General features: G+C 49.2%; 1 protein-coding gene and 1 long non-coding RNA gene across 10 annotated transcripts; one reads left to right on the forward strand and one right to left on the reverse strand.

Annotated features, from left to right (window-relative positions):
- Window positions 1-9,282: 9,282 nt before the first annotated feature.
- LOC144295473 (uncharacterized) lies at window positions 9,283-16,557 on the reverse strand. 2 transcript variants are annotated; one of them, XR_013362620.1, is made up of 3 exons: window positions 16,422-16,557; window positions 10,611-10,744; window positions 9,283-10,448 (listed from the first exon to the last, which is right to left on the reverse strand). It is a non-coding gene; the product is annotated as an uncharacterized LOC144295473 (long non-coding RNA). The 2 variants fall into 2 exon arrangements; XR_013362619.1 differs by having other exon boundaries at window positions 9,284-10,448; window positions 16,431-16,557.
- Window positions 16,558-16,788: 231 nt separating this feature from the next.
- On the forward strand, window positions 16,789-29,836 carry TSKU (tsukushi, small leucine rich proteoglycan). Of its 8 annotated transcripts, XM_077867131.1 has the most exons (4): window positions 22,605-23,917; window positions 24,800-24,993; window positions 25,291-25,487; window positions 27,870-29,836. In XM_077867131.1, the coding sequence occupies exon 4, from the start codon at window positions 27,878-27,880 to the stop codon at window positions 28,949-28,951; it is 1,074 nt and encodes a 357-aa protein (XP_077723257.1). In that variant the 5' UTR covers window positions 22,605-23,917; window positions 24,800-24,993; window positions 25,291-25,487; window positions 27,870-27,877; the 3' UTR covers window positions 28,952-29,836. The 8 variants fall into 8 exon arrangements, with proteins under 8 accessions (XP_077723253.1, XP_077723256.1, XP_077723261.1 ...); XM_077867130.1 differs by lacking the exons at window positions 22,605-23,917; window positions 24,800-24,993; window positions 25,291-25,487 and adding exons at window positions 16,801-16,892; window positions 27,670-27,753; XM_077867129.1 differs by lacking the exon at window positions 24,800-24,993.
- Window positions 29,837-70,784: the final 40,948 nt, after the last annotated feature.

Here is a 70,784-nt window from a genome sequence, read left to right on the forward strand (position 1 = left end):
TCAGCTAAGGCTTCCCTGAGAGGCTTCCCAGGCTCTCCTACCCAGCCCCTCCGGCTCCCTGACGCTAGACCTGCTCTGCTTCCCCCAGCCCAGGTGGCTCCTTCCCTCTGTCACAGCACAGGTCACTCCATGGTCACTGTCTGTCTGCTACCCCCAACAGACTGGACCTGAAGCCTCTAGAAAGCAGTGTTGGGCTCTGATTTAGGCAACATCCTCAGATGCAGCAAAGAGCTGACCACAAGGGATCAACTCATTCATTTATTCATTCATTCCACAAATAATGACCACACTCTACATGCCGGGAACTGTTTTACGTGCAGAAGACAGAGCAGGAACAAAACAAAATTCTGGCTGTAGGATCATCATTCTGGACGGGGAGGGGGGTGATGGGAGGTAGACGACAGTGAAAATGTAATAGTCCACATAAGTCTGGATGGTGACAGGTACTACGAAGAAAGTAAAACAATGTTTCTTGAACCAGGAACTGCAGAGAGGGCTGCGGTTCCAGACAGGCACGGTGGGCCAGAGGGAGGTAAATTCCAGACCCCCTCACCTGTAGGTCCCTCTGCCACATTCTTTCTCACGGTCTGCCAGGAGCTGGAGGAAGCAGGCATGTAGGAAGGAAGGCTTGGGGGCCCCCTGGAAGTGCCAGACGTCTCTCCCACCCACAGACACACTTCCTGGCTCTCCAGGAATTCGATTCAGCAACAGTTACTGAGCAGTTAGTTATGAAACAGTCACAATAGCTGCCATTTATTGTGGGCCTGGAGAGTTCTAGGGCCAGAAATGGCCCCCCTCTCTCCTGGAGCCTCTCAACAGCCTGGCGAGGTGGGGGACTTGCCCAGGGTCATGGAGCTAGTCCCTGACCCAGCTGGGATTTGGGCCTCAGTCTGGTGACTCCTGGGTCCACGTACTTACCACACCCCACGGCCCCCCAAGTAAGTGGTCCCCCTGATGGAAAGAGCCAGGACCTGAATCTGGATTCCAAGGTCCTAATCTCAGCATGGGGTTGCTGAGTTAGGAGGAGCCTCTTAACTTCTCTGGGCCTCAGTTTCTCTTTGTGTGAAGAGGAGTCCATTAGCCCAGCTCTCCTGAAAGGGTTGCTGTGAGCATCAGATGAGCTTCAGTGTGCAAGTATTTTAGGAAATACCACCACAACACAACAGTCAGCCCCTCCACCCCGAGGGCCCCCTGGGCCACCCTCCCTATCCTTCCAACCCTACCCTGGTGTTAGCCAAGCCAAGCTAAACCAAGATAGCCAACAACTCACAGCAGGTTTGCTGCTGAGCTTAGGCAGAGGCAAAAGCCTCCATGAACCCTGATGACCTCACAGCAGAAACACAATGTCAAGGGCAAGGGTGGTACTGAGAGCAAGATTACCAGACTGGGGAAAGATAAGCGCCAGGTCAAGGGTCAGGGGTCCTGCAGGTTCATGCTGAGGCATGATGACTCAGTAACATCACTATTCCCCTCCGCGGAGAGCCAGCTGCTATTCACACGCTCACAGAGGAGGCAACACCAGCATTTGCTAAGGACCTACCATGTGCTGGTGGCTTCTGAGGCATTTCCTAATTTAATCTACTATTAAAGCAAAGAAAGGTTAAGGGCCTATACTCGATGATGCGTAATGAGAATATTGGTTTACTAGGGCTGCCATAACCAAGCCCATTATAAGCTTCAGCTAAGTCATTAACTTTAAGTTTTATTTACTGGAGCCACTCACAGGTGCCAGGAGCATGAAAATTAACCTCCAGTTCCAGTGCTGCCTCTTTCTTGCTGTGTGAACTTGGAAAACCACTTCCTATCTCTGAGCCTCCATCTGTGAAATGAGGGTACCAGTCCCCTTCCCGGGGTCATTGTGCTGGGAGTGTCTGGGTGGCCACAGCATGAACCCTGGAAAATACACATGTTTAATTTCTATGACTGCCACCAGAAAATTAAAATGAAAGCACGCTGACAGGCAAGTATCCTTTTTTCTTTTGTACTCTGGGGGACCTGCCCTGCCGCTCCAAAAGCAGGGCTTGGAGCTGGCTAGGATGAGAGAAAGGCCACTGACTCAGCCAAGCAGGTCACCAACACCGGCTCACAGAGGTCACTGTGGGCTGAAGCATCTCTCCTTTGTGTAATCAGTCCCAGGACATCTGTTCTGATAGGACAAAGCCCGTGGCTGATGAACTTTCTTCACCTAACTGGCAGGGCACCTGAGTTCCATCCTGCATTGGCTTTGAGCCCATCCCCTTATGAAAATGCACACCAGGTTCTGCCTTGCTCTTCTGCCCTCTACTCTTTCTTCTTCCCTCCTCTCTTCTCTTTCACCCTCACTCTCTACTTTCTGCCTCCCAAACTCAGACATCCTACTTCCTCCCCTCAGACCTTGACCTCCCAATGCCTAGGCCTTTGATTAGAGACACTCTGTATTTCACTCTTTGGGGGAGGGTAGTTGCTGTCAGTAGTAGAAACAGAGCAGAGGTTTAGAGAGGATGGAAAGCACTGAAGTCTCTGGGGGCCTGTGGCCTAGGGCAGGTAGCCACCAACTCTGAATGGGACTGGCAGACAATGGTGGGATCTGAGCTGGACGAGCATGAGGGGAACTCATCTCATGGTCTAGAGGTTCAGAGTAGCAGAGGCAATGGGGCAAAGCCCGGATGGTCTTGTGTTCCCTTGGACCGGAGCCATTCTGAGGGTCTAGTGTGGCTGAGCATGGGACATGGGGCAAGGCCCAACTCCACAGGTGAGCTAAAACTGAACCAGCGCTGAGAAGGTCTGGGCAGGTGTGAGAGTGGAGGAGTATGGTCAGGTGCTCCAGGGCTACAGCCTGAGATGTAAATCTTCATTCAGCCACTCCCAAGCCATAGAACAATCTTTCCTCTCTGAGCCTCAGTTTTGCCAACTATAAAATCAGACTAATAATTGTACCCACTTTGTTGTGAGCATTCATAGAGGTAATGCCAGGTATGATGGACGTTTAGCACAGTGCCTGGCACACAGCAAGAACTCAGTAAGCAGTAAGCCCTTCTCTTGCCCACTACTCCGTTACACTCTGGACTTAGCTCTGAGGGCAGTGTGTGAACTGAGTCACACCTATATTCAACTAGGCTTTGCCGAACACCGACTTCTGAAATGTTTATTGTAGGAGGGGCACCTGGGTGGCTCAGTGGTTGAGCATCTGCCTTTGGCTCAGGTCATGATCCCGGGGTCCTGGGATGGAGTCCTGCATCAGGCTCCCAGCAGGGAGGCTGCTCCTCCCTCTGCCTGTGTCTTTGCCTCTCTCTGTGTCTCTCATAAATAAATAAATAAAATCTTCTAAAAAAACAAAATAAAATGTTTATTGTAAGAGATGATCATTAATAATAATAAATACTAAAAAAATAATAATACTTACTGAAAAATTACTATGTGTCAGAATTGTGTGAACCACTTTACGTAAATGATCCAATAGAATCTCTTTTGCCATCTTGCAAGGCAATCATTTTCTTTATTTTATAGAAAAGGAAATGGAGTCTTGAAGGGTCATAGACTTGGAGTCTTGAAGGGAAGCAGCAGAGCCAAAATTCAACCCCAGGTCTGTGGAATCTAAGAGCTGAGCCCTTCCTCACTTTTCCTTGTTGCTCCCACCATATTTTTTGGTCTGCCTGTTTTCCCAGCAGCCTCGCTGCTCTGTCCACTTCCCAAGGCATGTGGCAGTGAATGCCTAAGGAAGGTTGCATTGCTGGGTGGCTCAGTGGTTTAGCATCTGCCTTTGGCCCAGGGTGTGATCCTGGAGACCCGGGATTGAGTCCCACGTCGGGCTCCCTGCATGGAGCCTGCTTCTCCCTCTGCCTGTGTCTCTGCCTCTCTCTCTCTTTCTGTGTGTCTCATGAATAAATTAATAAAACAAAACAAAACAAAAAAAAAAAGGAAGGCTGCATCATATAGCAGAAATAGCATGGGCCTCAGAATCAGAGACCCATGTTTGAGCCCAGGCTCTCCCACTTGTGAGCTGAGTGACTTGGGGCAAGTTGTTCTGCCTGTCTGAGCCTCAGTTTCTTCTTCTAAACAACAGAGATAATGTGAAGTAACAGATGTGTGTGGTCAGCCCAGGCCCTGACCTGAATGTCTCTTTCCTTTTCTCTTCATCTCACACAGATGGGTGAGAGCCACTTTGTGCACATGACTTTGCTTTATCATGTAGAGAATAATTACCTAGAACTTTCTGCCTACCTGCTGGCACCATCTGAAGACCTTGAACATCAGTGTCTTCAGAAATTTCAAGTATTGTTCCTGTTATTCTAGACTTTCAGATATGCCTTCACATGGCTTAGATCTAGGGGGGTTGGGAATTTGAGAAGCCGGAAGAATCAGAGCCCAAAGGAGTGCATTCTCGTTGTGGCTCTGCCCCAACATGCTCTGTGACCTTGGACAAGCCCCTACCTCCTTGAGCCTTGGCTTCTCCATCTGTAAGATCCAGGCTTCTAAGGCAGTTGAGCCTCTCCTGATTGTAGAGAATTCTTCCTGAAGGCTGCTTATCCTCTGCCCCAGGCCCTAATCCTGAGTACTGATGTAGGTCAGGGTAGGGCACAGAGGTTCTGTCCTCTGGGCCTGAGGAAAATAGACCCCCAAAGCACAGTTACATTAGGTATAAAATAATCCAACCAAGGTCCCCCAACCAGAAGCTCAGGACAGTTGTTTGGTTACAAGGAGACTCACTCAGGTCAAACACCACCACGCCGCCCCCCATCAGAGGGAGTAAGATATGTACGTTCATAGTCTGACTCCATGGTCTCATTGCTCACACCCCCAGACATGGCATGCAGAGCCTCTTATCAACACTTTGTAAAAAATCCAATGGAAAGTCAGAGAAAGGGCTTTGTCAGCTTGCTTGAGATGACAGCTGGCAACCAGTAGGACTGAAATATTCTCTGGTCGCATGCATCTACATTCTGTGAATCCCATCAATATAGTTCCATGATTCTTAGTGTCCTGTGGCTCTGATTGTAACAGTCTATGTTCCAAACATCTGGTTACTGTCCTTCCCTAACACCATGGTGGTTCTGTTTTGCTTCCAACATTCAATAAGTCTAAAAGCCATTCTTTTACAGATACTCTTCGAGTTCCTGCCATGTGCTAGGTCCTGAGCTCAGGGCTTCAGGTCCTAAGCAACAAGCACAGTGGCATCCCTGGATTCACAGAGCTTATGGTCGGGAGGCAGAGAGGACAAGCATGAGCCAATTCTGGCAGAGTGTGGTCCAGACATGACAGCAGAAGCAGGGGGTGCTACAGAAGCATGAGACAGAACACAGGAACCACACATGGTGGGCCAGAGACAGTGTCCTGAACAGCTTTCAGCTAAGCTGTGATTGGAGGAAGCAGTGGGCTTTAGCCACTGCAGTGAGAGAGAACAGCGGGGACAAGGCCAGGAGCAGGGAGGGCACTGTGTCCAAGGAACTAAAGATAGTTTTGTATGTCCCAGAACTCAGAGATACAGGTGAAAAGTAAGGTAGGAGAGGTAGGCTGGGGCAAAATTATGCAGCATTTTTATATCACGGTAAATAATTACAACTTCACCCTAAAAGCAACAGTTGGGGGAAGATTTTAAACCAAGTAGAGACAAGATCAGTACTGCATTTTAAAAGAAACCCTCTCACAGTTCCAAAGAGCTTAGTCTGAAGGTGATGACATGCAGGAGACCTCAAGGACGTGATTTCTATGGTCTAGGCAGGAAACGCTGTCACCTGGACTCAGCTCAGGTGACACGAACAGAGAGAAGGGGACAGAGTTGAGAAGCTCAGGGATGCACCAACCGGAGGGATGAAGAAGAGCAAGGAGTCTGGGATAGGTCCCAGGTTCCTGGTTTATACAGCTGGGTGGGTGGCAGCACCTTTCCCTAAGATGAGGCCTCGGGAGGGGCAGATTTGGGTGGGAGCCAAAGCTTTGACTCCGGCTGATGGAGTATAAGGCCTGTAGGATTCCCTTGTGGAGACAATGAGCAGGCAGGTGGCCAGAGACGTCTGACAGAAGCTGGAATGAGTGGTGCCACCGATTCTTCAGCAGCGGGAGGCACTGGGCAGGGAAGGGGTGAGCCGCACCCCGAGCCTGGGGAACCATAGGGCTGGGGACCAAGGATGGGCAGCCCATGATATGGGACAATGTAGAGGGGCAAGCCAAGAAGAAAGACAGAGCAGCTATGACAGACGTCATGCGGTGAGGGCTGGTGGGCCACTGTTGGCAGCTTAACAGTGGCAAAGGCCAGGCTATGGTTTTCCAGAAGGGATAAATGGGAATGAGAAAGTGGAAGGAAACAATAAATCTAGACTGTCATTTAAGAAGTTTAACTGGTGCAAGGTGGGATCTTCAGTAAATATTCCTAAGTGAACGCATCAACTGGAGAGAGTGGTGAGTGCAGAGCAGCGAGGCTGGAGGAGGCATTCTTTTGTTCTCTTGGTTTGTTTGGCTTAAACAGCAGAGATATTAAAACAGAAGTTCTCAGACTTCCCATTTTAACTTGTTAGTGGGATGTGAAATCAATTTGCAGGGTTGTGATCACCATTGTTACAGCTAATGGAATAGAATAAGATAGAAAATATCAGTGCATCACCTGTGGTCAGGGTATCTTCCATCAAACATTTGTTTGTTTTGTTTATACGTACATGTACCTGTGTCCCTGCTCGTGTGATACTATGCATTTCTTACAATAGGCTGTCATTTTTTAAAAAAAAAGTCCAGAAATCTCTTTGACAGAGAACTTGTTTGCTTATGGATAGGAACAATTCTGATGTTCTCTGAAAGTCAACTTGTATGGGGGTAGCATTCTGTAGTTCTCTTTGTCCTGAGACAGAAGGTAATAAATTGTGTACACAGCTCTTTGCACGCAATAACGTAATCATGTGGCCCAAGCCTGATAACAAAGTTCCCCTGAGTTCACTTGCCCTCTAGGACTGGACCTAGTCAGGAAGCCTTCTGCACCATGGTGTAAATAAGACATCTTTCCTACGGAAGGCGCTGTAGTGAGGGGCCAAGGAGAGCTGGTTGGATGGACTGTCTGCTGGTAATGGCCCCGCAAATATGTTGTTATTAATAAGCTGCTCTTTTAAAAAAAAAAAAAAAGCTGCTCTTAATCTTTAATAAAAGAGGAGGGACCTGGGTGGCTCAGTGGTTGAGCACCTGCCTTCAGCCTAGGACGTGATCCCGGGGTCCTGGGATCGAGTCCCACATCAGGCTCCCTGCAGGGAGCCTGCTTCTCCCTCTGCCTATGTCTCTGCCTCTCTGTGTGTGTGTCTCTCATGAATAAATAAATAAAATCTTTAAAAATAAAAAATAATAATAATAAGCTGCTCTTGCCTGAGTCAGTTGGTGACAAAGCCAGGACTGGAAGCCCATGTCCTGATCTCTAGGCAAGGACTATGCCTGCACCACGTGGTGGTAAGATGCGATCTGTTTCTTGTCAGGGAGACAGAGAGGAAGTGGGAGAGTCCAGGTCATTGATAAGGACTGACAGGCTAAAAGGAGTGAGAGAGAGAGAGAGAGAGAAGAGGGCACAGGAGAAGGAGAAAAATGAATGTGGCAGTGGGGTGGGTCAAGACAGAGTTGTCAGGTAAGTCTCAGGGAGGAGACTGAGAGGTTAACAGGAAGGGGACAAAGTCCCCAGAGCCCTCCCTCCTCCCTGGGCATCCTTCACTGCGGCTCTCAGATGCACACCTGACAATGGAATAGACCATCTGAGGTTCCCGTGCATGTGGCACCAAGGACTGCCATCCTGGCTGGTACATCGGGCCCCAGGCCCTGTGATTCACTCACCTTCTCTCAGACGTGTTCTTCCCTGAGCCCTCTCATGTCTGGTACCCTAGGCACACTGGAGCACTGTTGTTTCACATTCTCCCCTCTGGCCATGCTATTCCTCCTGGCTGGAATGCCCTTAACTTCCTCCCTAATCCCATATTCCCAAACTCTCTATGTCTAGCAGGGCTCTCAACCATCCCCTCCCTGGTGACACTTTTCCTCATTACTCTGACTAGAATCTGGCTCCCTCTGCTCTGCATGTTCTGCACAGATTTCTATCAGAGCATCCAAAACTCTTTGAGACCTAAGATGTGTCTGGGTCAGTGTCCCCCACTCCAGCTGTGGGTTGCCGGCACCAGACCTGACTTGTGTCAGTTCAATAGGCAAACACTTGTTGGATGAATAGAGGGATGGATGGATGGATGGATGGATGGATGGATGGATGGATGGACAGATGGACGGATGGAAGGATGGAGGATGGATGGATGGAAAGACAGAGAGTAAGACAGTAGAACAGAGGAATGGAAGGAAGGCAGGGGCATTAGAAAAATATGTAGGGACGCCTGGGTGGCTCAGTGGTTGAGCGTCTACCTTCAGCCCAGGGCGTGATCCTGGAGTCCCGGGATTGAGTCCCACATAGGGCTCCCTGCATGGAACCTGCTTCTCCCTCTGCCTGTGTCTCTGCCTGTCTCTGTGTGTCTCTCATGAATAAATAAAATCTTTTTTTAAAAAATATGTAGTTATAGCGGCAACGTAAAGAGATTAAAAGACTTCTGACTGGGAGTCTAGAAGCTTTCCTGTTCATTAGCTCTTGGACAAGTTATTCCCCTTCTTTGGACCTGAGTCTCCCAGCTGTAAAATGGGGACCCAATAGGGTAGAAAGCCCTGTCACTGCTCCCCAAGGGCCCTTCAGTTTCCATGCCGATTCTGTGGTGGCAGACGCAGCACATTCTGTCTGAACACACAGGTCAGCTTAGTTCCTGGAGGCGAGAATGAGAGCACAGGCCCTGGGGAAGAGGAAGCCTAGAGCCAAGCTAGGGAAAGGCAGTACCTGAGACGTGGACCGGGCCTCCTGGCAGCTGTTCAGGAGACAATTTGTTCCTAACCCCCTCCCACTAAAACTAAACTGGGAACTCTGGAGGCCGAGGCCCTGGCAGATTTGATGAACAGTGTTGTGCCTCTGTGCAAGCCAGAGTCTCCTGCTGAGAGGGCCCACCAGAGATCCATGGGTCCAGGAAAAGGAACTTCCCTCTCTACTGGCTCCCCTCCCCAATCCCTAGGCCAATGCCACTTTCTGTTTTTTTCTCTGCAGGGGGAAAACAAATCTTTGTGCCTGCCAAACTTCCCATGCGCCACACTGTGTTCTCCTGGGCCATACAATCAGGCTCCTGCTTCAGCTTCCCTGTCTAGTTTCTACAAACATTTGCTGTAGAATGAATTAATAAATCATAATAGTAAAGAGATAATATAAAAGAGATAATAGTAAAGAGATAATAGTAGCAGCCAACATTCATCAAGTGCTTGTTCTATTCCAGACACTGTACTACACATTCTATACGTGGATTAATTCATTTAATTCTCACAATAACCTTTGAAGTAGGAACTATTTTTCCCACTTTATAGATAAAAAATGCAAGGTAGGGGCTCCTGGCTGGCTCAGTCCGTGAAGCATGCAACTCTTGATCTCAGGGTTGTAGATCTGAGCCCCATGTGGGGTGTGGAGATCACTTAAAAACAAAATCTTCTTTGAAAAAAAGAAGAAATGTAAGGCAGAAAGAGAAGTTTAAGAACTTGCTTACGCCCGGGGTGCCTGGGTGACTTGATCAGTTGTCTGCCTTCAGCTAGGGTCATGATCTCAGGGTCCTGGGATTGAGCCCCACATCCATCCGGGCACTCTGCTCATTGGGGAATCTGATTCTCCCTCGGCCTCTGCCCCTCCTCCCCACTTGTGCACTGTCTCAAGTGGATAAATAAAATCTTTAAAAAAAAAAAAAAAGAACTTGCTATAATGAATCAATGAATGAATGAACACCCTTGTTCATGACAGAGGTATCCTCACTATGCTATGGAAGCACAGAAGCACAGAGGAGGGCCTCCAAGGCTCAAGTTAAGGGCTGGGAAAGTCACCTAGAGAAGGTGATACTCACCTGAATTTTGAATAAGCAAGAGATAGGGTGGAGTAAGGGGCCCTTCTGTAGGGGGGCACAGCAGGAACAAAGACGTGGAGGCCAGGATCTGCAGGGGACCCCAACAGCTGGGGACTGGGGAGTTTGGGGCCTCCAGCTGCAGCAGGGGGCAGGAGTGGAGAGCAGCCCCCTCTCCCCACCCTGCACAAAAGCACAGATCAAGCGCTTCCAGGCCCAAAGGAAGAGAAAGTGGGGGAAATGAAAATGTCTTTGTGGAGGAGGGAGCGGGAAGACCATGAGGACTGCAGCTGGCAGACGGAGCTCAGAAAGTCATTCCAGGCAGGGGGGAAAAGCACGGAGGTGGGAGAGTGGGAGAGAAATATTTAGGGAAGCATTTGGTTTGGCAGGAGGAAAAGAGTGTTCATCGCACAGTGACTGCTGAGACACCAGCCAAGCCCATGCACAAAATTCTGCCCTGCTGAGGAACGGCTGGAGTTCTGACAGGGCCGGTTTGAGGTCTTTGCTGTGTGCCCCTGAATGGGCACTTCTGAGGCTCAGTTTCCACATCTGTAAAATGGAGATAAGAGACTACCTAAGAGTATGTTCAGAGGTTCAAAAATGAAAGCATTTGTGGAAGGACTCTGCAAACCCTAAGGAAGTCAGCCATGTCCCCCAGTCCCTGCACTGTCATCAGCATCACCAGGCAAGCTTTTACAAAACACAGCATACCACAAGCCAGCTCGGCTCTATGGAATCAGAAGGGGCCATGGACAGGCAATCTTTGTCTTCCAGCTCTTCTTTTCTGGTATTTCCTCACGTGGTCCTGGTGCTCTATTAGCTTTAGATCTGCCAGCTTCTGACAGCTGGAAAGAAGAAAATGCAGCAAGAAAAATAGAGATTCAGAAGGTTCATGGAAATACATTGGATTTGGAGGGTTTTCCGGTCAGGGCTTGACAGCTATGATAAGGGAGAGAAAAAGACCTTTTAGCTTTCTCAGAGCATGGGAAATGAGCAAGGCAACCAAAGGGACTATTGGTGCCTTTGACCTCCAGTCTGGAGAGTTCTGGGAAAAGAGAAATCTTCCCCTGATCACCCTCAGTTGTAGTATAGCTGGTCAAGGAAGTCAATGAAAAGTACACAGCATCCGATAGTTTACAACACTTTTGCATCTGTGTTCATCTGATCCTCCCTACATCCCTGTGAGGGAGGGCTTCTTTTTTTTTTTTTTTTTTTTATTTTTTTATTTTTATTGGTGTTCAATTTACTAACATACAGAATAACACCCAGTGCCCGTCACCCATTCACTCCCACCCCCCGCCCTCCTCCCCTTCTACCACCCCTAGTTCGTTTCCCAGAGTTAGCAGTCTTTATGTTCTGTCTCCCTTTCTGATATTTCCCACACATTTCTTCTCCCTTCCCTTATTTTCCCTTTCACTATTATTTATATTCCCCAAATGAATGAGAACATATAATGTTTGTCCTTCTCCGACTGACTTACTTTACTCAGCATAATACCCTCCAGTTCCATCCACGTTGAAGCAAATGGTGGGTATTTGTCATTTCTAATAGCTGAGTAATATTCCATTGTATACATAAACCACATCTTCTTTATCGATTCATCTTTCGTTGGACACCGAGGCTCCTTCCACAGTTTGGCAATCGTGGCCATTGCTGCTAGAAACATCGGGGTGCAGGTGTCCCAGCGTTTCATTGCATTTGTATCTTTGGGGTAAATCCCCAACAGTGCAATTGCTGGGTCGTAGGGCAGGTATATTTTTAACTGTTTGAGGAACCTCCACACAGTTTTCCAGAGTGGCTGCACCAGTTCACATTCCCACCAACAGTGTAAGAGGGTTCCCTTTTCTCCACATCCTCTCCAACATTTGTTGTTTCCTGCCTTGTTAATTTTTCCCATTCTCACTGGTGTGAGGTGGTATCTCATTGTGGTTTTGATTTGTATTTCCCTGATGGCAAGTGATGCAGAGCATTTTCTCATGTGCATGTTGGCCATGTCTATGTCTTCTTCTGTGAGATTTCTGTTCATGTCTTTTGCCCATTTCATGATTGGATTGTTTGTTTCTTTGGTGTTGAGTTTAATAAGTTCTTTATAGATCTTGGAAACTAGCCCTTTATCTGATATGTCATTTGCAAATATCTTCTCCCATTCTGTAGGTTGTCTTTGAGTTTTGTTGACTGTATCCTTTGCTGTGCAAAAGCTTCTTATCTTGATGAAGTCCCAATAGTTCATTTTTGCTTTTGTTTCTTTTGCCTTCGTGGATGTATCTTGCAAGAAGTTACTATGGCCGAGTTCAAAAAGGGTGTTGCCTGTGTTCTTCTCTAGGATTTTGATGGAATCTTGTCTCACATTTAGATCTTTCATCCATTTTGAGTTTATCTTTGTGTATGGTGAAAGAGAGTGGTCTAGTTTCATTCTTCTGCATGTGGATGTCCAATTTTCCCAGCACCATTTATTGAAGAGACTGTCTTTCTTCCAATGGATAGTCTTTCCTCCTTTATCGAATATTAGTTGCCCATAAAGTTCAGGGTCCACTTCTGGATTCTCTATTCTGTTCCACTGATCTATGTGTCTGTTTTTGTGCCAGTACCACACTGTCTTGATGACCACAGCTTTGTAGTACAACCTGAAATCTGGCATTGTGATGCCCCCAGATATGGTTTTCTTTTTTAAAATTCCCCTGGCTATTCGGGGTCTTTTCTGATTCCACACAAATCTTAAAATAATTCGTTCTAACTCTCTGAAGAAAGTCCATGGTATTTTGATAGGGATTGCATTAAACGTGTATATTGCCCTGGGTAACATTGACATTTTCACAATATTAATTCTGCCAATCCATGAGCATGGAATATTTTTCCATCTCTTTGTGTCTTCCTCAATTTCTTTCAGAAGTGTTCTATAGTTTTGAGGGTATAGATCCTTTACATCTTTGGTGAGGTTTATTCCTAGGTATCTTATGCTTTTGGGTGCAATTGTAAATGGGATTGACTCCTTAATTTCTCTTTCTTCAGTCTCATTGTTAGTGTATAGAAATGCCACTGACTTCTGGGCATTGATTTTGTATCCTGCCACGCTACCGAATTGCTGTATGAGTTCTAGCAATCTTGAGGTGGAGACTTTTGGGTTTTCTATGTAGAGTATCATGTCATCGGCGAAGAGGGAGAGTTTGACTTCTTCTTTGCCAATTTGAATGCCTTTAATGTCTTTTTGTTGTCTGATTGCTGAGGCTAGGACTTCCAGTACTATGTTGAATAGCAGTGGTGAGAGTGGACATCCCTGTCTTGTTCCTGATCTTAGGGGAAAGGCTCCCAGTGCTTCCCCATTGAGAATGATATTTGCTGTGGGCTTTTCATAGATGGCTTTTAAGATGTCGAGGAATGTGAGGGAGGGCTTCTTAATTATTCCCATTTTACAGGTAAGCAAACTGAGGCTCAGGAGAAGGAAGGGACTACCCCAAAGTCCATAGGTAGCAGAGAATAGAGCAATGGTTTGCATCTGAGACTCTTCAGTCCCGAGGCCTCTCTTATTATACCACATTTGGCTTTTGTGTGGATTGTAAGGGAGTATAAGGAGCACTAGAGCCCAAACTATTGTTCTAGCTCTGCAGAAAAAAAGGTTGTGTGACATGGGACAGATCTCTTGCCTTCTTCTCTGGGCCTCACCGCTAACAATCTGGGTGGTAGTTGTAGGGATTAAATGACGTAATGACCTTTAAAAAACACCCAGCACAGTCTCTGGCATGGGATAACAGTCAGGATAACCACAGAAGGATGAAGAGAACGGGAAAGTGATAGGGCCTACGTACAAAGGGAGGGGCGACATAATAGAATGAAGGACCAACTGTGCCAGGCAGTGGGCTTCCGGCAGGGGAATCTGGAGAGAGACTTGAAGACTGTATAGGTGCTCCCCTCCCTCATCTCCTTCCCCCAGTTCGTGTGATTAAAGGACTAGAGCTTAAATGTGTAAGAGGGGGTGGCCAGAAATGAGGCTGAAGAGGTAGGGATGGGGGGGGGGAGGGCGAGGGGAGGCATCTCATGGGCCTTGAATGCCAAGCCAAGGAGTTTGGCTCTTGCCATTGAAAGGTTTTAAGTAGACAAGTGTCATGATGAGTTTTGCAGATTTGCAGTTTAGAAAGGTTATTTTTGCTGCAGTGTAGACAGCACACAAGGGAGGTGGGTAGGGCTGACGGACATTCTCTATCCAAAGCCCCAGTTAGGGAAGATGAGGGAAATGATAAATGCAGAAGTGCTCAGAAACTGCCTCCAGCCACCAACCAAGGCGTGAAGGGCTGTTCATCACGTGTCTAAGTGAAAAGCCCTTTGGGGGAGCCTGGATCCTCCAGCCCAGCTGGCTAGACCTTGCATACAAAGGGCAGAAGTTAGCATCCCCTTCCCCTCCCTGCTGAGCTCCCGGGAGTTGATTTATTTATCTCCATTCCTCAGATGCCCAGCAGGAGCCTCCACACCATAACTCCACATCAAGGGACGGGAGGGTGAAAGTCTCCAAGCCAGGGCAAAGGGGGATGGCACCAAAAGAAACCCCCTTCCCCACAGGAAGGGGACCAGAGAGTCAGATGGCCATTCCCCTGCCCCCTCCCCTCCCAAGCCTGCTGGGCTTCCCAGCCTCCACACCGTCCCTGGCGGGAGACAAGGCAGGATGGCGCTTCCCGTGAGCCAGACTACCGCTTTACTAAGGTGCAGTGTTCACTTCTCACAACAGCCTCTTTTACAGCTGCAGATCCTCAGAGAGGGTAGGTGACTTGCCTAAGATTACCCCAAACTGGGAAGTGACAGAGTTGGAACCTAAACCCTGGCCAAGCTCAGGGCCCTCATCGAATGCTTTTTTGGGGTCTCCTACCCCCAGGCAGCCACGGGGGCCTGGGAAAGGCTCTATCCCCTCCTGAGGGCACCAGGCTGCACACAGAATGCATAGAGGATGCAGAGTCCCATCTCAGCGGCCTATTTATCATAAGCTCAACTGTGAGGAGGTGACTGGATGCAAAAGAGTCTATGGTACAATTTCAAAGATTGATGAGAAGTCCGGCTGGTTGGCCCTCTGGCCTCCCCAATTCTGGCAGCTGGGCTTCTAATTGGGGGAGGATGATGCGCAGAGGCAGAGGAAAGAGGAGAGCTCTTTCGGTCCCATACTGGTAAGACCAGGCTCGCAGCCTTCTCCCCTTCACCTCCCTAACAGGGAGGGTCTGGGGGGTCTCAGCCCAGGGGAGCACCATCTACTGGACCCACACAGTGACTGGGTGCAGGGGAGGACTTGCAAGAGCGCTCTGTTCTCTGTGTAGCAGATTCAGTTTTGCTGCCCTGAGGCCTGGGGTAGCGGCCTCCACTCCTCCTTCCCCAGGCAGACACATACATACAAGCCCAAGCAACTTTTTGTAATTAAAAAAAAAATTAATAAGGAGCAAAAAGAGTGGGAGTGCAAGTCTGGGCCACTGCAGGGGGGAACATTGCCCAATCTCTGCACCCCAGGGCCCTCTCCACAACAGGGGGTTCCTGGGAGGTCCAGGGTTCAAGACCAATGCCTCCCTCTACCCCAGGGCCAGATACCTCTGGGGTGCCTGACAACTGCCCTCCACCCGGGTCTAGGTGTGCAGACTGGGAGGCTCAAACTCACCCCCTCCCTTGCCCCAACCTCACATAGGGAATGCACCCATCAGGCAATTTCTCTTTCTCTCTTAATCCTCGTTTTTAAGAGATTTTTTGTTTATGTCTTCCTGACCTTATAACCACTTTAAAGAGGAGTGAAGAGGGATCCCTGGGTGGCCCAGCAGTTTGGCGCCTGCCTTTGGCCCAGGGCGCGATCCTGGAGACCTGGGATCGAATCCCACGTGGGGCTCCCGGTGCATGGAGCCTGCTTTTCCCTCTGCCTGTGTCTCTGCCTCTCTCTCTCTCTCTCTCTCTCTCTGTGACTATCATAAATAAATAAAAATTTAAAAAAAAAAAAAAAGAGGAGTGAAGAGAGGATGAGCTACAGAGGGAGGAATAAATGGTGCCTAGTCACACACGCAGTTTCCCTTCTTAGAAATCCAACCAGGGAGGATCCCTGGGTGGCGCAGCGGTTTGGCGCCTGCCTTTGGCCCAGGGCGCGATCCTGGAGACCCAGGATCGAATCCCACGTCGGGCTCCCGGTGCATGGAGCCTGCCTCTCTCTCTGTGTGTGACTATCATAAATAAATAAAAATTAAAAAAAAAAAAAGAAATCCAATCAGTAGTCCACGGTTCCCTTAGGAAAAACTAAGTGGCCGCTCTCCCCTCCCCTGTCCTGTCCTGGTAGTTTTTCTGCCCGGCCCCCGGCCCCTCGGGGCCTCGTGTTTCAGATTCCCGGTCAACTCCTCACTAACGTCTCTGGACCTCCTTCACTCCAAAAAAAAAAAACGAGAGGGATGAACTCCAGAGGGGGAAACCCTCACCCACTCGGCCGCCGTCTCACCAACGTCCCCCCACCCTCCCTCCTTCCCTCGCACACACACGCCCGCGCACACACACACACACACACGCCCGCACACGCACTCGCGCGACCTCCAGATGTTCCCGGCCGCGCGGCCATCTGCTGAGGCTGCTCAGGCGCTCCGGGGGAGGGGCAGGGATCCCCGCTGGTTGCAGGAAGCTGGGAGCCAGGCCGACCGGAGTGGGCGGGAGCTGCGTGCGCACTTTTGAGACGCTCCCTGGGGTGGAACCCGAGCTCGGCTCCGCGGGCGGGCGGGGGGGGGGGGGGGGCGGGGCGCGCGCGCGCCGGGAAAGCCGGCACTTTGGCGACACTCCCTAGGTCGCCGGGCGGCGGGCCCGAGCGGCCGCTGGGCGCCGGACGGGCGGGGGGTTCCCGGCGGCGGGCGGCGGGAGGCGGGCGGCGGGAGGCGGGCGGCCGGAGGCGGGCGGGGGCCGGGGGGCGGGCCGCGCCGCGCGGAGAAAAGCGCCGGCCGAGGGCCCGCGGCCGGGCCGCCTGGGTGAGCGCGCCGAGGCGGCTGCGGCTGCGGCTTCCAGGTGGGTGCGGGTCCTGGGGGAGCGGGGGTCCGCGCGGCGTGCACAGGTCGCGGCTCGACCCCGACCTCGCGGCCCCATGCGGGCCGGCGGCGCTGAAGTCTGGGGGCGGGCCCCGGGCGCCTCAACTTTTCCAGGACCGGGGCGTGGGCAGCGGCTGCGGGGCGCCCAGGGCTCGGCCGGGTAGGGAGCCCGTACCGAGGGGAGACAAAGGCTCTGGGCGGGCGGGGGCGGGGGCGGGGGCGGGGTCCGGCGCCTCTGGGGTCTTTGTGCGGACACGTGCATCACGCGTTTGTGGGTCTTTGTAGCTTTGGACCCGGGGACGTGCATCTGCCTGCGCCTTTGTGTGGCGGTTTGGTGCCGTGTCCGCGCCTTGTGGGCCGCGTTCGGTTGTGGGTGTGGGTGGGCGCGTCGTGTGTCCGCGTACGTGGTCGTGCCTGTCGACGTGTCTGGGCCGATGTCCGTGGAGGGTGCGCGCCGAGAGCCAGACGCCGCCCCGGCTCCTCGCTCCCCCGCGGTCCACCCGGGCCCCGACTTGACTTCAAACTTTTCTCCTGGTTCCTCCGGCAACAGCCCCGTCCCCCTCCCGCCGCAGCCCGGGCAGGGGCGCTGGCAGCCCTCTCCCTCCTTCACCTCCTGGGGCCCTTGGAGCGCGAGGGGATGGGGTGGGGTCGGGGGGGGTCGGCCGCGCTTGGCGACTCGCCCGGGCCAGGCCAGGGCTGGGCGGAGCGTGCCGGACACCCCGGCCCAGCCAGCCGGGAGCAGAGGTAAGCGGACCGTCCTGGGCCCCGGGGCGGGGGGGGGGGGGGGGGGCGGGAGAGGAGGCGGCAGCTGGTGCTGCTCGCCCCGCACTTCTCGGAGGGAGTGTATGTGACCGAGGGAGACGTGTCTGCCTGGCGAGAGGCCGGCCCCAGCCCGCGGCTGCTCCGCTTTGAGATCTGCTCTTGGCCGGCGTCCCGCCCCCGGGGGGGCGGGGGGCGGGGGTAGGAGGTGGGGGAGGGGGGCGGGGGGTGACGAGGCGTCGGCTTCTGGGATCCCCGCACCTACTGGTTCCCAGTGGGTCGGCCACGGGCCCACAGACCTGCTCAGGGCGAGTTGCTCAGCCTCTGGCAGTCGCAGTCCCCCTGCCCTGGATGCGGGGCCAAAGAACTCCGCTTGCAGTCGGGGTAACCCGCGCTGCGGGATTCGGCCCCACACTTGGCCGGGACCAGGAGGTGACTCAGGAACTTCTCCAGTCCTTCCTGACAGCTCTACCCTTCAGATAAGTCCAGACTTGTGGAGCCGAGGTCTGACCCGACAGGGAGCTCTCAGAGATGGGAGTCTTTTGGGCCTTTGATCCTGGGTCACGGAGATAGCCCCAACACCTTCCTTTCCCTGCCCCCTCACCCTGCCCCAGTCTTTAACCTAGAATTGTGCGGATGCTGCAGATGTGAAGGAGGGGCAAAAGCCATTCACCTGGAAAGGAGGCAACCCCTGGCGCTTTCCTTTCAAACCACAGCTTTGAAGTTAGGGAGGGATGAAGTGAGGTGGGCCAGGAGCCCCCGCAGCCCAGGAAGGAAGGCTGGAATGCAGCTGCAGAGGCAGGCCCGGGGAATATGCCAGGAGGCGGGAAGTGTCTCCCAGGGAGGGAGCAGCACTATATGGCTCAGTGTATTCTGATCACAGCACTGAGGTGGTCAGCATTGCAGACTGTAAGATGCAAGGTGTGTGGTGGGGTGGGGTGGGGATTGGAATTCAGCTGGGAGGGAAGAGAGGGACCAAATAGGAGGGCCTTAAATGCCAGGTCTAGGAGCCAGGATTTGAACCTGCAGGTGGTAGAGAGCTGCTGGAGGGTCTAAGCAGGCATAATAGGGTAGGATTGGTCATTCTAGGAAAACTTCCTCTGGCTTGTGGGCTGTGCTGGAGGCTGGGAGACCAATCTGCAGGCAGAGTTGAGCCAAGACCTAGATTTTATTCCCACTCTGTCACTTCCTAGCTCTGTGACCTTGGGCAAGTAACTTTACCTCGGATTCTACGTCTTCTTATCCTTCAAATGTGAGCAGAGTAATTCCTGTCTCACCAATCTGTTGTGAATGTTAAATAGGACGGTGACTTACATGTGCTAACAATATGAGACGAGGTTTGTAGTCTGCCTTACATTGTTGAAGTGCACTGACAATAGAAGGCAGAGCAGGGATCCCTGGGTGGCTCTGCGGTTGAGCACCTACTTTCGGCCCAAGGTGTGATCCTGGAGTCCTAGGATCAAGTCCCACATTGGGCTCCCTGCATGGAGCCTGCTTCTCCCTCTGCTTCTCTCTCTGCCTCTCTCTGTGTCTCTCATGAATAAATAAAAAATCTAAAAAAAAAAAAAAAGAAGAAGAAGGCCGAGCAAGCTTCACCTGTAGTCCTAGCCACGAGAGCCCAGGGGGACGGTGCATGGTAGACAAAGAAAAGAGCATCTCTGTCCTCTTCATCAGAGGGAATAACCAATGCAAAGGCATGATAGGCCTTTGCAAGATAGAAGCAAGATAGGCTCCTAGTCTGGCAAGCTCTCTATGCAGGATAGGTTTTAAGTGGAAGCAGTGGTGAGGTCCTGTTCTTCTGTTGGGATTGTACTCTAGCACACAGTAAGGCTGACAATCAGAGGCAGGGGCCCAGGAATAAAGCTGTTGTAACAGTCCAGGCCAAGAGGCCTCCTGAGCCCAACCTGGGCAGGGGGAGGTAACTGCCTGGCTTGGTGAGGGAAGAAGTGGAGACCATGACCATCTACCCAGGTGTGGCTGCTGATTCTTTCTGTCACAGGTGACACACCTGCTTCAGCCTGCTTTGGCTTCTGCAACCTTTCCAAACCCCTTCCCAATTCCCTGATAGATCCAGGTCAGCCAGCATTTGTAGCCCAGGCAGGGCCCTGGATGGTGCATTAGGAGAGAATCCAAGGCTTCTGGGTACATTTTGGATTCTTTAAGCTCTGCCCCTGCCTTATCTTTGACCTTCTGTTGTCTCAGCTCCTTTTTCTTTCCTGGCCCCTGAAAGCAGCCATTGGGGGGCAGGAACCCACATGCAGTGAGCACCAATGCGTGCCAGCCCTGGGACTAAGTCTTCATTTTACCTTGTGTAATCATCCCAGTGACCTGCTGGGAGCAATACTAGAATTCTCACCATGTTACAAATGAAAGCTTAGACTTAGGGGTGAGGGCACAGGTAAGCCTCCTAGCAGGAGAGGCACTCTGGGGTCAGAGCCCAGTCTGCCTGGCTGCAAAACCCATTCCTCTGCCCCAGACTGCCTCCCCGTGAGTCCATACAGGCTGCCTTTCACAGCAGAGAAAACAGCTTTGGGAGTCTTGCCCATTTCCCTGTAGAACATCCTCCTCGGGCAGGTTGCTGGGCGCACCTGCACCAGGGATAATGTCATAGAGGAGGCCAGGCACTGGGGGTCAGAATACCTGGATCCTGAGTCCAGCCTCTGTCCTCACTGGCTGCATGACTCTGGATAGATCACCAAACTTCTCTGGGTCTCTTCACATAGCTGTAGGATAGATACAGTACTGTCTATCCTGCTGATCTTGCAGGGTGACCGAACAGGTCATAGTTGAGGCATTGGAAAGGTTCAGAGGTGTTCTTTGGTGAAGTAGTATTTTAATGCCTGGTACATCTTCATGTAGCACCTGCTTTATGCCAGTTCCAGTGCTTAGCTAGAAGGACATAAAAACCAATCTGACCCCATCCTTGCTCACAGGAGGACAGACTGGTAAACATAATCATAGTCCAGCACAATCAGCTGTAGCCGTTGCCCATGCGGGCCCATTTGTAGGTTGAGTCACAGTGGTATGAGGGATTTGGAGCTCAGACATCTGGGTTTGAGACCTGGTTCCTCTACTACGCCACTGAATAATGCCAGCCGTCTGCAAAATAGAGTAATCCCCATGGTCAAAGACTGTGATGAGGCAGAGAGGAGGTGGTGATGTAGAAGTGCGTGGTGAGCTGACGTGTTTGTACAGATGTGTGGCATTAGCAATTCTGCTGGGAGAGCCAGTCCTCAAGGCTCCAGGAGTTTGGCCCTGAAATTCTTTCTGCCTTGCGTTTCCAGAGCTGACTTAAGTGGTTGGCTGGGCGGGGCGGGGAGGGGAGACAGTGGGTGGTGGTGTTGGGGCACCGGATGTTAATGGAATTTCCACCTGGGGGAAATTGGCATCAGCTGGAGTGAGCTCTTGGTGGAGGGAGCAGGGTGGGAGGCAGCTCAGCATTGAGCAGTCTCAGGTGGGTGCCAGCCCAAGGCTCAGCCTCCCACCCGCCTCATTCCCATGCCAGGGGCTCCCCCTTGAAGTTGTCGTGAGAAGCTGGCAAATCTTTGGCTCAGAAATGCTGTGGTGTGGCACCAGGAGCAGGCACCTGGGGCCTTAGACAGGCCTACGCCAGAACCCCGAGCTCTAGATAGATCTCAGAGAAGGAGGAGGGAGTTTGGGGCCTGTCCAGCCGACACCAGCACACTGCCTGGAGAATGTTACTATAAGCAGTCACAGACCTGCCGGGGTGCCTGGCACTGCGCTGGGTACTTGGGAAGGGAAAAACCTAAGAAGAATAACACGGCCATTGCCTCCTGGAAGCTTAATAAATCATCAGCATCATTGACTACCACACATCGAGCACTTAACATGAGGCAGACGTTGAGCCTAGTGTTTCACACACCATCCCATGAGGCTTTGGCCAGCCCTGTGTTGTTGTCCCTTTTGAGAACACTGAGACCCAACAAGGTTGACACTTGCCTAAGGCAAGGAAGTACGGGGCTGGATTTACACCTGGGTCTGAGTCCAGCAGTTAATCCTGAATTACTGGCCTGTTGATTCATCCAACAGTGTTTGCCATGGCCTCCAGGCCTGGCTCTGTCCCCAGAAGGGGGAAGGGGTGAACAGGTGAAGAAGGCAGAGTCACTGCCCCAAGCCGCTCACACTTGAAGCCAGGAGACAGGCAGGTAAATAACGGTAGAGAATGTCGTCAGTATGCATCCGAAGGAGGCACGTGGATGGTGTGAGAGGCCAGAGTGGGAGAGGTGGCTCCGGGGCCTGAGTCGGACAGAACAGGTTTTGTTCTGCTGGCAGGGCCGGGGCAGGCCAGGTGGATGCGGGTGCTGCCGGCAGCAGTCAGGCGTCGGAACCGGGTCCTGGGCCCTGCTGTGCCATTTCCTTGTTGTCACTACCCCCTCGGTTACTCTTACTCCGGTTACTCTTACTCGTGCTCTCTGGGGGACCTTGCAGTTCCCCACTCGGAATTCTCTGAGTTGGAGGAAGTGCAAGCAAGGGCAAAGAGTTCTGCAGAGCTCACCACCGTAGGTTCACTTCAAGATAGGGGCTCAGCTCGGGGAGGGAGGGCTGTGAGGACAGCCTGCAGGTGCCTCTGTGCCACAGTGAACTTGATTTCTGGAGGTAGAAGTAGAAGTTGGGAGGTTTTTGAGAAGGGGAGTGAGGTAACCAAAGCTGTCCTGGAGGCTCTCCTAGCAGGGCCTGGGGTGTCACGGTAGGGGGACCTTCCCAGGGTCTGCCAGTAAATAGCCACATGATTTAGTCTCTTGACCTCACACGGCCATCAGCAAACTTCCCTTAGAGTCACAGTGGTTCCACCAAGGAATAACTCCTGGCCCCTGCCCAGAGGACCTTATGCTATGCCCCCCAAACCCAGGGTGGGCAGGTTGTAAAGTCTGTGTGTTCTGTAACCAGGCTGATCAGGGTCTTTTATCTGCAGGTTTGGGTTTGGAAAAGCACGGCTACATCTTAGGGCCAAAGATCCCTTTCCTCCCTTGCCTTCGATGATGGCCACCTGTCTGCCTTTCCCTTTCTCCCCAGGGTAGATCACAGGGTCCCATTGGGAGGCAGAGTCTGTACTGTTACATAGGTGAGAGAACTGAGGCCCAAAGAAATAAAACTCTGAGGGTCACACAATGGGGGTACACCCAGCACTAGAGGCCAAGGCAGGTGTTAGTGACCCTGTCCTGGGTTGCCCTTCTGTCCCCACCGCTGGTCTGTAAGCCTTGTGAGGTCTGGTACCCCCACCCTCACCCCACATACACCTCTCATGGCCTCACACAGCACCTGTACTTAAGAGAGATTGAGTAAATGCTTCTGGCACGAATTGAACTCCTGAGACGCTGGAGTTGCACTGTCTGGGCGAAGCCAGAGGAGCTGAGACTCCAAGAGGAGAGGGGATGTGTCCATAGATGTGGACAGGCCAGGCGGGTGCTTGTCACCATGTACAGTTGTCCTGTTGCCTCCCCTTCAGCCCCCGGAGAGTGGGGAAGGGGATGGGGAGGGGCTCCCGGGGGGCTCCTACCACACAGCCTAGGAGAGGCATAAGCACTCATCAGTGGCTCATCCATCAGGTCCTGGCACTGTGGTCTCTGGTCCTCACAGCAACTCCTGGAGGAAGGGGTTGTCTCCATCTTAGGTGAGGAAACTGGCTGAGAGGAAGTCACTTCCCAGAGTTGCCTAATTCGGCATGTGACTCCTGTTCCCAGTATCGTAGGTCCTTCAGATCAGGGAATTGATCCCAGGATGACAGTTCTCATCAACCCTGATCAGTGGGTAGAGGCCTCCTAGAGCACCACGTCAGGAAAAGCTCTGAGGCCCAGTGCGGTTCCCTAGGAGGCAGTGCTGTGATTGAGTAGTGACCTCCACAGTGGTATGGCTGTAGGTAGGATCAAAAGACATCATCTTTCCATCATGTGGCCTCCACCACCCTGGAGCCTCATTTCTCTATGGGAATATTCAGCTTCCAAGTCTCGTCTTCATAACTGTTCCCTCCGAAGCTTATGGGACCACCATCACCAGTCCAGATTCAGTCTAAGGCACTGGTCCGGACTGGTAAAGTGACTCACCTGGTCTTCACTGCAAGTTAGCGTCCAAGGTTTCTGGCTCTCTGAAGATCTTTCCTCTTCACGGAGCTGAGGCTGGTGGTTTCTGTCCAGGGGAACTCACATTGCTCATCCCTTCTCCGATCCAGCAACCCTGTTGAAAAACAGTATGCCTCCCAGGAAAGAACTGCTCTCCCAGAGGGTGCCGGTAAGAGCTTTGACATGTTTCAAACGTGTGCCGAAGGAAGGAGGAAGAGAGATGGGTCAGGCCCACCTGCTGCCCCCCACCACACACCTGTTCCCTTTCCGCGGAGGAAGGCAGGGTGGTCCACCCTGCAGTCTTCCCATGTGCTCAGAATCCTGCCAGGTGCCTAACTGTCACCATTTTATTTCGTCTCCATGACAGTCCTGTGAAGTAGCTATTCACCTCTCCATTTTACAGATGGAGAGACTGAGACTCCAAGATCATGGCTAGCCAAGATCAGAGAAAGAGATGGCCATGGTCCTTGAGGAGGCTTCATTAGTGTGTTTCTCAGTGTATTTTATATATATTTCTACCATAAGAGAGGAAATGGGAGAAAAAGAGATTATGACATGTTTAAATATCTCAAAGTTCTACGATCTAAAGAAAAACTACTGTTGGGTGGATATATTTTCTTCTAGACTTTCCAGAATTAGGATTTGGGTTGGTTGTTTTTCTTTTTTTTAAATGGATAGTTATAATTTTCCTAGACATGCAATTTATCCTTATGATACCTAGCATTATGGCATCAGCCCCCTCTATGAGGCCGCCGACTTTTCTGAGCATGATTTTTATGGACTCTGTAAGATGCCCAGGAGACTTCAGCAGCCATCCTGAGTGGGCTGGGAAACCCTAGCCCGGAATCAGGAGACCAGACCCTGAACATGGGCTGCCACCACCTTGCTAGGGGGCCGTGGAAAGTCATTGCACAGTGGGCTACAGCCTCCTCGTCACTAAGGTGCCAGGCTGCATACCCCACACTATAGCCTTTGTGGCAGCAAATGAACAAAGGCCTTTTATGAACTATAAAGAGCTATAAAGGTGAGAATTTTCCTTATCTTCCCTCAGTCTACCCCGGAGAAAGTTCCACCTTTCCCTTGGCTCCTGAGCCTTTGGCTAAGGGCATGGAGCCACAGTGCCAGGCCCTAGCATCTCTGAGACACTCCTATAAAGGCACTCCTCCTGATGTTACCCCAGGAGCGACTTCCTCTGCTCAGGACAGGGACCCTGACTCTCAGACACTGGCCCACGCCTCCACAGTGGTAAGGCATCTCAGGGATTTCTCCTTTCTCTTGACTGCCTGGGACCATCTCCAAACCCCCCTCCCCACCCCACCCCACCCCCCCGAGAGACCTCGGGGCTCTGCTGCGAGCTCACGAAAGCCTCCCTGCTCCCCCAGAGCCACTGAGTATTAAAGACCATGGCGCCTCCCTCCTCCTTTCCCAGCAAAGTACGGAAGCGTGCGTTCCACTTGAACCAGTTGTGAGGTTACTGCAGCCCAGTACAGTTCCAGTCTCTGCCCACCTCCCCTGTGTCATCCTCCATGTCCTCTAAAACAGACACCAGCTGACCTCCAGGAGTAGCTGCAGACGTGGGGGAGAATGCGAGTCCAGCCCTAGCCCGTCGTCACCGGCTCCGACCACCTGCCACTGGGAATGTCCAGGCCTGGCACAGAACAGGGGCCCCGGCCGAGGTGGCCGCTGTGCAGGGCTGGGCGCGGGCCTCGTCCAGGGTGCTCCAGGAACAGGCACAACAGGCACAGGTACACAGGTGGGCCTCCACCTGCACTACTGCCGCCTTTACAAAGTCAGCTGCCCTGTCTCCAGTGGCTTGGTATGACCATCTTGCACTGGTGCACAGCTCTTCACAGTTTGCATTGCCCTTTGGTGGGAGTTGAGTCATGTCATGTGAAGAGGGCAGGGCAGGAATTATTGCCTTGTAGTGCAGAGGACAAGTGGAGGCCTGGGAGGGCAACGAGAAGAAGCCCCTGCTCTAGAGGAGAGGGCTTGGGCTGTGTTCGGGCTGCGGGTTACATAAGCAGGAGCTCACCAGGGGCCATCTGGCATTTAATAAGCACATTGTATAATCACCTTTGGGAACCAAAGGGTAATCTCGGGGCTTTTGTGTGTGTGCTGTGTTTGTTTAAACCCCAGGAAGGTGGGTATGGGCAGATGGGCTTGGCAGGGAAGGTGGGGCTCTGGGTAGTAATGAGCCCCTGTGGTGAGAAGTTCAACCAGCAAAACAAAGGGGGCTTGGAGTAACTCAATATTTTTCTTTTGGTTCCAGACATTGGAACACTCTGTCCTGCCTCAGTTGGGACCAAGTCCAGGATGCACCTGGGCCGGGTTTAATCCTCAAATTGGACTCTACAAAAGAAAGGGGTGGGAGAGGAGAGGCCCACATGAAGGGGGGCAGAGAGAAGAGCCCCACTTCTCGCTGCTCTCTGTAGAGCCAGAGTGCAGATCAGATAGCTGCCCCTTTAAAGTTTCATGTAGGGCCAGTAATGCTATCCAGCTGCTCCCTCCCCCGAGGGCCAGTGGGAGGGATGGGGGGATGGCGGGGGAGACCGGGCAGGGGGGCAGGGCCACCCCAGATGAAGAAACCTGCTGGGGAGACGCTAGGTGCCTTCTGTCCCCTGGGTGGAGTGGACACTGTGTAGCAGGAGGAGGTAGCCACAGACTTTGTGGTAGGAGGCTTTTACTACTCAACCCTCCCTCATCCCCCTGCAAGCCTCTCCCTCAGCACATCTGTCCCTGGAGCTGCAGTGGGCATGAACTCAGGCTTTGGGTCACACAGACGTGCGTGGGTGTGAGGAATGAATGTGACAATGTACGTGCTGGCGTCGCTGGCAGCTCCTGTTACAATTGTACAGGAGGGAAACTGAGGCCAGGAAGGGACGTGGCTTGCGTCATAGCATGTGTCAGTGGGAAAAGCGCCTCTTGGGACTATCTCCGCTGGGTACTTGACCAGTCCTGCTGGAGGAAAGCAGATGAAAAGAGGGGAATTGGGATTGAGCAGGCCTGGGTTCTAATCCTGTCCTACTTTTATTAGTTTGGGCTAAAACCCTGTTCCTCTCTGAGCCTCTAGTTCTTCATCGGTACAATGAAGGAACCAGCCCAGCTGCCTGCCCTGGGCTAAAGGAAGGGCCAAACGGGCGTTAAGAGTGTATCAGCTGTGGGTAGGGACAGGGCAAGGGGAATGAGGCTTGGACAGGTGTCCCCAGAGCCCATCTGGAAGTCTTGACACAGGGGTCCCCAGTTGGAATAAGGATCCTGCGTGGATCTAGAGGACAGGCCAGGGAGGGGGCTTAGGCCTAGGGATTCAGCTGTTGTTACCCACAAAAGGGGAAGCATGGGGACAGTTATTGCAGGCCCCCCTTGCAGGGAGAGGCTTCAGTCTCGGGGGATGGCGTGTGGGTCTCAGACATGGCTCAGCCCCTGCGAAACCATGACAGTGAGTCATGCTTCCTCTATACTCCATCTGGGTCCATCCCCCCGTACATGTGGCCGTGCATAGCTTTCTGGACCTTCTGCATCTCCGTTCTCTCTTCATGAAGCGGCAATAGAAATAGCCGCCTTGTGGTTCCTGTAATTGTGAAGGTTCAGTGGGAGTGTGTACCAGGAGGCAGGTAGCGCAGCCCCCAGCACCCAACACATGCGGCAGGGGTGGATGGCCCCCAGCACCCTAGCCCCTCCCCGCTAGCATCTGGAGCAAGACCAGCCCATGGACCCTAGCGCATCAGGGCTGGAGAGGGAGACCAAAGACCCATCCAGTCCAGGAGATTTCCACCAGGGTTGTAAACAGGCCTGGAAGGTTCCAAGTCCCACCTTCACATCAGCCAGAACATGCCTGCTTTTACCTGCTAATCTTTTTAAGAAAGTGTTCTGCTGCTTCCAGTTTAAAATCCACCAATCTGGCCTAACCCCTTCACCATACAGGTGCAGAGACCAAGGCCAGAGAGGAATGGGGACCAGGAATTACACGAGGAAGAGTGTTCCAGGCCAGGAATCCTGGGAGGATAGGTAGTGGCACCTTTCAGCTGTGCCTACACAGGCCAGCTCATGTCTTTTGTGGTGGGTTAAGAACCATCTGGTATGGGGTCCCTGCTCCCGTCCCTCACCTGTGGCTCTCTTTCCAGCCCCCACCATGCTGTGGCCCCTGCTGCTGCCCCCACTGCTGTTGCTTGCTGTGAGCGGGGCCCAGACGACCCGGCCATGCTTCCCCGGATGCCAGTGCGAGGTGGAGACCTTTGGCCTCTTCGACAGCTTCAGCCTGACCCGCGTGGATTGCAGTGGCCTGGGCCCCCACATCGTGCCTGTGCCCATCCCCTTGGACACTGCCCACTTGGACCTGTCCTCCAACCGGCTGGAGACCGTGAATGAGTCGGTGCTGGCAGGGCCGGGCTATACCACACTGGCTGGGCTGGATCTCAGCCACAACCTGCTCACCAGCATCTCGCCCACCGCCTTCTCCCGCCTTCGCTACCTAGAGTCACTTGACATCAGCCACAACGGCCTGGCAGCCCTGCCGGCGGAAAGCTTCACCAGCTCACCCCTGAGCGACGTGAATCTCAGCCACAACCGGCTCCGGGAGGTCTCGGTGTCGGCCTTCAGTACCCACAGCCAGGGCCGGGCGCTGCACGTGGACCTCTCCCACAACCTCATCCACCGCCTTGTGCCCCACCCTGCGGGGGCCAGCCTGCCCACACCCACCATCCAGAGCCTGAACCTGGCCTGGAACCGGCTCCGCACCATCCCTGACCTCCGGGACCTGCCCCTGCGCTACCTGAGCCTGGATGGCAATCCCCTGGCTGCTGTGGGCCCCGGTGCCTTCAGGGGGCTGGCGGGCCTGACACACCTGTCACTAGGCAGCCTGCAAGGCCTCCCCCAGCTGGCACCCTATGGCTTTCGTGAGTTGCAGAGCTTGCAGGTCTTGGACCTGTCAGGCAACCCTAAGCTCAAGTGGGCAGGAGCTGAGGTATTCTCAGGCCTGGGCTCCCTGCAGGAGCTGGACTTGTCAGGCACGGGCCTGCTGCCTCTGCCCGAGACGCTGCTCATCCACCTGCCGGCACTGCAGAGCATCAGTGTGGGCCAGGGTATGCGGTGCCAGCGGCTGGTGCGGGAGGGCGCCTACCCCCGGCAGCCTGGCTCTAGCCCCAAGGTGGCCCTGCACTGCAGAGATGCCCGGGGATCGGCTGCTGAGCGCCCCAACACTTTGTGACAAATGGTGTAGCCTGGGGCCACAGAACAGACTGCTGCCCTGGGCTTCCTCAGGTCCTGGGTAACTTATATTTTCATGTGCCAACGCCGGGGGTTGGGGAGACCCTGCAGGCCCGTGTGGCAGCATCCTTGGAAAAGAGCTGTGGACCCAGGGGGAGGCTTTGGAGCTGGGACCAACACCCAGGAGCAAAGTCTTGCCCCCTTTGTCATCCCCCAAACCATAAGGAGAAAGTCTTTGATGCCAAACCAGACAGCAGTCCCCTGCTGTCCTTCCCCACTTTGTCCCCAAAGTGCCTTCCCTCAGGCCTGGGCCAGCCTGACTTGTGACAGAAGGAGGGTGGAAGAGAGCCCCTGCTGCAGGGCTGAGGTCAGGCCCACAGCTAAGCATCCCCTCGGGCCTGCAGTCCAGTCACATGGGCAGGGGTGGCTTTTACAAGGCAGTCCACCTCTTTGTTCTGGGCACACGAGGCCTCCTTCCTCCTTTTCTTTTCCTCTAGAACCTGGGTAGAACCTTCGTCATGGAAGGGACTAGAAAAAAATACCAAGTGTACCTTCTCGCAACCGAGGGGGCAGCTGAGGTCTAGAAAAGGAACATGGCTAATCTGAGGTAATGCAGCAGAGGCATGACCGGCCCCAGCACCCTGCCTCCCAGGGAGGCCCTTTTACTTTTCTGTCTTCTCTAAATCATGCCCTCTGTCCCCTTCCCGGGCTCCTGCATCCCAGGACAGGCAAGGACCTCAGAGGTGGGACCCTGGGCCCCATAACCAGCTGTGTGGCACTGGTTAAGTCAGGTCACCGCGGAGTCTCTGGAAGCTTCAGGCAAGCCAGTTCGAGGCCTACCAGTTTCCCCACTCTGGCATGGGGTCCCCCAGCGTCAAGAATGAAAATGCAAAAAAAAAAAAAAAAAAAAGAATGAAAATGCATCCAGTGACCCCTGAGGTACTGCCTTGAAACCCAGGTCTTGGAGGTCAATGAAGTTCTGGAAGCCCCAAGGGGCCTCCTGGGTTCAGCCTCCCACTAGCTCTGAGCCCAAGGCCCTATCTCACCCATCCATCAGGAGGCGGGTACCCCCATCAGTGTTTATGCTCCGCCCAGGTGGCATCTCAGCTTCCCAGCCCTGGGCTCTTTCCTTAGTATTTGTTTTATAAAAATTGTTGCCTTTGTAATGGACTGTCACTTGGACCACCCCCATCCCCCCACCCCTGCCGGCAGGGGCTGGAAACGTGTCATTTGTAAAAGAAGGAAAACATTGCATTTGTTCACTTTTGTAATGCTGTGTCCTGGGGATGCCTTGTGGGAGGAGGTGTTGGGGGAGAAGCCAGGCATAGGTGGCCCATTGGGGCTCCGTGGGCTGGTCCCACAGAGATGCCCACAGGACAGTGAGAGCTCCATCCTCCCCCACCAGGCCCACCCTACACCTACCTGGTCCTTGATTTAATAAACACTACAAACAGTCCCTCTTTCCATCCTTGCACCCGCATCCACAGATGTGCCCTGGGCAGCCTGTTCTTCCAGAAAAGCCCAGCAACCTCACAGGATTTGGACGGTGTGCTGATATGAGGAGGAAGTCCTTCAGGAATGGGTTGCTCCTTTCACTGTGGCTTGCACCCTGTCTACCCTTCTCTCCCCTCTCCCTGCTACCTCAAGTCCACGACCTTGTCATGGGCCCTGCCCTTCCCCCATCCCTGCCTCTCAGCTGCTCCGCACTCTATTAGACCCAGTTCCCATCTCCTCAGAAGCTTTCCCCAAGGTTCCCTTTCCCCTCCCTGATCTGAGCTCCAGCAGTACTTGGTCCTCCTTGGCATTTTGCCTGCTGTGGCACCCTAACTCCCATGTACGTACTTCCAGTCACAGGGAACTTACTTCTAGCTCCTCTGAATGGCTCTGAGGTCTATCAGTTGTCCCCTCTAACCAGCCAAGGTCTGTGGGACCATCCATCACCAACAACGACAAGTTTTTTTCTGATATGTACTCTGTGCCAAGGGATTCATGTCCTTGGAGTGTGAGGACATACAGAAGGTACCTGACTGCAAGAGCTGCACAGGGAGCTGTGAGAGCCTTGTGATGGAATTAGGAAGGCTTCCTGGAGGAGACTGGTCCACAGAGCTGAGAAAGCCAAGTGGACCTGGACAGAGGGGGAGGACACTCAGGAGGAGGGAGTTATGGGTGAACAATAGCATAGAACCCAGAACACTCAGGCTATGGGTAGGGCTGGGAAGCTAGCCTATTGTGTCCCCTGCCACTGCCCCCCACACCCCTGCCCAGGCTGGGCTCCAGGAGCAGGAGGCTAGCACCCATCGGTTAACATGGAAGTAGGTATCAGGATGAGACCCCAGCACTCACAGTCCTCAGACTGGTTCTCCAGCCTTCCTTCATCCCCTCTTATGAGAAAGCCTTCAAATGAAGGGGCAGGGGAGGGATCCTAGGGACTTGACCCAGTGAGGCTGTGCCCTCCCAAAGTCCTTGAAGAGGGGGTGGTCACGGATCAGAAGTGACTTTACAATGGGGACAAAGCAGTGCTGAAGGCAGGATGGGGAGGCCAGGCCTCCTGCAGGAGACAAGTTCTGGGGCAGGTCACCTCTGCCCTGGGCTGCAGCTTCACGCCTGCAGCCACAGGTGAGGATGGGACCGTCACACTGTGGGGCTCCTCCTTCCCGTGCGGGCACTACCCCGCACATCCCTCAGCCCTGGCCTCCCGCAAACCTTAGGGAGAGCCGAGGCCCCGCGGGCCAGCGGCCCTCCCCTAACCCTGCGTCCACGCCCCTCCCGGAGGCTCCCGGAGGCTCCCGGCCTGCAGCGCCACCATGTGGCCACACAGGGCCAGACAGCTCCGGTCCGAGGCGTCGCGGCGCCAGGCCCAGGGCCCGGGAGGCCCAAGCGGGTGGCCAGCATCTCCATCCCCTAACCACCAGGCCTTCGCGCGGCCGCACCCTGTCCTCCTGGGATCCTGGGGCCAAGAATGAAGACATTAGAATCTTACAGAATTATAGAGATGAGTCCAAAGATTCCGTTTTGGGGATTCGCAGAAAAGGATTATTTAAAATCTTGGGTCCGTCACAAACCAGCTGTGGAACTTTGGCCACATCACTTTACCTCTCTGAGCCTGGAGCATGTGGATGAAAATATCTCCCTCCACAGGACTGTAGGCATAAATAAAGTAACGTTCATAAAGCATCAAGCACAGTACCTGGCACAAAATAGACACTCCATAAATGCTTATTCCCTGCTTCAACCATAGATTTAGGAAATAGATTACAGAATCTGGTAGTTTTAGACTCATATTTTGATAATGGACTCAGAACTGAAGAATTTGGGGCACCTAGGTGGCTCAGTCAGGTGGGTATCCACCTTTGGCCTAGGTCGTGATCTCAGTATCCTAGGATCAAGCCCCACGTTGCGCTCCCTGCTCAGTGGAGAGTGTGCTTTTCCCTCTCCCTCTGCCCTTCCTCCCTGCTCATGCTCTCTCAAATAAATGAATGAAATCTTTTTTGAAAAATGACTGAAGAATTTCATAAAGATTTAGGATTGTAGAGGTGCAGAGCAATAACCCACAAGATCTTTGCTCTGTGAGCCAAACATAGAATAGGCCTTCAGTACACATCAGTTGAGCTTAGGGATGAGCAGACAACCGAGGCACAGTTTGTCATCATGTCACAGGCTGGTTCACAAACATTTCCTTTCATTTCACTAATAATACAGCTGCCACTTACTAGACACACATTCCTTGGACTTGGAGTACAGATACCACTTCCTCCTCACCACAGCTGCCCCGGGTAATATTGTCACCTACAGATGAGGGTACAGCCTGGGCCTGGCTTCATCTGATCAATTTTGAGTCATTCTTGCATGTCCTACTTCAGTGGCTGGGCCAGCTGTGCAGATTCTACATGTCAGAAAGGGCAGAGGTGCTCTGAGAAACCAAAAACAAACAAACAAACAAAAAAAAAACCACTGGGTTCTATTTATTTTTCTGTTGAAAATAAATCAGGGAAGTTATGCAACTCTAAGTATCTCCAATCAGATCATTAATTCTACATAATAGAGCATGAAAAAACAAAGACCAAAGTCAATGTCCTCCTCCCTCCCTTTCCATCCCCCCATCTCCTCGCCCCCACCCCCAGCCCTGTATCAAAAATGCAGAGACTGAGACCCAGAGAAGAGCAGCCCAAGGTCGCATGGCAGGTGACCTGGATTTTGTGCTTCAGAACTAGTTACATAATTTGTGAGACCCAGTGTAAAATGGCAATACGGGGACTCATTCAAAATTATTGAGAATTTCAAGATGGCAAGAGCAGGGCATTAAACCAAGGCCCTTCTAAGGTCCCACAGCCCATGAAACCAGCCCTGCTGTGCTTTAATCACACCATTTACAGAGAAGGAAGGAGCAAACACCCAATGTTGGTCAGGATGGCAGAAGAGTATCTGTGTATATTTGTGTGTAACGTCGCCCTCTGGGAACCAATTATTCTTTCAAACCCAGGAATTTCCCACCATGGATGTTATCGTGCCATCCCCTGAGGTCCCCAAATTGTCGTAGCCAAAGGGTTCTCAGAGAGGGCAGATGAAGATATACATACTAGCACCCACCATCTGCTTCCAAACCAGCTCACAGGATGTTTCTATGCACAAGACTGCCAAGCATGTCTGGGGCAGGGGCCTACCCTCTGCCAAGACAGTAGAGGTCATCATAGGCTACTGGGGCCTTGCCCATCAATGCTCAGTGTTCTGTGTTGGCTAATGCTGGTAAGGGAGCAAATGTTCACTGATACCTAATATTTATCGATACTTAATGTCCATCAATGACAGCCGCCACCAACGGCTGATATCCACAAAGAGAAAAAGTCCAGTGGCAGTAATGTCCACTATTGCTCAGCATATACCAGTGCCCAGTGTTTGCAGGTAGCTAATTGCAATGATAACTGCTCTGTGTGTCAATACCTAGTGTCAGCCGGTAGCTCAGTCTCTGGCAACAGCAAATGGCCATTCAGTGAAGACACATGACCTGTGTTTATTCTTCTCTTTTATTTATTAAAGTGACAGTGGTTGTATTTATGGATGTGATTGTGTTTGTTGAGCCAGCAGGAAATTCTTCCTGGGTTTACTGTTTAACTCCTTTTTTATTTTGCTTATCTGTTAGTTAAAATATTCTGATTTAGGAATACACATTTATGTTTCTTGATGTAACATATATATGTAATTATTATATACATGATACAAGGAGACAGAGAAAAGGGGAACAGGGTTTTAAAACAGAAGTGTCAAGCCAGGAAAAATGTTCTAACTAGTTGTTTCTTAGAAGCAGCAACATTTTCCAAAGTTGAGTGATGATTCAAAGCATGAGCCCTTCTGCTCAGGTGAAGGACAAAGAGCCAGGTTCCATAGTAAGGGTAAGGACCTGATGCACGGCCCCTTAAAGTCACATAACCAGCAGTGAAGGCTCTGGTTCAGAAGCCTGGCTTTGCTGCTTACAGCTAAGCGGCCTGGGGTAAGCCCTTTAACCTCTCTGTGAGCCTCAGTTTCCACATCTGTGAAATGGAGTGGGTAGTGATCTCACAGTCTTATGGTAGGAAGTAAGTGAGTCAATGTAATAAAACACTCCGGCTAGTGCCTGGCATAGAATAAGTAATAATAAATAATATAAAATACTAATTTTTTGAAAATTATTTCTTTTGTCAAATTTATAAGCATGCTGTGACTCAAAATATTCTCAGGCAGGATTTCTTCAGTGGCCATCAGCTCTCAGCAGATGACCTCATAGAAGCTGTTATGCTCAGGAATTTGGCTGAAAAGAAGTTCTACCCTTTGTATCAGTACATTTCAAAATTGCCCTTAAGGTACAATTTCCTCCTGACCCAACACTGGTAAGGGAACAGTGCTTAGGAGATATCCTCCTAACCATCCTCCTCGAGCCTGGCGATCACAGATGGAATGGCCAACCTACTGTGATGTGAGTTGCAGGGAAAACCTTCCACTCCTGTCACCCTCCTGGACAGCCTCACTCTGCCTGAAACTCCACCATTGTTCTTTGGCTTAAGCTATGGAGATGAACAAGTGTCTTGCAGGATTAGGGCATTTGCTAGCTACTGGGGAGCAAAGGGTACCTGACTGCTGTCTCCAAATGTGATATACCCTAAAAATGACTTTAAGGGGCTGTGTCATGTCAGCTGCTGAGACAATGATGCCAGTGGCCCGATCATGAGATCCATTAAGAAGGTAGTTGAAGGGGCAGCTTGAGTGGCTCAGCGGTTTAGCGCCGCCTTCAGCCCGGGGCCTGATCCTGGAGACCTGGGATCGAGTTCTGTGTTGGGCTCCCTGCATGGAGCCTGCTTCTCTTTCTGCCTGTGTCTCTGCCTCTCTCCCTCTCTCTCTCTCTCTCTCTCATGAATAAATAAATAAAATCTTAAAGAAGAAGAAGAAGAAGAAGGTAGTTGAAGGATAAGGTCTCCCACACATGCAGCCTTCTCTACCAGCCAGTGTGAGATCCTGTTCTATTGATGACTCCCATGACCCACCTCCTAGTATTATCACCCTCCTCTTCGAATCTGGATTAGATCCTGATTTGCTTTAATCAACAGAACACAACAGAAGTGGCTCAGGGTCAGTTCCAGATCTCAGTCTTAAGAAGGCCTGCTAAGTTTCACTTTTGCAATCTTGGGAACCCAGAGCTGCCCTGTACGGAGTCTGGTGAAACCATTTGGAGAAGCTGTAAAGCCAAATGGAGAGAGAAAACCTCAACCGTCCTGTATCCCAGCAAATCCTGGACCCCAGCCAACCCACCAGTTTGACATATGAGTGACCCCAACAAAACCAGCAGGAGAACAGAAGAATCGGCCAGGTGATCTCAGCCCTGATTTTAGAATGGTGAGCAAATAAAAAGATTGTTGTGCTAAGCCATTATCCTTTGGAGTGGTTTCTCACAAGGGCAATAAACAACCCAAACAATCAAGTCTTGGGCTCTGTGTGCCCCCAGCCCCATAGTCCCTGCCTCATCCCCTCTGGCTTCCCTGATAAAAACAAACAAACAAAATCGCTAACCAAGCCCTGGGCCAGAGCAGCTGAAGACACAAAGAGGCCAAATGACAAAGACAGCCAGCCAGAGCCTCCTCCAGGACAGCCAGTTCCGAGGGACCGGACCGAGGGACCTGGCAGAGAGGCACAGCTGAAAGGACACACGCGTACCAGGGGTTCTCAACCTTATGAGGTGCCGCCTGGCACGTGAGCCCACCTCTTGTTCTGTGTGGGTCTCGCGGCCACCCAGGGGCTTGGCCAGTCTCCCCTCCGCCTCACACCCTCCTCCCAGCCCAGACAGAGGACTTGCAGGTCCCCAGACAGACCCACCTCTCAAGCAGGGACTTCCTCATCTCACCTCCAGTCCCTGCTAAGACCTGGAAGATTAAAGACCTAAACCCACGGTGGGGCTAACATGCCCTCCCCCTCCCTCAGTGGCTTTCCTCCAGGCAGCGGCAGGATTTCTAGAAGGGCCCCCGGGGCTGGGGTGAGGCCAGTCACAGGTGGGGCCCAGGAGAGGAAAGCTGGTCTGAAATGTGGCGGCCCCTGAGCAGACCCTGAAAAAGGCATAGCTTTTTGTTCCTTCCCGCAGACTGTGGGCAAAGTCATACTTAGCACAAGCTTTAAAAATACTCTCCCCACTCCCAGACACAAACACTGTAATTCCCTTGGCTTGCCCCACCCACCCACCGTAGGGACATGTGGGACGTGGGGAGGGACCGGGATGGGGGCTCGGGGGCAGTGTTCTCGGGTTCTGAGAGGACCTCTCAGGAGCCTCTACACAGAACCTCCCTTTGCCAACATGTTTTAAAGAAAGGTCACCCTCAAAGGAGTAGGGGCAGGGGCAGTAGATGCTTCCCTGTCCTCATACCCACCAGACTGATTGCCTGCCACTTACCCTTCCTACCTCAGTATCCATGCCACCACCTCCACCTCCTCCCCCAGACAACGTTAGATGCTCCTCCTTCGCACTAACCCAGTACCTCACCTTCCCTCCAGAGTGACACTGATCACATTTATTTTCTCTGTTTCTTTTTCCAGCTTACACTTTACACCGAGGGCAAGAACTATGCCTCCCTTGTTTCCAGGATCCCTGGCTCCCAGGCTGGTGCCTGCCACACGTTGCTTGTCAATGCATTCCCAAAAATAAATACACATGTCTGTTGCATCCATTTTATTGACTGTGAAATGGAGGCCCAGAGAGGTTAAGTGACTTTCCCAAGGCTGCACAGCAAGCTCATGGCAGAAACCAGTGCCTGAGATTTCCAGTCTCCTTTCTCTCTCAGGTGGCAGGTGTGTGCTTCACCCTCTGAAGCTGGGATGGGGAGCCTTCCCTGTGAGGTTCTCCCTCCTTCTCTTCAGCTCCTTGACAGGGAACCACCTCTGCTCTGATTCCCCCCACCCCAAGTGACTAGGCCCGTGCCCTGCTTCACCCGTCCCAGTGGCAGCCCCACTGACAATCGAAGGGCGAGTCCTCCCTCCTCTGAGTCTGCTTACCCAGCTATAACGTGAGTCAGCCTGGAAGATTAAGGGGCTACTGCTAACAGAGGGCCTGTGAACCCCTAGTAAAAAGACTGAAGAAGGATGGCATACCAGCTCCATAATGCTTGCAGCATGGTACGCAGCACAAACCTTTACCAGAAAGGTCTAGAAATCTCATTTTTTCCCCAAATGTACCAAAATCTCACTTTAATGTTACATAAGTTTCTAACTTCTGTGTGTGTGTGCGCACAGACATGGGTGGTGGTGGTGGTGGTGGTGGTGGTGGTGGTGGTGGTAGTTTTTCAGGTTTTACAAACAAATCCAGATGATTCTACTGCATAATCAGGCTTGGACAACATTTTAAAGTTTACACAGAGCTTACTGTTCACACTTCATTTGCTCTTCACAATCTTCTCATGAGGATAACGGGGCAGGGCTTATCACCTTTCCCCAACCCGTTTCACAGATGGGGAAAATGAAGCCCAGAGAATAGGTGATAGAACCTGTGACTTGTACTCAGAAGCCCTATTCCGAGCTCTGTCCTCTTCCCACTCCCTGTAGATTCAGTTTCAAAAACAAAAAGAAAAGGAAAACATTAAAAAGGACAAAGGTAATTACTTAGCTGATAGACCTGCCCGAAGAGCTTGCTTAGCCCTTCCCATTTGGTGAGGAGCCCATTTCCTAGGAGATGGGGGTGAGAGGTGACAAGAATAATAAAACTCAGGGACAAAGGCAACAGGATCCTGAGAGAGTGACTCAAAGGATTAGGGCAGCCCAGGGGGTGAGTCTGCAGGCCTCAGAGGGCAAGATCCACCCATACAAGCTCTGAAGCCCTGTGATTATCAGGAAGACACCACAGTCCCGGCCACAGGGCACCCAGAGGGGTTCCAAACCCAGCCCTGACCCTGGAGGCTCCCATGGACTGCAAGAGAAGGTGGCAAGTGGCCACATAAGCAAGACTGGAACTGGAGTTCCCATCTGATAGAGAGGGACCTGGGGATCCTTGCAAGAATTGAGGGGCTGGTGGAGCCAGCAGCAGAAGCCAGGTCTCGGCCTGTCAGGGCTGTCCCCACCAGAGGGCGATGCCAACAGCACGCCCCTCTCCTTTCTCCACCCATCTGCCCCTTTTCTTATACCCCTGTTCTTGGTGTTGATGCTCTAGTCCCAGGTGTGAGGTGAGGGTTGGGGGGATGAGGCATTCCCATGAGGAGAGAGCAGAGGGGGAGCTCGGAGAAGTAGAAGTCTGAGCAGCAGTTCTTGGCAGCCTTCACATATTCCCTTTTGATAAAATAACTTCCAATCTTTGTGTTTTACAGAATTTAAAAACTAACATTTATTCAGGTGATTTTTTTATTTTTATTTTATTTTTTTAAGATTTCATTTATTTATTCATGAGAGACACAGAGAGGCAGAGACATAGGCAGAGGGAGAAGCAGGCTCTATGCAGAGAGCCCGATGTGGGACTCGATCCTGGGACTCCAGGACTATGCCCTGGGCCAGGCAGGCACCAAACCACTGAGCCATCCAGGGATCTCCTGATTTTTTTTTTTAAGTTCACCAAATAGTCGCTGCTTATATATTGACTTCTTCATTCTCATGACACAAAAAGACGTTTGGCAGATGAGAAAACTAAGACTCAGAGAGGTTACCTGATTTGCCCGAGGTCACACAGTGGGTAAGTGAGAAATCTCAGTTTTGTGTTTTTTTTTTTGTTGTTGTTTTGTTTTTTTTTTTAAGTAAGCTCTATGCCCAATGGGGGCTTGAACCCATGACCCCGAGATCAAGAGTTGCATGCTCCACCAACTGAACCAGCCAGGTGCCACCAAATTTTAGATTTTAAAAGTGAGTCTGTCTGACTCTGGAGCCCATAAGTAAACAAGTGCATAGATGGAAAATACATGCTAACCATACAGAATCAGAAACAGAATCCTAGAGTGTCAGCCCCCTTGGCTCTTCATCATAGTAGCTAAGACTGGGGTTTGGTGGGGACCTTAGAAGGGACTTGAGGTCCTGCGGCCGGTGATCCAACAGCTCCAATCTGGGCTCCAGCCCAACCCACCAACCTGTGAGCAGGACCAGTTGGGAGCAACTTATAGTTACTTCTGCTTGGTTGTTCTACTGGCCAAGGGCAGTAGAACATGGGCTAAATTTGAACCCAGGTCATTTGACCTTCCCATTCGGGCCTCCTCCCTACCCATCCTGGGGCCCTATTTAGTTTAAAGTATACCAAGGACATCTTGTAGGCCACTGCCAATTGTGGATAAAGATATTGTATAGTCCTTGCCCACGCCCTTGGCATTTTTACAAGGACCTCAGAGATTTAACTAAAAATGTTTGGTCATGTGGGGATGCCCCGGAATGATGATAGGTCAGCAGGGAAAATATTTAGTCTCTGGAATCAGAGTGGCAGGGAGTTGGGGCACCTTGCATCCCAATTGTTCCTGCCACTTTGCAGCTGCCTCACCCCAGCCAAGAGATTGGAGCTCCAGGTCCCTCACCAGAGAGTGAGGGTATTGATACTGTTTGCAGCACATTCACACCACCCTCAGAGCCCCCATCACATTGGCCTGGCACACTGGGGGTCTTGGATAGTGCCAGCAACTTCCTCCACTTCCCAAGGCTGAGATTCAGGGCGCCTATCACAGGACAAGACCCATGTTGGTTTTGACTGGGTAGTACTGGTGCCATGATGATACATAAATCCTGTGACTCTATGCCATTAGGCCCACAGAAGACCCAAGGGAGGCTTGAGCCATTATGTCACTCACACCCAGCCAGAGGCACTGATAAGACAAAGTACTGTGATGTGTAGCCAGAAATTATGGGAGAAAAGGAACTGAAAGTAACAATGCCTATCTACCATCTGAACAGCATGTGATGTTTCAGAGCAATTGCATGCCTGTGCAATTTTGATCTTAACAGAAACTTTGCAAGGAGTTAGGATGACATTGTTAACTCCTTTTACAAAAGAGAAAAGTGAGGGTCAGAAAGATGGTATATAGTTTGTCCAGGGCCATACATGCTGTGGCACAGAGGAAAGTAACTCTGGTCCTGGTTCCCTGGCCTGGAGAGAACCGGTAAGTGGGAAGGACATGGGACCCCAGGATCCCCCTGTCTGCCCTCAAAAAACTTCCCTTAGTAATTAAAAACACAAAAACAAAAAACAAACTAAGACACTGTGGGATTCCATTTGCACTGTTTTTGTTTCATTTCTAGGAGGTGATCTCTGCTTAGAGGAAGGGGTGGGAAAATACTGTCTCATGCCCAGTTCAGGAGAGAGAATTTTGGCACAACTTTTGCTGAAGAGCAGTTTGGCAATATGTACCCAGTCTCCTCTAATTATTTCAAAGTAAAAACTCTGAATGAAGCTGCAACCCCAGCTAGGAGGTGGGTAGTGGCAGAGAGGGGACCTGAGGACATCATTCGGGGGTGGACAGGACGATAATAATCTGTCCTTTCGATCCTGGTGCTGGGTACACAGATGAGTTGTGAAATTCAATGAGTGACACCCTTTGATGCATGTGCTTTTCTGTATCTATATTAAACTTCAGTACAAAGGATTTTTTTAAGGCTAACCCTACAGAAGAACATTTAAAGATGTGAGGAAATGTCCGTATGTATATATAAATACCTTAAGTGGAAATAAAAGTAGGGCACAAAATAGTATATATTATTTGACACAATATTTGGTTTAAAATTATATAATACAGGGGCACCTGGGGGCTCAGTTGGTTAAGCATTGGACTCTTGGTTTCAGCTCAGGTTGTGATCTTGTTGTCATGGGATCAAGCCCCATATGAGACTCTGTGCTCAGCACAGAGCTTGCTTCAGATTCTCTCTCCCTCTCCCTTCTGCATTGACTCTCTCTCTCAAGTAAATAAAGACAATCTTTTCAAAAAATAAAATTAAAATAAATAAATGTAAGGGTGCCTGGCTGGCTCAGTTGGTGGAGCATGCAACTCTTGATCTCAGAGTCATGAGTTTGAGCCCCAAGCTGGGCATGGAGGATAGATAGATAGATAGATAATAGATAGATAGATAGATAGATAGATAGATAGATAGATAGATAGATAGATAAAATTCTATAAATGTATATATATGTAGAGAAGTGACTAAGAAGATATGCCAGGTTGCTTACAATGGCTACCTCTGTCTGGTAAAATAATGCCTCATATAAACTTACTTCTTGGCTCTGTATTTTCTAAATTTGCTACGATAAAGATGTATAACTTTTGAAAAAAGTCACACAAAGTTGTTTCAAATGCTAACCTTTGATATTTGTGTGGAATTTCCTAGCTTATGAGTATTTTTTAGTAATCATGTTCTTAGAAAGATCCACAGGACAGATATTATTATTCCCATTTCAAAGATCAGGGAACCGTAGCCCAGGGAATGGGCCACTTCTCCAAGGCCTCCCCACAGTCACATGTGGAGTGAGGGCTAGCCTCAGGTCTCCCAGCTCCCATGCTGAGCTGTCTCCATTACCTGCTAACGTGGCAAAAGACCATGCTGGGCACAAAAGGACTTGGAAGGTAACTCACATCATAGCTCTCAGAGTTGGACTTCCAATCTCATTCAGCCCAATCCTACCATCTCTGTATTATGCCCCAGGATGGCCACCTGGCCTCTCCTTGCATACCTACAATGACGGACTCACTGTCTCCTAAGGCAGCCCTTTTCATTCTAGAGACGCTCTACACTCAATAAGTTGCCCAGCATTTTCACTGACCCCAAATCTATACCCGCTTTTCCACCTTCTTTCATCCACCTTCTTCCTGCTTGTTGGGCTACACAAACAAATATGATCCCCTCTTTCGCATGGCAGTCCTGTCAAATCTGGGAGACAATCTGGTCCTGTCCTCGTTCCTAAGGATAGGAACATTAAGCTTCTGATTTTCTAGACCCAAACCCTGAGACCCAGAGAAATTGAATGACTCAGCTAAGGTCACACAGTGATTTCATCAGATGCTTGCCGAGTGTCTACCATGGTACGTCACTCTCTGTTGACTCTGCTGATATGGCTGGAGCTACCTGGAAACTGGGGGACCACCTAGGATCCCCTCTTCAGGAGTAGGGAGTAGAAAGAAGACATATCTCAATACCAAACCTGCTTCCGGGTCCTCTGGGAGCCATAATCCCCCATCCCCTCCCCCCACACACTGGAGAGTCTGCATGTACTCCCCCCACAAACTTCACTGCCCAGAACTACTCCCAGGGCTCCCAAATCCCTCAGATCCCACCAGAAGTCCCAACTCTGCTCTTGCAGTCCTGAGGAAAGGAGGCAGGTGGGAGACACCGAGGAAGGGATGTGAGGAGGCAAGTTACGTCACTTCTTTATTTGGGACCTCAGCTTCCTCATTTACCCACCAAGGCGCGAGTCCCCACCTGAAACTAAATCCTCACAGATCCTACTGTGAGGAACCAGGAGGATCAAGGCTGGGGATCTGGGATAACAGAATGGTGCAGGAGCTATTGCTTTTTATGGTGATCAGAGACCCTCCAGTCTTCCCTTCTCATCCGCTCCAGCCCTCTCTTGGCCAAGCCCAGCGCCAGGCCCGAGTGAGAGGGAGATGAATCAGTGGGGTGCCACCCTCAGGAGTCTGTGGTGGCAAGGGGGTGGCAGCAGGTGGACAGAGAGGGGGTCAGAATACAAGCAAGTAAACCAACACTGCTAACAAGGAGCTCAGGGCACTATGAGAGAAACCAGAGCAACAGAATTGGTTCAGTCGGTGAGAAACAAGGAGGAGGAGGGGGTGGCCTGGGGCTGGACTTTGGAAGAGGAGGCTGCAAGAGTTTGCTCGGGTGGACAAGGCAGGGCAAGGGCAACAGCGGAGGCATGGACAGGAGAAAGGCACCCCCTCCCTGCCCAAGGACGACTTTCTAGGATCCCCGCAAAGACAGCAAAGACACCTGGGGAAGGAAGGGCCCGGGAAGGAGCCCCCTCTGTCTGTCATGCTCCGGGGAGACGGCATGAAGCAGAGAACAGCGGCTGGAATCCAAGGCCTATCAGGTCTCCTCGAAGCCGGCCATTCCCAGCTGACCCCGACTAGAAGGAAAGCACAGGGTCATTTCCCCGGGCCGAGAAGCAGGGCCGAGTTTCAGGACTGAAGGAGGATCTCGAGCCGAAGTTACAAGATTACAAAACCCTCCATGGAATCTGTAAGCCGGCGCCCCAACTCGTACATGCGCGGCCTTTCCGGGCCCCAGGGCCCTGGTCTTCCCGGAATCCAGGCCTCAGCATCCACTCGGAAGTTCCCCGGTGAGGGCCCGGCCACCGCGCTTCCCGCTGGAGTGAGGACCTGGAAGGCCGCGGGCGGATGGGGCAGGCGGCCAGGGGGCCGGGCCTCCAGCAGCAGAGCAGCCCAGCCAGCGCCCTGACCGGCACCCAAGTGGTGCAGAGGTCCTCCCTCACGTGGACGCCCAGTTACCCATTTCTGCCCTGGCCCGTTCAAACACGGTACCACGATCTGCTCAATCACAGTTATCCTCCTCTGCCAAGACTAGGAGCCTCTGACTTCTCTCTCTGCCCTCAGGGACAGTAGGTGGGTAGACTTAACATCATTCGGGCTCCAGGATGAGTCAGAATGGAGACTAGGAGGAACTGGGGGGCGGGTGTTGGGCAACTCCAGGATGGCCAAGCCTCTGGGATGGTCCCCAGAGAACATCTGAGCTGAGGGCCTGAGCACAGGAAGCCACCACAAGACTTGATGACTGATTAGACGTGGGAGTGAGAAGCAGTGAGGGTTGAGGCGACTCCAGATGCTGGCTTAGCTGACGCATTCGTGGTAGAAAGGCAGAGGAGAAAGCCAGGGGAGAGGGCAACATAATGAGTTAGCAGGAAATATCCATCATCTCTTTTAAAATTTCACCCTATAATGGGGCGCCTGGGTGGCTCAGTTGGTTGTCTGCCTTCGGCTTGGGTAGTGATCCCACATTGGGCCCCCCTGCTCCATGGGGAGCTGCCTTCCCCTCTCCCTCTCCCTTTGTTCCCCCTGCTTGTGCTCTCTCTTTCTCTGTCAAATAGATAAAATCTTTTTTTTTTAAATGTCACCCTGTAAAAAAAAATAAAAATAAAAATAAAAAAAGTAAAATGTCACCCTATGTGTAATAGGAAAAAAAATTGTGAATGACTGACGTAGTCAGTAGAGAGGTAAGTTAAATACACTATTTCATCCATACTGGGCAATATTACAAAATATGAGATATGGGGAAAGAGTCACAGTAATTTATGTTTTGAAAGTGGTTCATGGGACGACGCCTGGGTGGCTCAGTGGTTGGGCGTCTGTCTTTGGCTCAGGGCGTGATCCTGGAGTTCTGGGATTGAGTCCCACATCAGGTTCCCTGCATGGAGCCTGCTTCTCCCTCTGCCTATGTCTCTGCCTCTCTCTCTCTCTGTCTCTCATGGATAAATAAATTAAATCTTTTTTAAAAATGGTTTATAAGGGAATATTGCATAATAATCCTAGTTTTGTAAAAATAGATGGATGCATCTGTATATGAATTTTTTTAAAAACTGAAAGAGTAAACATCAAAACATGAAAGGTGGTTATCTCTTTTTTTTCCTTTTTCTATTTAAAATTTATTTAGAGGGAGAGAATCCCAAGCAGACTGTGTGCTGAGCATAGAGCCTGACACAGGGCTCAATCCCACAACCCTGAGATCATGACCTGAGCTGAAATCAAAAGTCAGACACTTAGCCAACTGAGCCACTCAGGCGCTCCTAAAAGTGGTTATCTCTTGATGATGAATCACTGGGGATTTTTGCTATCTTCTTTGTGTATTTTTCCCATTCCTTCATAAAGAACAAGTGTTACTTATCTACATGCTCTGTTCTGAGGAAGATATGATATGGAGTCTGGATTGACAGTTCCTTAAAGCATTAATAACAAAGAGTCTAAAGATACTTCTGCCCCCATGTGGGTCTCCACCCCACATGCTCACCCCCACCCATCTAGTGTGTTCCATCCTGTGGGGAAGCCGCCCCTTGGGCCCAGGTAGCGGCTGGTGTTTGCTTGTCTAGATTCTAAGTGGCACAATCCCTTTTGATTCTTGGGTCCCAACCCGTGTAGGATAGAGGCCACCAATAAATTGCATCAGAATCTCTGGCCTAGAAGGGCCCTGGGAGCTTATGCCAAGTGGGGTGAGGCCGACCTGCCAAGCCCAAGAGTCTGGAAGAGGAAAAGGACAAAGGTAAGGTGCTATTGAGCTGGTCCAGTTGCACATGATAAATAAAACCAACAAAATGTTCAATAAAAATGTATTGAATGGGGCAGCTCGGGTGGCTCAGCGGTTTAGCGCCGCCTTCAGCCCAGGGCCTGATCCTGGAGATCTGGGATCGAGTCCTATGTCGGGCTCCCTGCAAGGAGCCTGCTTCTCCCTCTGCCTGTGTCTCTGTCTCTCTCTCTCTCTCTCTCTCTCTCTCTCTGTGTCTCTCATGAGTAAATAAATAAAATATTTTTTAAAAATGTATTGAATGAAGTAATAAAGGGGCAAGATCAACTTTGAGAACCTTTTGGATACATCAGGAATTCTTTTTTCAAATGACAAGTGAATTAAACAGAATCATAAAGCAATTAATTCAATACCAAGTGCTAGTCTGCGTGTCAGCTGCCCCAGATTAGTAGCGTGGTCTCGGTAAGGTCGTCGTGAGCCCCAGTGAGACACACCACTAGCCCCTTGAGATCAAACTGAGTTCTGCTCTTCCCTCTGGCAGAGCCCAGCCTGCGGTGACAGCACAGTTACAGTCCGCTAAGCAAAGGGAAAGAGATGGAACCAGGAGCCTCGCTAGCTCTGTGGGTACCCCCTCGAGCTCATTAGTTTCTCACACTTCCCTCCAGAAGTTCTGCACACACGGGATGTCCTTGGACACTTGCCTGAACCTGGCAGAATGCCCCTGACCTTTTCCTAATGAGAGCGTTATTAATGTTCTCTGACTCCAGAACGACAGCTCACTGCTTTTTTTTTCTTCCTTCCCTGAAAACCTATTAATGTAGGAGCATCTGGGGGATTTCAAAGTTGGCAATGACCTTGACAGTTTCTGCAGCCGCTCTGCCGCGGTGCCCTGGGGCGTTCAGTGGTATTTCACAGGTTCACATAAGCCTTCCAAGGAGCCCCACGATTTCCAGACCAATTCCCATCCAATCACTCTGACATCTTCTGAGGAGAAGAGGTTACCATTTCCTGGCAATTATTCTTCATCTTGCCTCCCTCTGTTCTGCACCACTGTGGTTTCTGCCCCCTTACGTTGCCAGAGGTTTAGAATCAAATGCTGGGTCACGGACTCACCAAGGTCAAAGCTGGAAGGGTCCTGAGGGGGTAGGCAGTGGGTCCAACCTCTCATGTGCAAATTCATTTCCATTCTTTTCATCCATCATTACCGAGCTGCTCCTCTGTGCCAGGCCCAGTGCCAGATTCTGGGGGCAGAGCTAATGTTCTGCAGTCTCCCAAGAAGCTCTTGAAGAATTTGCTCACACTCACAGGGTAGAGAGACCCTGTAAACATATCAGATTCCTTCAGAAAAATAAGACTTCCAGAGAAGGCCGGATAAAGTCCAAGAGAGCCGAGCACAAAATGGAGAAGCCAGTTGCTCTTGGTGAGATCAAGAAAGGCATTCTAAGAGGAGGGGAGGTTTGGAATTTATAAGTTGATGTTTTAAAGATAGTCAGGGGTGTGTGTGTCATGGAGATGTGGGAGTAACAAATATTTCCAACAAAAACAGTGGCCTGGTGGTGCAGAGCCCAGGCTCTGGAGTCAGACCAGCTGGGTTTGAATCCAGCTCTATGTGGTCCTAGTCAAGGTACTCATCTTGTCTCTGCTCAACTTCCTCATCTGTAAGATTCACAGGTGCCTGTGAGGAAGGCTGTTGCATACAGCCTGCTGTATGTCACAGAGCTCCTTCTCAGGACATGCCCTTCGCCGTTAAGAGTTGTGTGCTTGTGACGAAAGTTTTCCAGTGGATGGTGGTCAAGTGTTTGCTTTCTCAAAATATTGTGACAGTTTATGACAGATTGAAGTAAACTGTCATTAGGAGGAGGACCTTTTACTAATTTGCAGAAAGGCATGACATGTGCTACAGGTTGCCTGGTACCCATTGTGTCTTCCTGCTTTCACAAGTGAAACTCTTCTTGTCAGGCAGGAATCAGAGGGGCGTCAGTCTTCTTCTCCTTCTCCTTCTCCTTCTCCTTCTCCTTCTCCTTCTCCTTCTCCTTCTTCTTCTTCTTCTTCTTCTTCTTCTTCTTCTCCTTCTTCAAGATTTTATTTATTTATTCATGAGAGACATACAGAGAGAGGCAGAGACATGGGCAGAGGGGAGCCCAATGTGGGACTCAATTGATCGGGATCGACCTGAGCCAAAAGCAGATGCTCAACCACTGAGCCACCCAGGTACCACCACCCCCCTTTTTTTAAGTAGGCTCCACACTCAGCATGGGGCTTGAACTCCTAACCCTGAGATCAAGACCCGAGCTAAGACCGGAGCTGAGATCAAGAAACAGACACTTAACTGGCCAAGCCACCTAGGCACCCCCAGAGGAGCTTCAGACTTCTTGTGTCTCATGGGTCGGCCAGGGAGAAGCACCTCTGGCTGTGCAGAGCTGCTGTCCACTAGGCCACACTCTTCTCCACAGAAGTCCTGGAGGGACAGGGCTCCTTTCCCTTACTGCTCTGTCCCCCCAAACCCCCGGATTATATGCTTGACCGGGCAGGGGCTAAATCTTCCTGCGCAGATGGTTGGGACCATCCTAAAAGTTGATACTGAGAGGAGACAGTCTTCCTTAAGTAGCAGGGCCATAGTCCTCAAGCCCTCAGCCCAGCCCCTGTCCTGCTGAGAGGGGTGAGTTTATCTCCTGCTCTGGCCGGGCCATCACAAAAGCCAAAATGTGGCTCATCACCCTTGAACACAATGTTTCTGCAGGTGAGGTTTCCCAAGACCTCTGCCAGCATCATCTGAGAGCTTACTAACATGTCTTAGCCTTGTCCCAAAACTGCACTTCTGCTGAGTCAGAATCCTTGGAGGTGAAACTAGAAATCTGGGCTTCTGATGGAGTTCCCAGGTGGTTTTAGGCCTGTTAAGTTTCAGAAAATTCTGCCCCTTGGTTCAATCTTTCAGATAAAGGACGATTCTGGTCAAAGAATTTTATAAAATTCTTTAGTTCTCTCTCTGATGTGTGTGTGTGTGTGTGTGTGTATGAGGGGCGTGTATATGGTGTGTATGCATATGTGGTGTGTGTATGTGTAATATGTATGTGTGTGACACATGTGCATGTATGTATTGTGTCAGTTGTGTGTGTGATATGTGTACACGTGTTGTGTGTGTGTTGGAGGGCAGCAGGCAGGGGGAAGGTGGCTCAGTTTTTCACACTACACATCTAAAGATTAAAGTGCTGGAGGGTTCCTGGGTGGCTCACTTAGTGGAGTGTCTAACTCTTGATTTCCTAGGGCCTAGGTTATGCCCCCAGGTCTTAAGATCTAGCCCCACTTTGGGCTCCAGGCTCAGCGGGGAGTCTGCTGGAGATTCTCTTGCTCTCTCTTTTTCAAATAAATAAATAAATAAATCTTAAAAAAAAAAAAAAAGATAAAGGTGCTGGGGCTCCTGGCTGGCTCAGTCAACAGAGCAGGTGACTCTTGATCTCGAGGTCATGAGCTCAAGCCCCATGTTGGGCATAGAGATTACTTAAAAAAAAAAAAAAAAGGATAAAAGTGCTTATCTTTGTTTCATGAAGTTCATGGTTATTCTTCTTTTGCCTTCTCTACATTTTTCAACTTTTCAACAAAGGGCATATGTGACTTATACAACAAAAAGAAGAAAATTAAAAGGAACTCACTGTATTCCATCGTCATCCACTTTGAATCCCTTAGTCCCAGCAAATCCTCTGAGTGTACTGTTATCCTGTCCGTGGAAGAATGCTCACTGACTGCTTTTACTCTGGCTACAGGAGCCATCTGGAGACAGGGACCCCACCCTGTTCAGTCATCAGGGCTTGCCCAGATGGCCCAGTAAGGCTTTGGCAGAGTCTTGAGCATTTGATTTCCAGGGTTCCAGGCAGCTTTGGAGCTGGACCCTGGCCAAGGATGGGAAGCAGGTGCAGAGTCCAGATCTGGAGAGAGGCCTGATAAGAGCCAGGATGGTGCCAGAACAGTTCCATCTGAGAAGCTGCCCTAGCTCCCTACCTCCAAGACATGCATTGCCCTCCTTGTATTGATTTTTGAAATGGAGGCCAAGATCTGGAAATTGACATGTCCATTTAGTGAGGTGATACTTCTGGTTTTCCCAAAAAGCTCTTATTAAATCTGCAAGTTATACCCAGCACGGAGCAGAGTGGCAGGCTCCCAGTGGATGCCAATAAATATCTCTTGATAAATGCATACATATATTAAAAGGAAAAAATTATATCTTTTTGCAAGAGCAACATGCCTCCCACTGATCCCAAAGTAAGCGATGCTTGTCTGGGGGTCTCCCCTGGGCTTGCTTAGCTTGGCACAGTCCCCCTGGAGAGATGGAAGAAACAGAGTGACCCTGTGAGCTGTGCCTGAAAGGATAGGCACAGGATTTTCCCTCCTGTCTTTATACACACAGAGCTCCTCAAGCATCTCCCCAGGAGTAAGAGAAAGTCTCTGCTCAAAGCACAAAGTGTCTGCTCAGTGCTGGGTTCCACTGTGCCACCACCCCCTCCTGTCTGTGGCTTGTGCGGACTCCTGTCCAGGGCAGGACTTTTCCTTTAGGAACCTCTATGCTCATGGAAGGTGAGGAGTGGAACTGAGGAGCCATGGTTAGTGGTTAGTCAGGTGCTAATTTAAAGCAACAGGCACCTCCCACTCTTATTCCAAAGCGAAGGAATAACAACATTTACTATATATTTTTTAAAGATTTATTTATTTTAGAGAAAGAGAGAGTGCGTGAGCTGGGTGGGGAGAGGAGGTAGGGAGAAGGAGAGAGAGAACCCCAAGCAGACTCCTCACTGAGCCCAACAATGGGGAGAGAGAGAAGCAGACCCCCCACTGAGCAGAGAGCCTGATGTGGGGCTCATCCCACTACCCTAAGACCATAACCCAAGCCAAAACCAAGAGTCAAACACCTAACCGACTGAGCCACCCAGGCCCCTTCAGGAATGACAACATTTAGGGGATATTAAGCTGAACCCTATTAATACAAAAAAATATGTGATTCATTCCAGATGTAGAGTATTTCATCATTATAAGAAAATGGACTATTTTGAATGATTGTCCCCTTGGCCTCAAAAGGGAGTGATTGAGTCCAGCATCTGAAAGGATGTGCTGTGGTGCCTGGGTTAAGCATCTGTGGGTTAAGCATCTGCCTTCAGCTCAGGTCATGATCTCAGGGTCCTGGGATCGTGTCCAGCCTCAGGCTCCCCACAGGGAGCCTGCTTCTCTCTCTGCCTATGTCTCTGCCTCTCTCTGTGTGCCTCTCATGAATAAAGAAATAAAACCTTTAAAAAATATAAAATAAAGGGATGTGGCATCGAGCTAGTGGTCTTGGGTCCCCTTGGAGACCTGGGCACCTTCACACCAATTTTCTAGCTGCTGTTGTCCGGCCACCCCCACCCCACTCCAACATCCTATCAGATGCAAGTGAACAGGAGGGGAGATAAGAGGCAGACAAGTATTAAGTTGACTGTTGTAGGTGTAACTTGGCATTGGGTCCTTCTTCAAAGCAGCTGTGAAAAATCATTGGCATTTTTCTTGTAAGAAGGTCTATGGGTGCCTCACAGCCCTGCCCCATCCCTAGGGAAGTCCCTTGACTAGGCTTTGCCTTCTCTGGCTGAAAGCTATGCTTTTTCCCTCAGCTCAACTCAGATTCGTCGTCTGTGGGGGGCCACCTGCCATTCGAGGATGTCCTCTTAACCCAACTCCTCTCCAGGGGGGACAAACCTGGCCCATTGGGAAAACCTCAGGCATACCCACCCTGGACAGTTTCTAAAGCACCGCCATCTCCTGATTCGGCCACCAGTGGGCGTTCTAACCAAGCCTCTAGCCAATAGGCACTTTCAGGTGCCTGTCAGGTACCAATCTGTACTCTTACTGAATGTCCAGCCACACAGGCTACATTCTCTAGATAGTATCCTGGAAGCCCCCCACTTGTCTTAAGTAAGTGTGTCCCCTTTGGCCTTCCCCTGTGGGGGTCAGGATGGGGCACAGACGAGGTAAGAGATGGACAATTCTGTGTACTGTCCACTCTCCAGGGAAACCCTCACCTCCCCCTTCTTTATCCAGATCTCTGCATATCATCAGCAGGGGGGTTAGTCTGTTAGTGAGTCCCATGGAGATTGTCCTTCCCTTGGTTCGTGGTGCCTCCATGAACTCACTGAGACAAACAGGAAGTTGCCTCAGCCCTGTCAGGCCTCATTGATTCCAACACCGTCTAGATACGCAAGGAGTCTCTGGGATGTGGATTCAGATCCCCACCCTTTGCTTAACAAGCCCTTTGTGTAAGTTGCTGAACTTCTCTTGGTCTCAATTTCCCTACTTGCAAGTTGGATTTTAAAATCTTTATTTCATGGAGTTTGAAAGAAGTTTAGGCAAACAATATGGCGGGGCATTTGGCATAGTGCCTGGCTTATAATAAATGTTCACTAAATGAGAATCATTATTCACACGGTCCTGCTCAGATGTGAGCTGCCTGCTTGGGGCCTGGAAGGCATCGGGGCTTTCCAGGGCTGCTCTTAGAGGGACAAGCGCATCCATTATGCTGCCCGCTGCCAGCCTGACGCCCTGAGGAGTGGTAGGGAAAGATCACAGGTGTTATCTTCACACGGGGTGGGTTCCCTGTCTACCCTGTCACTTCTCAGCTAGGTGACCTTAAACATCTCTGAACTCCCGGTCCCTCCCCCGAAAAGTAAAGACAGTTTCAAACTGTTTTGGAAATAAGCCTTCCTTGGTCTCAGTGGGCTGTTGTTAAGGATGAAACGAGGTGGCATATGGCAGGTGTCTGGCACGAGCCTCGCGGCCTGGGAGCCCTCAGCAGTGATGAATTCCCTCCTCCTCCCCTGGAGAGGGAGCAGTGTGGATGGTATCTGTCACCTGCATGTCTTCATCCACAGAGCTGTTGTGATGGCTGAAGAAAAGAGTGTCCTATGCCAGGTCACCTGCACTGCAAAGGGTGAACAGACTCTAATCATTAGCAGGAAGAAATAAGAGACCAGAAGTTCTGGGAATAGTTCCTGAGGAAGAAGCCACTTTAAATTTTGTTCCCCAAGGAAAATTCAAAATCCGTTTGTTGAAATGTGTGTTTCTCTCACAGGGATAGCTTGTCTATGGTTGGTAAAGAGGGGTACATTTCCTTTCCCTGTGACACAGAAGCCATATTGATCCTCATGCAATATATTCCAGCAGGTCCGTGTTTTGAAGCAATTAAGAACAAACTTTCTCACGGCTAAAGAGGAAGCTTGTAGCATTCTATGAAGATCTCACAAAAAGTTGAAAATCCTGCAGAAGTGCTTTCCTCTGGTGTGCATTGTTGCTGATTTAGTGGCTTCAGAAACCAATGTCCTTTCCAGTATGTAAGGCTCTGTGGGGAAGCGGATCATGCAGATGAAGCAGCTGTGAAGATACTTCCTCTTGTGTTTATGAAAAATTGTTTTAGTTTTTGAAGAAGTCTAAACCTTAGTTCAGGTTTTTCACTTTGGTGAATCCAGCTCTGTTAGAGGCAAATGCTATATTAAAAAAAAAAAGTCTACATCTGGGAAGAGGAATCTCAGCTTTAAGGTGGCAAACACAAAGTGACAATGATGCTAGGTACAAATGCTGGCAGCCATTGGGTTGCCATTTATTAGTATTGGTGCTATTTTTGTTAGGGTTCTGCTTACAAAGATTCATAGACTTTAAGTGATCTGCCCCAAACTTACTCTTTTGTTGTGGTTAAACCCTATAATTTTTATACTGTGAGATTTTGCAAAAAGATCTCCTTTTTTAAAAAAAATTATTTTCAGGGTCATATATACAGTATAGCAAAAATGCCCACGTTAGGATCCTGTGGGCCAATCAGGATGACCCAAACCTCCAAGAAGCAAAAATTAAAGAGGGGTAGTGCATGTCCCATCAACTATGTGTTTTCCAGGTTTCGTGAAAGCCTTGTTACCAGAACAAGAGAATACTCCTCATATAGAAAAAAAAGTAAAATTTAGATGTTACCTCCTCCAGAAAGTCCTCTCTGCAGCCTTCTATCAGGTTGGGCTAGGGACCTTCCTCTAGGGTCCCTCAGATTCCTGCATTTCCCAGTCTCTGCTCAGAGTACATTGTGTGGTCACAGCCTAGGTCCATCTCTGCGTCCACCCCTGAACTGGTCTCATTGATCTTTTGGGGTTGAGATCCCAGCCCAAGGCGAGGCACCCGGAGGCGGTGGCATCAGGGAACACAGTGCGCTGAACAGAATGCCCCTGGAACACATTTTGGGGCTGGTGATTATCCCAGTGTGACTCTGCCTGTACTTCCAGCCAGTGAGAACTTATTTCAGAGACAGTTTACCACTCTAAGCCAGTAATAAGCCTGTGTGTAAACACTTTTTACAAAGCTCATGAAGTATTTAGCTTTGTTTACTAGCTCTGGCACAGGCCTCCTCCCGGCCTAAAAAAAAATCTCCCCAAGGTTTGAGGCGCTGTATGGATACACACAAAACCCAGGACGGGACCCAGAATGCTGTGCAGAATGATGAAGAAAACTGAACCAGGAGAGTGTAGGGAGGGTAAAAAAAAAAAAAAAGAAAAAAAGAAAGTGCTGGGATGTGAATTAGGCCATGCTCCAAGCACACTCTGACACTCACATGCGTGTGACCCGGAGGGCCACTTTGCCTCTTTGGGCTACAGTTTCTTCGTCTGCAGAATGAAGGCCTTCGAGTAGGTCCCACTATTTGTTCGACGTATATTGGTCTTTAGGGCCGATGTGGCCCCTCTGCAGAGGGAAGAGGAATTAACATCTACTGATGGGACCGACTGTGTTCCAGGCATTTTGCATCTAATATCTGATTTAATGCCTCCTCCAAGTTAGGCATTATTATCCCATTTTACAGTGGCAGAAACTGAGGTTCAAAAGGTTAAGTGACTTAGGGGCCCCTTGGTGGCTAAGTCAGTTAAGTGTCTGACTCTTGATTTGGCTCAGGTCATGAGCTCAGGGTCGTGAGATCAAGAACCATGATGGGCTCTACACTCATTGAGGACTCTGCTTAAGATTCTCTCTCTCTCTCCCCTCTGCTCCTCATCCACTCTTATGCTCTCTCACTCTCCCTCTCTCCCCCCCACCCACACACAAAAAAGAGGTTAAGTTTAAGTGACTTATATGTGCTTGTGGAGCTGGTAAGCAATAGAGCTGGCAAGTCTCTGACTCTAAAGATTTTTTTTTTTAAGATTTTATTTATTTGTTCATGAGACACACACACACACACACACACACACACACACATACACAGAGGCAGAGACACAGGCAGAGGGAGAAGCAGGCTCCATGCAAGGAGCCTGATGTGGGACTCAATCCCAGGGCTCCAGGATCACGCCCTAGGCCAAAGGCAGGCACTCAACCACTGAGCCATCTAGGTGTCCCTCTGACTCTAAAGATTAAGACGATTCCTACCCAACCTAAACAGTCTATGACTCCATGATTAAAAAAAATAGTAATTCAGTAGAAGCATATATTCATCTTTCCCTTAGATCTATGCTTTTAATCATTTAAATGAAAAATGAATTCTGATTCAGAAAATAGATCATGTCCTATTAGAGATTATATGTTATAAAAAGCTTAAAGATGGCTCATTCATCCCCCCATCCATTCATTAACTCATATATTCAACAGATATTTATCCAGTGTCTACATACTGACCATGCAGCATTCGTAGCCCTGGATAAATGTAATGAGCAGACACAAGGTCTCTGCTCTCATGGAACTGACATTGTATTGGGAAGACAGACAATAAAGACACAAACAACTAAATAAGATGATTTCAGTTTATTATAAGTTCTAGGAGGAATGTAAACTAGGAGAAATGATATGGCAGATTGCTGGTCCATCTAAATCCATGTAGTTAGAAATAGCCTCTCTGAGCAGATGACATTTGAGCTGAGATCAAGTGGAGAAGGATCAGTCACTCTATGATCAAGGGAAAGTACTTCCTAGGTTGAGGGAGCAGCAAGTGAAAAGGTACTGAGGTAGGGACAAGCTTGACTCTCTGAGGAACAAAAAGGAAGCCAATGTGATTGGAGTAGATTGACAGGTGGGAAAGTGGTGGAAAACAATGTGGGAGATGGCACTGTGAGGCCATGGTACAGAGTTGAGATGGCTAAACAAAGTCCCTGGCAGAAGGTAAACAGGGTCATGACATTCAACCTTAAAGACACTCTGACCCAAGCATCTCACATTGATCCAGCTAAAAATATCTATCCAGAGACCCAACAAAGTCAGTTGGTGGTGAAGCCAAGAGTTAGTGGAAGACTGTGGTGTCCCTCCTCCCCAGGGTGTTAAAACAGACCTCTTGGCCAAACCAGTGACGCCTTAGCTGCAACACAACTGCCTAGGCCACCATCGTGTCTCCATCCTGATCAATTGCACCAACCTCTGCTGGTCTTCTGACTCCTCCCCTCACCCTCCTAAGGTTTGTTGTCTACACTGTAGGCAGAATGATCACTTAGTCTAGATCATGTTGGACCTCTGCTCAAACCCTCTCGTGGTACCTCGCTGTACCTGTTTATTTCTTCATGTCCCTACCAGACATGAGGGCAGGCCCTTGTCAGATATCCCTGGATCCTTGATATGCTGAACATAGGATTTGGCATGTAAAAAAATCCTCAACAACTGCTGAAGGAATAAACAAATAAAGATATAAAATGATGCAAGCAAGCAGTCTAGGTGATTTACCTTATGCTTCCATGGCAGTCCATCTGGTTATCACTTATATGTAGCACATTGATTAAGAGCATGGGCTTTGAACCAGACTGTCTAGGTTGAAAATCTGTCTTTTCTACTTACCAGTGGTTTGACCTTGGATAAAGAGCCCCTTTGTGTCTCAGTTTCCTTGTTTATATAATGTGGATAATAATAGCATCCAATTTACAGGGTTGTTGCAAGACTTAACTTAGTCAAGATATACGAAGTGCATGGAACAATTCTGGGTACCTCCTGACTCCTAGTCATCGATATTATTACTGATGTCTACATTTGTGGTGAGGAAAATGAATGCAAGAAAGGTCTAGATGGCTTCAGTGGAGATTCCTGGTATAGGAGACAAAGTCCTGTCTTTGGAGGGTTCCACTAATTAGCTAGGCATGAACTTGGGCAAGTTACTTCACCCTTCAGAATCTGCTTCCAAATCTGAAAAAGGAAGGTCATTTTACTTCCCTCTTTGGATGCTAGCTTTGAGATTAAGTGAGATTATACATATAAAACTTTTGGCACAGGACCTGCACCTACTCAAAAGGCAACAAATGTTTCCTTTCTTCTTCCCCCAGGCTTGTGAGCTCAGCAAGGGGGCTCAGCCAGAGATCCTTGGTAAATGTGCCTGAACCTGCCCACACTCTCAGTGCCTAGCACAGAGCCTGGCCCTGTGAACAGACAAAAAACAGTAAACAGATATAAGCAGTGAAGAGACAATAAACTCTTGTAGACTCTCAGTTATGTATGCTGCCTTGGTAATATTCCACACACCTGTCCCCCTGATCTCATTTTTTTCTGCTAGAAATCTTGTCCAGAGCATCATCATCTCTCATGGTGGCTGTGCTGATGACCACCTACTTATCTCCCCACTCTGGGAAAGGCTTATCTCTCCAGCTGTACTGAACATGGTATCAGATTTATCTTCCTAGAGCACAGCCCAGACAGTGTCCCCTGCCTTGCACAGAAGCCTTTGTGACCTTCTAGAGCCAACCCAACCCATCCCTGCTCCTTAGGCTAGTGATGGAAGCTCATTACAACCCACCCCTGGTTGCCCTTGCCAGATCCTTTCTCCCTCTCTAACCTTAGACACACACACACACACACACACACACACACACACACACACACGAGCATCAGACCAAATCACAATTCCTTGGGCCTTGACAGCACCATGTCCTTGCTTATACTCTTCCCTCTGCCTGGAGTGGCCTCCCAAAGCATCATACCCCATATGGCAAGGTCCCACCATTATGTCACCTCTCTATCTGGCCTCATCTAATTCCACAAGCTAGAATTGTCCCTCCTGCACACGTTGCTACACCCCTTCACGGTACCTCCTTGCACACTCTCTGCTGTGGATCTTGTATTATGTTCATCTGTGTGCATGAGCCAAATGGGTGTTCAGTCAACATGATGAACAGCTGTGTGTTGGCCTCCCCCCTGTAGGGGTAGGAATGGGCCTCCTTCATCTCCATACCTCTCATCTCTCACACACATACTTGCTTTTTTAAACATTAAGAAGGAGCATAATACATACTTGACAGATGAGTCACCCAGTCTTGTCTGTTCTAGTGTGCAAAGGTGTCTTGAATCAGCCCTGCTGCTGCCCTAAGTCAGACCAAATCATCTCCCACTGGGGCTGATATGACAGGCCCCACTCCTCCTAACTGTCCTCCTTCTTTCCTTCTAAGCCCCACACAGACTACCAGAGTGACCTTGCTTAAAAGAAAATCTCATCATGCCTTTCCCCTGCTGGAAACATTTATTGGCTCTCCACTGCCATGGGATAAAGCTGCCTTCCTCTCCGGCCTAATCTTCTGCTCCCCCATATCTCCTTCCCCCTTCCACACTTCCTTGTATGCCTTCAGACCTGCTTATAATACCACAGCAACCCTGTGCTGCTTCAGCCTCTGTGTCTTAGCATCGGCTGTTCCCTCTTCTTCAAGTGACACCCCATCTCCCCTCCATGTCCCCGTCATGTGATAAATAGCTGCCCAAGCCTCCAAACCCAGGTCTGCTAAAAGCTTCGTCTGTGCAGGAGGAGATAGCTGACACGTGAACACCCCCATCCCCACCCTGACCATACATTTGTCCTACAAACATCAGGCATTCTCTGTGCACCAGACACTCCTTCTAGGCATCTGTTGTATGGGTCAGATCCCTGTGGTTGTCGTTGTCACTATGTGTTGATGTAAATTATGCTCATACCTGTCTTGTTTCCTCACCTGGAGCCCTGAGCTCCAAGCTGATCCTGGCTCTTGTCTCCAAGTGCCCCTCTTCACTGAGTGCTCACATGGTACTCACACATTGGGGAGACCCATGAATGAGCCGCATTGCAGGCACAAATGATCTATCAGTCCATTTCAATTTTTTTAAAGATTTTATTTATGTATTTGAGAGAAAGAGTGAGTAGAGCACAAGCCAGGGGAGAGGCCAAAGGAAAGGGAGGAGCAGAATCCCTGATGAGGAGGGAGCCTGACAGATCCCAGGACCCTGGGATCATGACCTGAGCCGAAGGCAGACATTTAACCAACTGAGACACCCAGGTACCCTATCAGTCCATTTCTGAAGACTGGGGAAGGCAAGTCTGGAATGGAGCCGGACAAATTCCAAGGCTGACAGGGTCTCTTGTCTCTTATTTTGGAATCTTGCCAATCAATAACAAAGATGCTTTAGCCTTGGCTGTTCTGGGACTCATGCTTAGGCTTCGGTTGGTTAGTTCCCAGTGGCAAAGTCCTCAAGAAATTTCCCTGTTCTCCTCAAAATGCTGGGCCAATGAACAGGTCACACAAGCTGCTAACAGCCCGGCACAGCACGAAATCATCTTTGTTATGGGTGGCAGGAAATAAGTCAGCTCTGGCTCTGGCTTCAACTGTTCAGAACCTCAGTGTGTCCATCCTTTTCTTTAACAAAGCTTGGTGGTGCTTACTTTGTACTTGGCACTGAGGACAGGGAGAAAAATTAGACTGTCCCTGCCCTGGAGAAGCACCTTGTGTATGGAAGCAGGCAGTGCGTTTCAAGACACTTCCCTGAACAAGAAGTCACCACATAGCTAAGTCCTAAAAAGCTAGTTCCTGAAGGAAGAAGGAATATGGTACATTCTAAATATGGCAAGAATACAAGACAACCTGGAGATCAGGGGAAAGATGTCATGAGAAACAGGACATACTGTACAAGGTGGAGGTAAGCAGAGGAGCACAGCCTGTCCTTGTGCTTTAGTAAGAACTAATGTTGGTTCTTATGTTGGTGTGGCACTCACTATGTGCCAGGCACTCTTCTAGAAGCTTTACATGCGTTAACTCCTTTAATTATCCCAATAAGCAAAGAGGTTAATTGTCATTATTATTCTATGAGCCATGGAGAGCCATTGAATGGTGTCAGGCAGGGAAAATAAATCAGATTTATATATGAGAAATTTCCCTCTGGCTCTGGTGCACTGAAGGGGGTCAGGGTGGATGCCAGGACACCCATCAGGGGGTCTCCACAGTAGTAGACCAGGGGCCAGATGCCAGGAGCCTGGAGCTGGGGGCTGGCTGTGGGCATGGAGAGAAGTGGGCATTTCTGGGGGCTATATAGGGGCAGAGTTGACAGAACTGGTTAGCACTTACTCATTCTTCAGGACTCAGCCAGGCCTCCAACAAGCCTCCCTTCTTCCTCAGGCAGGGTTAGGATTCCTCCTCCAGGCTTGGCCCCCTTACTTCCTTCTAATAGCTCTGATCTTACTCAACACCAGATTCCAGGCCAATTTTCCAACAAGCACATCACAGAGAGCCAACTGCCCAAATGAATAATTCCTCAAACCATCACTTTGCCAAATGGCTAATAAGCCAGAAGCTAATTCATAATAAACCAAATCATTCAAAGCTAATTCCTAAATTTACTTGTTTCCTTTTATTTTATTTATTTACTTTTTTGAGAGAGAGAGTGCACATGGGTGCAAGCAGGGGGTGGGGGTGTGCAGAGGGAGAGGGAATGCAAGAATCTTAAGCAGGCTCCATGCTCAGCGCAGAGCCGTTACAGGGCTTGATCTCAGGACCCTGAGATCATGACCTGAGCTGAAATCAAGGGTCAGGCCCTTAACTGACTGAGCCACCCAGGGGCCCCTTTTTCCTATTAAAACTATTGTGCAATTTATGGCAGTGGGTATTAGATGGGACAGGTTTTTAAAAATTGTATTAATATTAAGTACATAAAAAGGAATACTTATGAAATTTGCATAAGATATAAAAAACCATGATACAACAAAAGTCTGGCACCCAAAAGCAGTTTTTAAAAATGAATATTCGGGGCACCTGGGTGGCTCAGTGGTTGAGCAGACTGCGTTTGGCTCAGGTTGTGATCCCAGAGTCCTGGGATCTAGTCCTGCATTGGGTTCCCTACAGGGAGCCTACTTCTCCCTCTTCCTATGTCTCTGCCTCTTTCTCTCTCTGTCTCTCTCATGAATAAATAAATAAAATCTTTTTTAAAAAAATGAATATTACTGGGGTATCTGGGTGGCTCCTTCAGTTGATTGTCCAACTCTTGATTTTGGTTCAGGTCATGATCTCAGGGTCATGAGATCGAGCCTCCTCCCCAGTGTGTGTGTTCACTCTCTCTCTCTCTCTTCCTCCTTCTCTCTGTAAAATAAATAAATGTTTAAAAACGAATATTACTGTTACCTTGGAAATTCCAGTGCCCCTCCCTCATCTCATCACCCTCATCTTACTCCAGAAATAATCACATTCCTAAATTTTCTGGCTTTCTCCCTCGCTTGTCTTTATAGTTACATATTTCTATCCTCAAAGAGTATTTTCTTTAGTTTTGCATGTTTTTGAACTTGAAATAAATAGAATTAGAGGACACCTGGGTTGCTCAGTTGGTTAAGCACCTTCCTTCAGTTCAGGTTATGATCCTGGGGTCCTAGGATTGGGCCCCATGCTGGGATCCCTGGTCAGGGGGGAGCCTGCTTCTCCCTGTCCTTCTTTGCTCTCCCTATCTCTCTCTCTCAAATAAAGAAATAAAATCTTAAAAAATAAAGTAAAATAAAAGGAATTAGAATATATATTTTTTTTGTAACTTTTTTTTCATTCAACAATATATTCCCAAGATTCATTTTTGTTGATGCATGGAGTTCCTTTTTTTAATATTTTATTTTATTTTTATTTTTAAAAGATTTTATTTATTTATTTGAGAGAGAGAGACAGAGACAGAGCATGAGTGAGAGGAGTAACAGAGGGAGACGGAGAAGCAGACTGCACACTGAGCAGCGAGCCTGACATGGAGCTCTATCCCAGGTCCCTGAGATCATGACCTGAACCAAAGGTAGATGCTTAACCAACTGAGCAACCCAGGCACCCCTTAAATATTTTTAAAGTCATCTCTACACACATGGGGCTAGAATTTACAACTCTGAGATCAAGAGTCACATGCTCCACCCCTGATGCATAAAATTCTTTTTTTTTTTTAAGATTTTATTTACTTATTCATGAGACACACAGAGAGAGGCAGAGACATAAGCAGAGGGAGAAACAGGCCTGAGAGGGACTCGATCCAGGACCCTAGGATCATGACCTGAGCCAAAGGCAGACACTTAATCACCCAAGTGCCCTAGAATTCTAATTCATTCATTTCTTTAGCTGTATAACAATCTGTTTTATGAATACATTATAATTTATGTATTCATTGAATTGAGGGACACTTAAAATTGTTCCAATGTTTTCCATTACATATAGTGCTGCTAGGAAGATCCCTGGATATGTCTCCTAGGGCACATATGCTATGAAATTGGTCTAATTCATTCTATACAACAATCATATGAGGTACAAATAATTAGATTCTGTTTATAAAGTAATCGGGGTTCAGAAAATTTAAATAACTAAGCATATGAATCTAATAAAAAGTGGAAGATTTTATACATTGAATCTCTCCATATCATGAAGTGGTCTGTGAGAAGAAAAACCCAGACTCTGACCCATTCTCTCTCTCTTTTTTTTTTTTTAAAGATTTATTTATTTATTTTATTTATGAATGATAGAGAGAGAGAGGCAGAGACACAGGAGGAGGGAGAAGCAGGCTCCATGCCGGGAGCCCGGCGTGGGACTCGATCCCGGGACTCCAGGATCACACCTTGTGCCAAAGGCAGGCGCTAAACCGCTGAGCCACCCAGGGATCCCCCTCTGACCCATTCTCTAAGCAAAGGGTTCCTCTCTAGACAACTCCTACCCCTGATCCCCATAACCCCATATCCTTTTCTTCCCAGCATACCACTAGTCCTCCCTCCCAACCTCATTCCTCCCTATCCCCCCTCCATCTCTAAAACCCACCATAGTCCATGTTCAAATTGATGTTGACCACCTACTGAGTTAGAACAAAGAATCAAGGACCTTAATCTCCCACCCACCCTTTCTCCCCTTCCCTATTCTTCATCCTCTTGCCCCCATACAGGAGTCCTCCCTCCCCCTCTGACCACCCACAGCTCTGCCCTACTCTGATGAACCTGATTGCTTGGCCTGGGATGTAGCATATGCCTCTCCCATATGGGAACTCTTTGAGCAAGATCTGGTGTTTTATGTCTATTTCCCCAGCAGCTCCAGAGAAGTTTTCTCTAGTGGTATTTAGCACTTTCTATTTCATGTTGTTGTTGTTGTTTTTGTTGTTTTTAAAAACTACCTAACATGGGGCTTGAACCCACAACCCCCAGATCAAGAGTGGCATGCTTTGCTGACTGAGCCAGCCAGGCACCTCTCTATCCCATGTTATAAAGGACCTGTTTTATTCTCCTTTATCTCCCCAGATCTCAGCTCAGGGCCTTGCACCGAGTGAGTAACAAATATTTAATGCAAGAATCCATTTTCTCCCAAACCACTTCCCGTGCTGTGCTTGGATTAATTTCAGTTAATGTTTACTGATCTGCTTTAAAGTACCAAATACTGTGCAAAGCCCTCCTGTTCTGGGCAAGCCAAGCCGCTCCCTCCATCTCATCTCATCTCTCCAGGCTCAAGCGGAGGGCCTACCGTGCATGTGGTACCTTCCTGGGCAACCTCCTTCAGAGAGCTCCTAAAACAAGCACGAATATTCACACGGCTTGTTTAAGCGGCACTGTCAGACCCATTTGATCTGTCCAGACACTCAGTGAGTGCTCCAGGTCTCTGTGATCCCCATTTTGCAGATAAGGAAACCAAGGTCCAGAGATACCAAATGATTCCCCCTGGTCCACACAGTCTACAGAATTAAACCCAAGTTTTCTAAAGCAAGAGCCCTTGCTTATCCACTACAGAAATCTCCATGGCAGTTGACAAGTCAGCATGGTGTAGTGGGAAAGGCTCCGGCTTGGCATACTTGGCCTTTGAGTTTGAGTTTTAGCTCCATCACTTAGTAACTGTGTGACTTTAACCAAATCATTAGCTTAATCCTGAGTGTTTCGTCTGTAAATGAGGCAGTATCATCTACCTCACAAAGTGATGAAGATTCAAAGGGGGAAAATGTGTATAAATTGCTTTACACATAGTCAGGACTCAGTAAGCATTAGTCCCTTACCCAGCCCCCCATGCCTTCCCCCACCTCTAATCACCATGACTAATAATCCAACACTCCAAGTTCTGTGCCCTAAAGTATTAGTCTCTGCATGCAGGGGATTGCTCACCTACAGAAGATGGGGACACTGAGTTCAGCACAGAGAACAAATGCATATTAATTTCCTCACTGCTGGGAGCCGTTTGTGATTTTCCTCTGGTTGGTTGCCTGCCTTCTCTGAGACTTTTAAGACTTTTAAGGCTTTGGGTTTGCCCATAGCCCAATGTGGCCTCCTTAACTACAGAGCATGGTTTCAGCCTTTCTTCCCCCAATACTGAACTCTTTACCCCACCCACCAGCTACCAAACTACAAAGGAATTTGTGGGTCTTTGAAGCCCACATTACCCTCAAGGGAATTTTTTTTTTTTAGCTGTTTTTAATCTCAGAAACTATTCCCTGCCCGACAAACCGTCTATCAATCCATTTCTGAAGACTTAACTAAGTGCAAATGATGTGGGCAGGCTGGGTCTTAGGACCCAGAGGGGGTCTCAGAGGACTGCTCAAGAGGGTCTCTGGCTGCACACAGGATAGAAATCAAACACAAAGGGCACCTGGATGGCTAGTTGTTGAGCATCTGCCTTTGGCTCAGAGTGTGATCCCAGGGTCCTGGGATCGAGTCCTGTATCAGGCTCCCCAGAGGGAGCCTGCTTCTCCTTCTGCCTATGTCTCTGCCTCTCTCTGTGTGTGTCTCATGAATAAATAAATAGATAAAATCTTAAGAAAAAAAATCAAATGTGAGCCAGCAGGAAGTGAGAGCAGAGTTTATTGTAGGTAGAGAGAGAGGTTGCAGATACAGACAGAGTGTCTGGGAGACTCAGAAAGGAATGGAGGGAGTCTGGTCTTTGGAGATCTCGGAGTTTTTATTGAGGATTGTGGTCTAGTATACCTGTCTTCCCAGGCATCTAGGAACCCCTTAGAACAAAGTCACAGGCCCAGGTGTTGTTCTTTGGAACCTCCGGGATGACGTCATTGGGATGTCTAGCCTAGCTGCCTCTGCTCATGCTCACCTGGTCCTTGCTTAGATGTTATCTATTTTTAAAAATCATTAACTCCGTGTCCCTGACAGGGAGGACATTTGCTATATGCATTCTGAGGCATGTGTAAAGTGAGAGTCCAGGTCCTAGCAAGAATAGAAGCAAGGAAAGGAGCAAAAAGTGGCTTCTATGCAGTCCTTCAGTTTCCCCATCTCACGAAGTCATGTGGCACACACCAGTAACAATTCCTATAATAAGTGCAGCTGCCAGTTATTGGGCATCTATGTGTGCAAAGACTCTAAGTGTGTTACACAAATGATCTCATCTTACCTTTAGAACAAAACTTTGGGATGGTTGGTTATCTCCGTTTCAAAGATGAGAAAATCAAGAATTAGAAAGATTTGGTGACTTGCTCAAGACTACACTAGTCACAAAGCTGTGGTTCAAAACCCTATCGGATCACAAAGCTGAACTTCTTTCTTCCCCTGCCCTAAGAAGGTCCCCCATCTGTTAGTGGAAGATACAAACCCAGAAACAAGTATTTCATTTGTTGCAAATGCCCCTTTGTTTCTGATTGCAAAGGTTGGTCCTGAACACAGAAGTCCTCCACTGGGGAAGGAGGATTAAGGACTAGGATAAAAGGAAGACTTACATTTTGAGTACTTTTTTGTAATTGTAAATTTTTTTCTACCTGTGTGATTTTTTTTTTTTTTGACCTAACAAAGGAGGCGGGGGGTAGGATATGCCACCCAAAACGTGCCACTTTGGCATGTGGATTATTTTATGCTGGAGACAATCAAGACCCCGCAGACTCAGGAAAATATTTTTACCTCCCCCTTAACTGCATAAAAGAATTTGGAAAGGGGACCTGTAACCAGGAAGAGAGCTATTACCTAAGATCACATTTTTATCTGAGAGACTTAATTTGCTCTTCTCATCTTCCTGTGAATTGCCACCCCCCACCTCCTGCCCCTGCTTTGAAATCCCAGACCCTATCCTTGTCCTTAGCTCAGCAAGGTATATAAGTCTTAACTGTGAGGTTGCCATTGAATCTCATATCTTTGTGGGAACTTGTTTTTCTCCTTTTAAGCTATCTTTTTATTATAGGTATGTCTCAGCCAAGAATCTAGAATAGAGGATGAATTATTTTCCCACCCTTACATTAGTTTTAAAAGCTGGTTAAAACATAGTAGAACATTTAGAAAATATAGCTAGTAATAAAAAAAATCATTCTTGATCCCACTTTCTATTAAATACTCACTTCTGGCTTTTTTTTTTTTCTAAGTGCACACTTAAAATGGGATCACATGGGATCCCTGGGTGGCGCAGCGGTTTGGCGCCTGCCTTTGGCCCAGGGCGCGATCCTGGAGACCCGGGATCGAATCCCACGTCAGGCTCCCGGTGCATGGAGCCTGCTTCTCCCTCTGCCTATGTCTCTGCCTCTCTCTCTCTGTGTGACTATCATAAATAAATAAAAATTAAAAAAAAAAAATGGGATCACATTTACACATACTGCTTTATAACCTGCTTTTTTTTTTTTTTTAACTTATCTGCATCTTATGAAGTAGTACCACGTCTTTTCGTGTTCATAATACAAATCTGGTATCATGATGGCACTGATGGCATTCAGGTGGTTTATAAGCCCTTAACACTAGGAGACAGTGGAAATGAACTTTTTTGAATGGGAATGTGCAGCGTCCCATGCACACCCTGCTCAGCTCAGGTTGATGCTCCTAATGCCCAGGCAGGGACTACGGGCTCAGTGCAGGGCGTGCTGGACCCAGAGCAGGGGAGTAGGGACCTGGGCATGACCTGAAGCTGGTGTCCACCTGATTCCCACCGAGAGCTCTCCTGCTGGGCTAGAGCTGGGCAGAACAGAAGCCAAGATGCAGAGGTTCTTGACTGAGCCCAGCTCCTGGAGGGGGACCTCCCTACTACTTTGTCACTAGGCTCAGTGGCACCTGCGGGGTAGGTGTCCCTGCCAGCTGGGAGTGGCAGCCTGGGTCATGCCTGTTCCCAGGTCTTGCTGGACTTCAGAGCTGAGGATATCCACAGGCATGGGTCAGTCCCTGGAACAATGACCTAAGTTCCTGTAAGGGGAGGCCCTTCAGACAGCTAAGAAATTTGGAGAAGCTGCTGCTATCTGGATGGCAGTGAAATGACCCAAAAGATTTAGGATGTTTCTGGACCCCAAAGTACTTATTCTATGTGTTCTTATTGAAGTCTTTAAAAAATTATAAAATATGGCATGCACAAAAATTGAATAATATAATTAATCTCCATGTACTCTTTAACCAGCTCAGTCACATCTTAGTGTTTTCCTATATTGACTTCAGCTCTTTTGTTAAGAAATGAAGTATACAGTTGAGAGCCTCAGTGTGACCTCCCTAATTCCATTCTTATCTATGCCTAGATGCCACTGCCATCTCAAATTTGGGACTTATTAACTCAATGCATGTTTTCAATGCTTCTAGAACGTATGTATTTAGCCACAAAGAGAGATGACTTGTTTTGCATAGTTTAAGCTTTATATGAACAGTATCCTACTGTGGCTATTCTATAAATTTCCCTTTTCCCTCCCTCCAGCTTATGCTTTGGGATTCATTCAATGTAACTGCTATATGTGATTTCATTTTGCCATTATACTCCAGTTTATTTAAACATCCTTCTGTTCAATAAATTATCATGACAATGAACACTCTTGTACATGCCTCCTCATACATAGATGTGTGGGTTTTTTAGGATATGTTCCTAGGAGTGTATAAATCATGCTGAATCATGGTGTATGAACATTTCACCTTTGCCAGACATTGCTCTCTGGAGTAACTGTCTATCATCTGACATTCCCACCAGCAGTGTATGAATGTTTATGTTCTACATGGTTGCCAAACTTGATTTATCTTTTAAAATTTAATTTAATTTAATTAATTTATTTTTTAAAGATTTTATTTATTCATGAGAGACACAGAGAGAGAGAGGCAGAGACATAAGCAGAGGGAGAAGCAGGCTTCCATACAGGGAGCCTGATGTGGGACTCAACCCTGGGACTCAAAGATCATGCCCCGAGCTGAAGGCAGACGCTCAACCACTGAACCACCCAGGCGTCCCTGATTTATTTTTTTTTAGAAAAAAATTTTATTTATATATTTATTGAGAAAGAGAGAACAATGATCTTGCTTTGCTAAACTGAGAAAATTAAATGAAAGAATGCATATAAAAATGCTTGCTTAAATGCCTGGTTAACATATAATAGACACCCCATAAATAATAGTAGTAGCAGTAATTATAATAAATGATCAATTTGTATTGAGTTCTTGCTATGTGTCAGGCTTATCCTAAGGTTTTTTAAAAAATATTTTATTCATTTATTCATGAGAGACACACAGAGAGAGGCAGAGACATAGGCAGAGGGAAAAGCAGGCTCTGCCTATGGGGAGCCCAATGCAGGACTCAATCCCAGGACCCCAGGATTACGACCTGAGCCAAAGGCAGACACTCAACCACTGAGCCACCCAGGTGCTCTATCCTAAGTGTTTTAAGCTCATTATCTCATTTACTCATAAAAGCAACCTCAAGAGTTGGTATAAGTATTAGCTTAGTTTTTCAGGTGAGGGAGCCAAGCAAACTGCTCAAAGTCACAGAGATAATTTGAGGCATTACTGGATTCAAATCTCTGGTCTGTTAAGAGCTTACCCTTGAACTTGCAGACAATGGTGAATCACTGAAGAAGAATCACTTTTATTTTTTTATTTGTTCATTTGTTTGCCTATCTGACAATAGTTCGCGATATCCTATAAATTATAATCAGTATTATGTGAATGAGGCATGTAGAGGAGAAGAAGGACAAAGGATTGGATCTAGAAAGGTGATCCACTTTGTGCCTGGCCCTGTGTTAGGCACTAGGGACATGCCGGGAACCAAGACACTTTCCTTGCCCTAAGGTTGCCTAAGGTGGGTTCAGTGTTTCTCAAAATCTGGTTCTTGGACCATCGGTCTCACGATGACCCAGGCTGCTTGTTTGACATGCAGATTCCTGGGCCCCCAGAGACCCAGGGGGCCTACAGGTTTCTGAAGGAACATAACAAGCAGCAATTCTGGCATTCTCCTAAGTTTGAGAGCTACTGATCTAGCTGATGAGGAAGACAAGTAAACAGACAGCTACCATGCAGAAAGATAGGAATTATCCTGGCAGGTCTGGGAAGAGTTTCTGGAGGAAGCCTGGAGTGGTCTGAGATCTGAAAGATAAGAAGTTAGCTAAGGGGATAGGAAGGGAAGGGAAGACATCCACAAAGCCCATCAGTGAGAGAAATTACTCTTCCAGGGAAGGTTATTTAAAAGTCTTTTAGTGTGGCTGGGGCGTGGGATGTGGCAGTAAAGCCAGAGAGGTAGGCAGGATCCAGGTCACAGAGAGCTTTGTTTGTCACATTGAAGAGTTTGTACTTTTCCCCCACAGATAGTAGAAAATCACTGAAATTTGGGTGATGATTCAGAAGAGGGCATTAATAGTTTTGAATTTATGAGAGAGTCCTCTGGCAGCTGCAGTGGAAAGAATAGTAGTGGGACTGGGACAAGGCAAGTGTTTCCTCAGGGCTCTGGGGGAGGGCACAGGCAATGATGACCTGGACAGAGACAATGGCAGTGAGAGAATGAGAGAGGTGGACAGACCAAAGAGCCCACAATGGGGATAACTGATTGGATATGGCTGGATGGGGATAGGGAGAAGTCAAGGCTTCTTTCTTTAGCAAACTGGGTCAATGGTTGTGAATTTCACTATAGTAAGAAACCACTGGAAGAGAAACTAATTTGGAGGGAAAATGATAAGATTACCTTAGGACACACTGAATTTGAGATCCTTCTGAATATCCAAGTAGAGCTGTCCAGAAGACAGTTGGAAATGCAGGTCTATGGGGGTAACCTGCTAATCGCTCACTCAACACCCTCTCCCCCTTCTTTCCTAACAGAAGCCAATTTTCGGATAGTGATCTGCCTAGTTAAAATACCCACCCTCCTAGACTCTCTTGCCAGTCTTTCCAGACTCTATAGCTGGTCATGAAATCCAGTTTCTAACCAATGAAATCTAAGTAGACATGACTGGGTGAAGGTTCCAGAAAGGTATTGTTTTTCTGATAATAATAGGTTCAGCTGACATTTGCCTTTTATCCTTGTCCTTCTTCCTTCTTCTTGCCTAAGCAGAGTTGTGATGCTTGGACAAGATGCAGCCATTTTGTGACCATAAGGATGAAGGCTTTTAGCATACTAAGGGTAGCAGAGAAGAAAAACAGAAGGATTCTGGCATTGTGGAGCTGTTGTATGGCCCTGGGCTATCTACCATCTGAGAAAAATAAACCCTAATTTCGTTAAGCCACAGGGACTGTTTTTCTGTCAACTGCAGCAAAACACGATCCTAAATGATTAGGGCTAAAGAGCTTCAGGGTTAAAGCTCTGGAGACAGATCTGGATTAGTTAGAGACTTGGGTCAGCATCTGGATCGTAACTGACAGCATTTGGGTGGGTACAAGAAAACCAGCACCCGAACAGGCACAAATGTAAATGATTCTTATAAGTTAAAGGACAGAGGGCTCAATTTGTAGGCAATGTTGAAAGGAGGAATTCCTGTTCACAGGGCAAGTCTTTAGGTTACTTTTTTATGTTGGTGTTTCCATAACTTCATTCAACACAAAACAATCAATTGAGAGCTATTCAATTACTACTCAACCCCATGGCGTTTATTTTGTAATAACTTTCCAGGTGCTTACGCAAGGGCAGTGACTGTTCATATGCCTGGTGACTTACCTCCCAGGGTGTGGTGTATTTGGGGCTTAGAAGATGACTTGGTAAACCTCAGTTCTCTCTTTTCCATGAAGCAAGTACCCTTGGAGTTCCTTTCGGAAAGACTGGTATGAGGACTACCCAAGACCTGTCCTGCAATTTAACCTGACCATCCTATCT

The sequence above is a fragment of the Canis aureus genome, chromosome 23 (assembly GCF_053574225.1).
Source record: "Canis aureus isolate CA01 chromosome 23, VMU_Caureus_v.1.0, whole genome shotgun sequence".
Classification (NCBI taxonomy): domain Eukaryota; kingdom Metazoa; phylum Chordata; class Mammalia; order Carnivora; family Canidae; genus Canis; species Canis aureus.

Coding starts and splice junctions, on each gene's coding strand:
- TSKU (XM_077867127.1), top strand. CDS start 27,878: ATGCTGTGGCCCCTGCTGCTGCCCCCACTGCTGTTGCTTGCTGTGAGC.